Source organism: Cucumis sativus, chromosome 4, assembly GCF_000004075.3.
Source record: "Cucumis sativus cultivar 9930 chromosome 4, Cucumber_9930_V3, whole genome shotgun sequence".
Taxonomy (NCBI): domain Eukaryota; kingdom Viridiplantae; phylum Streptophyta; class Magnoliopsida; order Cucurbitales; family Cucurbitaceae; genus Cucumis; species Cucumis sativus.
In genome coordinates, this window is record NC_026658.2 from 21,048,503 (window position 1) to 21,120,591 (window position 72,089).

At 33.1% G+C, this 72,089-nt stretch overlaps 4 protein-coding genes across 9 annotated transcripts; all 4 read left to right on the forward strand.

The window, feature by feature from the left end:
• The first annotated feature begins 5,981 nt into the window (after positions 1–5,981).
• LOC105435267 (protein DELAY OF GERMINATION 1) lies at positions 5,982–7,119 on the forward strand. Of its 2 annotated transcripts, none has more exons than XM_031884626.1 (2): positions 5,982–6,250; positions 6,419–7,119. In XM_031884626.1, exons 1-2 carry the CDS (start codon positions 6,058–6,060, stop codon positions 6,994–6,996), a joined length of 771 nt encoding a protein of 256 aa, XP_031740486.1. In that variant the 5' UTR covers positions 5,982–6,057; the 3' UTR covers positions 6,997–7,119. The 2 variants fall into 2 exon arrangements, with proteins under 2 accessions (XP_031740486.1, XP_011653880.2); XM_011655578.2 differs by having other exon boundaries at positions 5,986–6,250; positions 6,422–7,119.
• A 6,933-nt stretch (positions 7,120–14,052) lies between these two features.
• LOC101203042 (vacuolar protein sorting-associated protein 20 homolog 2) lies at positions 14,053–34,631 on the forward strand. Of its 5 annotated transcripts, XM_031884312.1 has the most exons (8): positions 14,053–14,173; positions 14,291–14,592; positions 21,237–21,333; positions 26,165–26,317; positions 26,568–26,720; positions 30,151–30,234; positions 33,945–34,098; positions 34,200–34,631. In XM_031884312.1, the coding sequence occupies exons 2-8, from the start codon at positions 14,528–14,530 to the stop codon at positions 34,223–34,225; spliced, it is 732 nt and encodes a 243-aa protein (XP_031740172.1). In that variant the 5' UTR covers positions 14,053–14,173; positions 14,291–14,527; the 3' UTR covers positions 34,226–34,631. The 5 variants fall into 5 exon arrangements, with proteins under 5 accessions (XP_031740172.1, XP_031740173.1, XP_031740171.1 ...); XM_031884313.1 differs by lacking the exon at positions 21,237–21,333 and having other exon boundaries at positions 14,059–14,173; XM_031884311.1 differs by lacking the exon at positions 14,053–14,173 and having other exon boundaries at positions 14,190–14,592.
• Positions 34,632–43,750: 9,119 nt separating this feature from the next.
• On the forward strand, positions 43,751–49,087 carry LOC101203429 (proteinaceous RNase P 2). Its single transcript, XM_004151001.3, has 6 exons — positions 43,751–45,154; positions 46,606–46,707; positions 46,847–47,022; positions 47,178–47,298; positions 47,629–47,697; positions 48,646–49,087. The coding sequence occupies exons 1-6, from the start codon at positions 44,237–44,239 to the stop codon at positions 48,874–48,876; spliced, it is 1,617 nt and encodes a 538-aa protein (XP_004151049.3). The 5' UTR covers positions 43,751–44,236; the 3' UTR covers positions 48,877–49,087.
• Positions 49,088–58,765: 9,678 nt separating this feature from the next.
• On the forward strand, positions 58,766–61,890 carry LOC101203362 (60S ribosomal protein L35a-1). The gene is made up of 6 exons (XM_011655613.2): positions 58,766–58,959; positions 59,056–59,118; positions 59,210–59,245; positions 59,491–59,719; positions 59,812–59,854; positions 61,613–61,890. The coding sequence occupies exons 2-5, from the start codon at positions 59,087–59,089 to the stop codon at positions 59,851–59,853; spliced, it is 339 nt and encodes a 112-aa protein (XP_011653915.1). The 5' UTR covers positions 58,766–58,959; positions 59,056–59,086; the 3' UTR covers position 59,854; positions 61,613–61,890.
• The last annotated feature ends 10,199 nt before the right edge of the window (positions 61,891–72,089 follow it).

The window sequence follows — 72,089 nt, forward strand, 5'->3', positions numbered from 1 at the left end:
AATTTTTGGGTAGAAACAAGTAATTTAATTAATCTTGCACATGTACTTAAGGTTAATTAAATTGTTGGGTTCGTATTGAAGTCTACTTTCATATTCTACATAAAATATAAACATAATAAATATATACATGATAATACTTAAAATGGGTTAGTATTTGTCCCAACAGATTCCTAAATCAAACAAAACAACCTCACATTACGAAGTCCTTCAGAATAAAACTCCAAACATGTCATATCTAAGAACTTAGAGTTGCCTAGCCTATGTTATAATTCTTGATCCTAAAAGAAGAAAACTAACCAGTTGAGTCTAAGAGTGTGTTTTTATATAATACAGTAAAAATAGTAAAGCCTATAGGTTCTATGACTTAGAAAATAAAGTAATCATAGAATCAAATGATGCAGATTTCTTCGAAGGTAGATTTCCTTTTAAATGTAGAAATAGTTGGGGCCTAAATTGTCAAACTAGTTGGGACTCAAGTTCTTGTAGTTTACCTTCAGTTAGGATCCAAACTCAAGATAAGGAAGTAGATTATGAACCTAAAAGAAGCAAGAGAGTGAGAACCATAAAAAGTTTTAGACAAGACTACAAAATGTACAATGTAGAAGATCATAAAGATCTAACGAAAGTCTTATCCTCAGTAGATGCCAACTTATGGCAAGAAGCTATCAGTAATGAAATGGACTCTCGTGCATCAAATAGGACTTGACACCTACTTGACCTACCCCTGGCTACATAGCAATAGGCTGTAAATGGGTTTTCAGGAAGAAACTTAAACCTAATGAATCACTAGATAAATATAAGGCTAGACTAGTAGCAAAAGGTTTTAGACAGAGGGAAAACATAGACTTCTTCGACACCTTCTCTCCAGTAACTAGAATCACCTCAATTAGAGTGTTGATTTTCTATAGTTACCCTGAACTATCTCTTAAACATCAGACAGAAGTTAAGACTCTCTTCTTAAACGATGATTACACTACAAGAATTCAGGGTTCTAATGATGCATTAGAGCATCGACAGAAAAAAATTATGCGTCGATGAAGGCTGCCACGACATAGAAAATAACTTCGGCAATGGCGTTGTAAAGACCTTATGCCAACGCATGATGTGCCGACATGGTCAACACATTGGTCGAAACCTTTAACCAACGTTGGGTTAGAGCATCAACAATAACTTAAAGTCGATGTCCTGATATGTGTCGTTATAAAAAGGGTCGACGCGGCGGTGGCATAGCTTTGATCAACGCCATGTCGTAAGATGATGCCATTTACAATGCAACGTCTGCGTTAGGAAAGGTTTCACCGGCTTTTTTTTATTTTTATAATTTAATTTTTATATTTTTATAATTGAATTCAATTTAATGTGATTGTAATTGTAAAACAAGTAACGTAAAATTAATAAAACATCAAAACAAATATATTAAAATTAATTAAAATATTCCAAAAAACACGCGTTTCATTCGTAGAAACTTACAAGCTTTCAATTCTTGAAAACGCTATGTTTAACATACTTTCAATTCTATTTTTATGATCATCTCTCAAACTTACAAGCTTCTATTGTGCAAAATCAAATGGTGGAACTTCAATCTCAGCCTATCCCAGAGAGTTCTCAACCACTAACTGAAGACCAGATATGTGAGACAGTTTTGAGTAGACAACCGGCCTACTCAAAAGGTTAACTCCATACTGGTGGTACAGTTGACGAGCATATTTTTAACTATAGGCCATTAGCAATGGTATATTGTTATGCCTTAAAGGAGAAGGGTTAGCTACCCATTGACTATTCCGTCTTCGAACGAAGAGGTACGTGACTATGGAGGACTGTCTTCGAAAAGCTATGAAAATGTTCAAGTTTCATGATATGATTATTTACTATTAAATGTATTTAGCCTTTGATTTTATCCTAAGAATTTATGAAAACTTGTTTTATCAAACCGTTGCTCACTAAGTCTTTCGACTTACCCTTTCAAAAATGTTTTTCCACTTTTTAGCTACAGATTGTGGATCTCCGCGTGCTGAATACGACTGCAAAGCCAACGTAGTTTTTCTTTATACAAAGGATATTGTTTCTTTCAAAATAGTCATGTGACTGTTCAAACACTTATTTATTCATGTTTTGTGTACTATCCATGTTATATTTTATAAAAGATTTCACGTGCGTCACACTACGATTTTAAAGTATTTCAAAGTTAAAGATTTCTGATGTTAACTGTTTCACAATTCTATGTCATGTATCAGTTGAGGTTAAAGTGAACGACTTTGGCTGACATCACTCCACGTCTCGGGACAAGCAAGTAAGTGTCTGGGGTAGGGTGTGATAGGTACCTAGCCACAAGAGTACTCTTAATAGATTAACCTTTGTGGATGTGGAAGTGAGGGCCGCTTCCTATGGAATTCTAGACAAATTCTCTTGAGCATCAACTAAATTGGGATATATGTGCAAGGCCTAAAAACACAGGCATTTAGAACATCACTCAAATAATACTATGTGTGCAATTTTGTTAGAGGTAAAGTTCAAAACCAATGGTTACTTTACAATATTCTAAATCATTGTCACTACGTAAAGGTTCAAGTCGTTTAAACACCTTTTCTTGAGCACAGTATTACACAGATAGATATTGCTTGATGAAAATGTTTTAAAAAAAATTCAAGTGGGGGATTGTTAAATGAAAAATTGATAAAGAAAATTTTATATTGTTATTTTATTCCACATTGACATTCCCTCATTGCTATGAAGCCCCTAAGTACCCATACTTTCACCTATGGGTTTGGACCCCAAGGAGCACCAAAGTTTTTTAAGGAGAGATGAGATAGGCAAAAGTTGGTTTGACGACATCTCCACACACGTGCAACCGTCCAGTCGAGCAAGCATGGCGAGGCGAGAAATAAAATAATAAAATATAATTTACTACAAAATATTATTGTAGTGAACCGTTGGACCATTATTGTTATTAATTTTTTAACCATTGGAATCATTCTCCATCCACTATATATACTACCACTTCCCTTCTCATTTCACAACAACAAAAATTTCCACCTCTCAAAATCTTTCCCATCTCTCTCAGCCTAAATTCTTTTTATTATTGTATCGTCATATTTGTTTGTTGTTTACCGAGCATAGAAGTGTCTATCGAGTGTTTGAATTTTGTTGTGGTTCCAGTGCAGTTTATACCGACGAAATTAGAGGTTGTTTTATCCTAGGATCGACGAAGCATGTGAAATTTGTTTGCACATTCGAACAAAGCCGCAAAACATCTTAAAGAGAGCGAGATTCATAACTCAACATGTTATTTAACATGCTTTTGTTTTGCATGTTGTCTTCCTACGAAGCTTATACCACCGTTGAAATGCATCAACACTTCTCCTCTCTCTTGACATATATATATATATACACTACATGTACAAGGACCAATATATAGTATTTAACGCTAAAAATACAGGGGGCGAAAAGTATATATACATATATGTCAAGTTGACATATTCTTTTGAATTAAGTATTGTTTGAATAGGATGGAATCTTTTAAAAAGAAATGTTGGAGTTTGGGCAAGTGAGAATCCATGCACACGAGTTTCGGAGTGAAAGAAAAGAAGAAGTTGGTTTTGTTTTGTATCTTTGTGTTTTCAATTTCTTTTATTATTATTATTTCGTCTTGTGAAGCTTACCGACTTATTAGGTAAATGACGCCCTCAACTTTGCAATTTAATCTCTCTCATTCCACATTTGAGTGGTCAATAACAATCTTCTCCCGATTCCCCAAACTCAAAAGAAAATAAAAAAGACCATAAATTCCATCAAAACCATTTCATCAAAACCATTTTAAGTGTTCAAGTTTCGAGGTAATTCATCAATACTTTTACATATAGTATTCAATTTGGTTCGATAAGGGTGGTGGATGGATATTTTCCTTTTGCACTTTAAAAAATCTACATATTAAAAAAGATGCAGACAAAACAAATATAACTAATAATAAAAATAATAATGAGTTTCACCCGATAATTTTGAACACGAAAAAGCATCGTAATCACAATAAAAAAATACTAAAAACATCACACCAACCCATAATATATCTGTTTAACATCGTTTACATTTGTCTACACAATCGTTTGTATTTGGGTAATGAAATCTAAATCATTTTTTTTCAAGATTTTTGGTACACATGGTTTAGATTTGACTTTTTTTTGTTACGTAATCGTTAAAATATGTTTTTTCAAGATCTTTTGGTACGATCATTTATATTTGGAACACAAACAATTTTTCTTTATGATTCTTTGTACACTCATTTAGATTTGGCTATTTTTGGTACACGACCGTTTGAATTTGACTATCCAAATCTAAACGATGTGTACCTATTTCCCAACGATTGTTTTAAACATATTTTATATTTGGTATACGATTTTGAACCATCAAATAACAATTTAAAAACAGAAATAAAAGAAAAATAGATCTTTTTGTATTTGGTACACAATCGTGAACCAAATAACAGGTTGAAAATAAAAATAAAAGAAAAATTGTAGAAGAAAAAAGATGGAAAAGAAGGACAAACTTGAAATATTTTTAAAAGATGGTTAGTTTCATGGATCTTTCCGCTTTGTTACATGGGTAAATTTATGAAAATCTCCCTAATAATAAATTAGCTAAGTTATTTAAAAGAAGAATGATAAAAAATGGCAAATCTAACAAAATATTTACAACATATAACAAAATTTTCAGATTCTATCAAACATTAATATGGTTCTATCAATGACACTGATAGAAATAATAAAAGTCTAGCTATCAATTGCTATCATTGATATAATTCAAAATTTTGTTATAGCGTGTATTTATTTTAATTTATTTTGCTATTTTTAAAAATATATCTATTTAAAAAAATCATTAAATTTTTATTAATTTAAAAGTTAATTTTTTTAAAAAAAATTATCAACTTTTTTAGAAAAATTCATCTATGTTTGGATGCTTTCATAAAATTAAAATTTTCAATATTTGTGTGAAACATCCAAATTTCAAATCTTGTTTATATGTTGTCCAAATTACACCAATTTTCATACAATCGTTTTAATTATAACAAGAACAATATTTTTGAAAAAATCTATTCAATTTTTTGTGTTTAGGTACTTGAATGAAATGTAAATAAATTGATGTAGTATGTGCTGCACCCAGATATATTTATGAGGTAAATAGCTAAATGTTTTTCTTCATGTTAAAATTGTATCCCAATCTCTACCTTTTAATTTACTAGAAAAAAAAATCAATGTTCACTCTCATAATCTTTGAATTAATTAAATATATAAAACTATAAAAGTATACTCATCTTTCCATGTTCTATCTATTTATACAACAATAACTATGAGCTGAACCTTATTTTTCTTCTACACAACCCTAAGTCCACTCGAGGGATAACAATTTTAAAGATAATAAGACGTTTTGAAATGTTATTATATTGTTAATACTATGAACTTGATTGTTATATTTACGTTGTTTTCTAAGTAAATTTAATTAAAAAATAGAGGAAAACTCATGTATACAAAGAAACACTCATATATATTTTAAAAAAATAAAATTAAACATCTAATTATTAATCTCTTAACCTCCCACTTTAAATATGGATTGTGACGGCATCTTTTAACATAAACGTAGTTCAATTGACATAAATTGATACGACACAAAAAATAGTTTATTATCGTAAAAACAAAGTAAATAAATAAAGAAACGTAGGTAACGTCCAAACTCCAAATCCAAAAGCAACTTCAAACTTGGAGGGCCCCACAGTTACACTTGCAAACTGAGAGTTCTTACAAAACCCATTATTTTAATGCAAATTACAAAAGCTCTGCCAAAAACCCATCAAACTTCATCCCCTCTCCTTTGTTTTCACGTGAGAATTGCTTTCCTAACAAGTATATATGACATCAATATTTATTGTCTTTTTGTGTTTTATATTCATTCTTTGTTTCTCATTCAATCTCACATATATCCATATATAAATCCCACCCTTAAATCAGATGAAATTAAACTATCTAGAGAGCAAAAACTAACTTATTCTCGTTTATTCAACAAGCAAATATGGATCAAGAAATTAGCTTTGGAGAATTCTTCCAAAAATGGATGAAGGAGCAAAACCAATATCTAACCGAGCTCATTTCCACTGCGAAAGGTGGCAACAACATGGTGGCTGAGGCATTGATGAAGCGAGTAATGGAACACTATGAGCATTACTACAAGGTGAAATCACGTTGGGTGGAAAAAGATACATTGGGTATACTTCCTTAAAATGCCTTGAATTTGTATTCATTTATAGCCTTTAAACTCTCTCCCTCTTGGCTACGTAGTTTACACGTTATTAAGATATCTTTATTGATTTCTTTACCTTTTATTATTATTATTATTTTTTTTTTTTTGGTTTATTTGATTTTCGATTTCATAGCAGGTATACTAAGCCCGTCATGGATCTCATCATTTGAAGACGCATTCCTATGGCTAGGAGGATGGAGACCAACTATGGCATTTCACTTACTCTACTCTAAGTCCGGCCTCCAGCTTGAGGGTCGACTTCTAGACTTAATCCATGGGCTCTCCACGGGGGACCTCGCGGACCTTTCCTCACACCAAGTTATCAAAATCGACACCTTACAAAGGGGTGTTGTAAAGCAAGAGAAGGAAATAACAGAGAAAATGGCTAAGTATCAAGAAACAATTGCAGATCCATCAATGGTGGAGCTTTCTCATATGGCAACAAAGTTCAAAATGGGAACATCAGGAGGAGGAGGACAGAATGATGGTGAATTAAATATGGTAGAGGAAGAATTAAAATTGGCTCTGGCAAGAAAAGAATGTGGTTTGAAAGAAGTTGTGAAGATGGCTGACGAATTACGTCTTGAAACTTTGAAACAAATTATTGGGATTTTGACATTAACGCAGAGAGTTCATTTCTTGATAGCTGCTGCTGAATTGCATTTGAGGATTCATGAGTGGGGATTGAAAAGAGATTCGGATCAACGTTAGGAAGAAAAAATTAACAACTACTTTTCATTTATTAAATATGTCTTTTGTTGGGTCTTTTTTTTGGTGTTCTCTCAATGCTTAGTTTACGAAGAAAAGATAAAGCTCTTATGTCGTTTTGTTTCTTCTTTCTGAGTTCAATTCTTTTTCCTCTGTTGTAATTTATATAATTTTTAATTTTGTGTTGGTGGGAAGTTGTTTCTTTTCATTTTCTAACGAGGGTACGCGGTAACATTTTAACGTTCTCTTTTGATCTAAGGCCATATTTACCAAATCGTAATAAAAATTAGTATAATAATCGTAATGCACTACTAGAAAAATGGATTTTAACGATATAAATTATTGGAATAGTTGCAAATTTAGCAATTAAATTCAAATTAATTAAGTATATAGCACAATTTAAAAAAATTTGCAAATATAACAAAATTTGTCAAATTCTATCAATAATATAAGTCTATCACTAATAGATCATGTTACAAATATTGGTCTATCACTGATATACTATATGAAGTCTATCAACGATACAAGTCTATCAGTGATAGTTTTGCTATATTTGCAATTTTTTTAAAATGTTGCTATATCATTAATTATTATTGCTAAAATAGTCATCCATTGCAATTTTCCTAAATTATTTGTGGCATTAAAGTCCAACTATTTAAGGACACTTCGAAGTGTCCTTAAATATGCATAGATGACGTCAGTATATTGTCATTAATACTTTTATATTAATATTTTAAATGTGTCCTCGTTATCTATAACTTGACATAAGAAAATATAATTGTTCATTTGTTAATCTATTTGTTCATGTCATTTTTTTTGTTATGTAGTACACTTATTTTATGTCATGTTTTAACGTTTCATTATTACACATAATTCTTGTCAAGAAATGTGCACTCACAACACTGTTTCAGTGTAATAAATGCTTATATGTTGATACTTTTTTAGCGTCATTATTTTTCAGTTCATAACACATATTTTTTGTCATATTTACTTATATCAACATTTTTCTACTCTAAAAAAAATAAAATTCATAGTTCAACATTACCCATATATGTTTAGAAAGATCTTTATACTGATAATAGAGATTAAAATTATACTGTTGTCGATGACAACAATTTTACAAGAATCTAATACATAAACTATAATACAATAAAATATATCTATGGTTCACCTAAAATACTAAAAACTAATGCACACATCCACATGAGACCAGAAATGTTTATAACAAAAAGATCATAAACCAAGCCTTGGTCATAGGTTACCCCTTGCCTTAGTCTGGCATGAACTCATCTACTTGTTCCCAAACCTTGAAAGTTCAACCTTCTCTATCTTGAAAAGATATTTCCAAACTAGCAACAAAAGAATAAATGAGAATGGTTGAGACAAAGAAAATGATTTATACTTTAATATTTAGTAAATATTATTTATGTATTCAGTTCTCCATTAATTTTGTCATTTTCTTTGCTAAGTTTTCATGTTTACATGAAAGAAACTTTATCTATAATTTCAAATATGTTAGGAAGTCTCTCCATATTGCTAAAATTTAAACTATAACTTATCATCCAATTCGTAAATATGGTAATAAATTATTATTACTTGGTTATTTTCACGGTAAAAGATTCTTGTTCACGAAAGACGAAACCATCATTTTACCATCGATAGATAATTATGCAAGTCAAAGTTCAACAGTTAACTAATTAGATATAAGTGATGTTTGTTTGATGAAGTAAGTGTATGCATTCCTACAAGCACAATATTTGGAAACCTTCAACTAAGTTCCAACAACTACTGCCGACATGCCAACATACCATCAGAAAAATTCTTCTAAATCATTTATTCTTAAACTTGAACTAGAATGAACAAAAAGGATGTAGCTATCGTAAAACTATAAACATAGCCCTTAAAGTGTGTTGTCATGCCCCACCCCACATGCGTCCTAAACCTCGCGATGTTGCACACGACGTGACTTGAGCAGTCTTGACATCTCATATTGAAATGCCACAACGCTCAACCTAAGTCCTTCAATTTGGTTTTATCACCCTATTCAAACTTAAATCTTTACTTACTATGCGATAAAGAAAAATAACACACATAAAAGTTGCGGAAACAAACAACTTCTTCCTTAACTTAACACTATACAGTCCAAATATACTTTACATGCTTTCTATAAATACAAGAATTTTAGAACAAAGCTTAAACACCTTCAACAACTTCCAAATTTTAAATTCATTGCATGCTCGCCTTGCTTTTCATAACCTAGTCTCAATGCCTAATAATTTGGGGAAGCGAAACTTATCTCGTTAGTCAAATACTTAGTAGTAAGTGATAGTTTTGAGAACATTCTTAGGGCATACAACATGTAAAATCATTTTCATAAAACATGCTTTTAACACCTCAATTCAATAAATCATAAAACACACATTAGTATTTTACTAGAACATGAACTATTCCCACACATAGACTACTGTGATGGTCTTTTTATCAACAGATCCTTTAGAGAAATTCTTACTTCATTTTTAGTTGCTCAGGTCGCTAAGCACAATACATAATTTTATGCATTGGCCAGCCTTAGTCCGCCATGTACGCCTTTTTTACAGGATTATCTTTACTCAATATGTGCACATAATTGTCAACTTGTTGATAAGAATTAGACTAATAGTTTATCTACCACATAACATACAAGCTTTCTTTAGAAATCATTCCTTTTGTAAACATTAACGTATAAACAACATTACAAAATCAACAAGAAATTTAGAGTAAAGCTTTAAAATCTTTGAACGCTTTGAAAAGACACTCACTACACTAGGTTCCCTTTTTGCTTAGAACTTCATGCAACTCAAAAAGCTTCTTCTTGCCTAATAGCTTCTAAGTAGTACAACACTCAACTCCTTTCTTGACCTTTTCTCTTATTTATACTAATCCTAAGTTGGATTATTATTTTTCTTAAGTCCCTCTAAACTTATCAGCTCCTACTTGAAATTTTACACGTGTAAGCTCAATGATTAGAACATCCTAAGTTCTTAAGCTCTTGATGTTTCTTTAACTATTTCTAGCTTTCTTAATTTTAGTTAAGGTTTATTATTCTTGGTTTTTGCTAAAAAGAAAATTGTTCAAAAAATAACTGTAACACCCCAAATTTTTTAGGTATTTATTCTTAATCAAATTATCGTATTTGTTAAAGACTTTAAGTTTTGGATGTTATTATACTTTAGTTTTGTTGTGTGTGGAAGAGAAATAGATTTGATGGAAAATAAAAGAAGTAAAAATTTAATAAATAAAGATAATAATTTAATTAACTATTATCTTAAATTTTGGGATTGGCTCCTAACATAGAAAATTTCCACCATCTTGGGATTGGCTCCTATATTCGTGTAAAGTATAGAAACTTCTGTCATTGAACTCGCATTTGAAGGTGATTGGAATGAGAAAAGATCTAAAAATAAATGGGATGATGAAACTCACAGTTCAAACTTTTGTTGGACTCATAGGTGCACCATGTTCTATTCCACTTCTCATCTCTTTGTAAATTGAAGACGATTGCTTAAAAAAATGAAGTCCAAACAAATTGAAGTATTCATACTTTTCCAATCAAGTAGCCAGAACTAGAATGTTGTTAATAATGATTTGAAGAGCTAATCAGAAGAACTTGAATGCTTTTCAAATTTGCTTTTCCTCTACTTCCTCCCTCTTTTTACTTATGAAAAGGCATAATCATATCCTTGATCATCTTTTGTCTATTAGATTAAGCAGTCAATATTTTCCATATGTCAAACATTTTCAAGCTTATCAACAGTCTATTTTATTGATAACAACAGAAGAAACAAGCCAGAATTCCAAAACTAATCATTAGGAAATTATCTACAAATATTTCCAGTTTATTTTACAGACCCTCAGCTCCACATTTCCACATTTACCATTGAAATTATGAAAAAAGAAAAAGAATGAGATTTTGTAATGACCCACCAAACAAAAACCAAAGGAAACACCTTTGTGTTTTCAATCTTGCCAGAACCGTCTCTCAACAATCTTATAAACTGGATTCATCATCAATAAAAGGGTGAATAACAAGTTTAACAACAGTGATAATAAATCCAAGGCCTAAGTTACTAGTCATCATGTCTCAAGTATCTTTACCAAAAGCAAAATAGCCAAGAGTTCCAAATGCTCTATATAAAACAATAATGAAAGCTATAGACAAACCCAAGACTCTCCCAAATTTCTGTGTATCCTTTATCTCAGATTCTAGAGGCAATATCATCCCAATACCTTCAAAGGCATAGATAGCCACATCCATTCCACAAAAGAACACAGAAAATCCCCCAAAACATCTTTAACCATCACCACCACCATAGCTCCAAGGTCAATAATATCAGCAAAAATACCCAAAGGAGCTAAATGGGTGAGAGTATGAATGGAGTTCAAACCCAATTGAAAAGGGAAACAAAACATACGCAACCTTAGGAGCCAATCCCAAAATCTTAGGATTCAAATTCATATTATTAGGAGAATTAAAAACATCAACCATAGTATTACCAATGAAAATCAAATAGCAGCACAAAACCTAGAATATGAAACATTTGAATTTGCTGCAGCAAATAGGATGATATTAACTAAGCATTTTCATTGTATACATTTAAATTTGCTGCAGCAAATAGGCCATTAAAAATCAGTATATCAATTATCAATTCATTAGATTACATATAAAGCAGCACATTATAGCAGATTATCTCACAATAAAAAATAGGAGGTCTTAAAAATATTTCTTTCTATCTCTTCTTCCTCTCTAATGGTTTAGTCCATTGTGAAGAAAGAGTAGCAAAAGTCAACAAAGCATGAATAAGCCCGAACTTAAACACCACTGACAATGATGTATGGAATAAGATAAAAGTAAGGGCATGTAGAAGTCATTTGTAATAAACTTGGTGTAGTTCAATCTAACTATTGTCAGAATGTTTTTGGAATGTCACTCAATCTAACAAAAAGTTTGAACCTTACTCTAAAGTTTAATGTTAATAACTATATGAAATAGCAAACTAAAGCATGTCACAGTCGAAAAAGACAAAAGAAATTTCTATTCTTCAAATTCACACATTAGGCAGAGAAATAAGGAAGAAACCAACATTGGCTGAGAAATTTCTGATCTTGTATGCTCGACTTCTCGGTGTATGAAATTGGATTGGTATACGTTAATATGTTGTGGCCTATTTCTTTATATCGACCACACTTATGTAATTTGGGAGCTTCACCAATACTTGGAATCCTTTTTTTCTTTGGTCGACCAACTCTTTTGACTACTTTCGAAGGTAAGACAGTCATATGCACATAGTCTTCACTTGTCTTCCAATCTAATTGATTCCCAACTAGGTAGACGACCTCCAAACATGTTGCCAACAAACATTCATTTGTGTAATAATTAGCACATAAACTATAAATATTTATATTGTGATCCTGTGTTGCATCAATGACAGGTCAACATGGTAGTTGCTCAGCTTGAAACTCCTGGCAAAAGTTCACTTTTGAGTATGAAGATTTATGACCTCTTCCTTGTCTAAATCTTTGACATGGAATTTGTAACAGTTAATTGGGCTGACCTTCATTGTCAAATGGCGTTTTTATTTCTTTTGTAGAACTAAATTTGTTCATTTAGTCAATGTAAACGTCACTTTAATGCCTTCTTCTCGGTGCTCTCAAAATCAATGTTGTATCAAAGTTCGAATATGTTCAAGGAATGAAGCAAAAGGAAAATTTAAGGTTCTTTCAGTATAGAATTCATGAACTCTACTATATTTGTTGTCATCATGTTATGTTATATCGTCTTCCTAGACAGTGAACATGAGACCACCGTGCTATTCCAATGTCGTTTAAATATTTCCTTGAACCATTAGAAATGCAAGAATACTTCTCCACGCTTTTAGGAACATTGATTCATGATATGTTCTTGATGTATTGTAAAACAAAGTAGCTACCGTGTCATTCTTATATTTATTATTCAAATTTTGAGCTAAATGTTAGACACAAAGATCGTGGAATGTGGAGAAGAAAACCGATGAAATACCCTTGGAAAAACATGTTTTTTTTATCTGTCATGAAGCTTAGATTAGGCATCCCTTATTGCATTTTTCAATTTTTCTAAGAACTACTGTATTGATGCCTTTGTTTCTCTATCAACTACTCTAAAGGCAAGATGATATATCTGATTGTTATCATCTAAGCAAACGAAAACTATCAATTGACTCTCATATTTGTTCTTAAGAAATGTTTCATCCATGACTATGACCGATCTAATGCAATCTAAGAATCCTCAGACACATGGACCAACAACCATAAAAAGATATTTGAAGAAACGATCATCTACAAGTTCCACGTGAAATATTATACTTGGATTTATAAGATTGAGTGCTTCACCCTATCTACACAATAGATTATATGACTCTTCGAGAGATCCTTGCACTCGTTCATATACATTTTCTCTAGTATGTCATGCTTCTTCATAGCTCATATGCAATGACCCAACTCTTTATAGGTCATTACCAGTAAAATAAATAAATACTTTTATTTGAAAAAAAAAGAAAATATTAAATTTTAAAGGAAATGTTTCAAATATTCATTTAAAAATTATTAATTAAGTATATAAAAAGAAAAATAAATAAATAAAATACTAGTTCGGGCTCTATTTGAAATAGATAAAAAAATATCTAAAAGTACTTGTGAGTTATGAAATAATATAATATAAATCAAATATTGAAAATATAAATGCATAAGAAAACATAAACTGTCCCAATGACGAATACTGTCCCAATGACGAATACTGTTAAGAGTTATATCTACTTTCTCTACTTTATGGATGAATGGTGATGTGTAATTCTTGGAAATACCACGAAGATATGACATTTATATCATAATTGAGTTAAATTGTCTTATCTACTTTCTCTTTTCTCTATTGTTTTCTTTGTGTTATTTCATTATTTCAAAATAGTTTGGTTTGTTATATATACTAAATATTCTTTTATTAAAAAGTTTCAAAGTTAGATCAATAGAGTTGGTTGGCGGAAGTTGATTGATAGTCACGAGAAAGTGGTGGTTGAAGATTGACTAACATCAATGACTATCAGGGGTGGACCAAGAATCGAGACGGAAAGGCTGAAACAAGAGCTAGAATCATAGAATTCTGGTGGAAACGGTAATTTCACAATGTGACAACTCAAGTAGAACGCTGAATTTATTTGATTTCATACCATAAGCCATTTTTACGAAAATTTCAGCACTAACCTCCTTCCTATTGTTTTCATCCTCCTAGTCTGAAGAAACCAGAAATTCTCCCTTTTCTCTCAATTTCACTTGGCTACTACCCCTGATTCTCCATCCGTCAAAGAAATCAAAGACGAAGAATGAGGGATTGACGGATCTGTGCTGTTCAATCCCTCTGCTAAGACAATCAATCATATTCCCTAAGTTGAAGAAATACGTTGTGATCGGCAATCCAATTGGGAGAAGTAGATGGGGAATATATTCGTCAAGAAGCCCAAAGTCACCGATGTTGATAAAGCCATTCTCTCTCTCAAGACGCAGAGACGCAAACTCGGTCAATATCAACAGCAGGTTTCAATTCATCCCCTGCTCTTAATTTACTCATGTGGTTAGATTTTTTAAATTGGGTATGAAAGAAACTGGATTGGAAAGAACTTAATATGTTTTCAGGAATTGCTCGCGATGCTATAATCTATGTTTCTCTTTTGGCAGTTAGAGTAGAACTTTAGGATTATTTAATCCATTTCGTGTTTACTTATCCCCATAATTGTTCTTCTCTATTTCTCCATTTGCTTCAAAATTTGAGTTTTGCAGTTCGGAAACTTCTCTGCTATTGAGAATGCACTAACCTTTATATGATGTATATAGCTTATATCACTAGAGTAGTTTTACAGTTACTACGTAATTCTTGGAAATTCTATGGAGATCTAAGACCTATTACGGATGAATGATGATGTGTTATAAATGCCATATCTTCTTTACTATGCCAATAAGTTTAGAATCATTTATTGTTGGTTACTGCATGTACTTGCTGGATTAGTGCAGATGTCAGACCTAGGTTTGGGTTTGTGTTACCAAGAATTTTATTTCTTGTGATTGTAATTTCTCCCTCCTTTTGAACGAGAACCTTGTTTGTTGTAATTGTGCAGATTATTATATCTTTTTTAGATCCTTTCTTGCTCATTTCTTTTTTGGATATTGATTTTTTGTATTCTCATTTTATCTGCGGAAGTTGGTTTCTTTATTAGAAGTAAAGGAAAAAGGAAATGTACCATGAATTTAGATAACCTATATGATAGTGTGATTTGGGCTTGTAAGATACATCATACATTGTGTTGGATATTTTATAATAGTTTTTTTGGGTCATGTAATTAATATATATATATATATACAAGAAAATCTCTGAACCAACATTCCCAAATTGTCTTGGGTTTTTCAAAATGATGATGAGGATGGATTTTATTTTCTCCCTTTCAAGTCTCATATTTCACTCTTAAGCTCGCTTGCTTGATAGGAGCCTTTTCAAGTGAAATGTTGGGCATGGAAAAGGCATAGTTCAAAGTATAGTAATGAATGACAATGAAAAGAGGTAACTTTCAAAATGAAAAAGAACCAGGGAGCGCAGGATTCGCGTCTTGTAGGAATAAATCCCTTTTAAAGGAAGGGAAGTGATTCTACAATGTGGAGGGCTGTGCTTCTTTCTCTAGCGTCAACACCCAGACTCCACCCACATAAGAGGGGTATGGGGGGCAAAGAAATTGAAAATATTTCTTTCACACCCACAGAAACTATGGAAGGTCTGTGCATTGTGGATTTGCACTTAATTGAAGATTAGTCGGAATGATGTAGTGTTAAAGGGCAAAGAAAAGAACATGCTAAAAGAAACAATTTTGAACTTGGAACTTATTCAAGAGTCTATTCAAGAAAGCATGGAAGAAAATCAAGTTATGACTATTGTTGGAGGCTTATTATAACAAAAGCCATCCGTTGATTTGATGTGATGTAATGGCATGCATAGGGGGTTCCTACTGGATAACAAGTACCAAAAACACCTCCATTGATTAAAGAAGTGGCTAAAGCATAGTTACAACTTACAACCAAAGATTCCAAAAGAAAACATGATCATTAGTCATTAGAACGTGAAAGGATCTATTTGTCCTTTTTGGAGGGATGGCCCAAAAGAGTAGATGTAAAAGACAAGATATTACCCCGGTCTTGGGAAATGCCAACCGAACATGTCTTCTAAATAGTTCTAGCACTTTGTAGCAGCAAGGATCGAAGAAATTGTTATTGGTATAAATATCGGTAACCCAAATTTACGAATATATCAATGGATGTTTTGAGAAAAATCACAGATATCACAAAGATTTATAAAAATATTGTGAATTTCTTAGGGACAATTCAGAACTAGTCTTTTTAAGTAATAAACGACTTTAAGCATATAAATCATTAATTAGAAGGCAAAATGATTGATAATGGAATTATAGACAATAATGAAAACCGAAAAGATGGTTAAGAACTGAATATTTCATTAATAAAGTCTAGGTTAAATGAAGGTCAACTACAATGTTCAATAGTTTTTGTTTAGGAAACGGAGACAAACCCCTTTATTAATAATAACAAGAGAGATTAATACACGACGTACAAGAGAATTATACAGAGAGAAAAAGGACTAAAACAAATACAAACAATAACCGAATCAAACTCAGCCATAATAGCGAGCTAATCAAAATCCTCTAGAACAACAAATGAAATCTAGAGTTTGGCTAGATACAAAGTAATTAAAACAGATTGTCATAAGGAACTCAAAGTAAGCTGACAACTTGCCTACAATAAGCTTCGAGATGAGTCCAAAGGGAACACAAAGAGAACAATAACCAACCTTGCTGAATCTTCACTAAGATGAAACTACAAAACTGCTAAAAAGCAATAATTGTTCAACCAGTTGGAAACAGTTCCCGAGCCCTGCTGCTTTCATTCTTGGGAGAGTACTAGTTTTGAATTAAGTGTTTCAAGAGACTTGAATCCCAATCTGTTTATCTGAAACCTTCAAATCACACAAGTTTCGCTATACAAATTTCAACGTGGCTGATTATTGAACCAAAAAGGTGACTGAAATCAGATCTTAAAAGAAAACTAGTTTGCATTCATCTACTAGCAACTTTAAATAGGTTGGAATTTCGGAATGCTTAGACTAAGAGGGGTTTCCAGAGGTCTATTTTCCAACATTCAATTCCTCTTCATTTTGAAACAAATCATTGAGATTAGTTTCTAAGGGGTCCTTCAAAAAATGATCCTCCAGCCCATTTGGCTTCCCCGAATGATCAACTTCTTCACTGCTCACACTAAAAAGAGAGTCAAAATCTGAATCACATTTCTTTTTGGATATAGGACCTGGAGTTTGGCAAGGGGAGCCACTAAAAAATTCTTAACTTTTGAGGAAGCTGAGGAAAAAACAGAATATCTAAAGTGCGGAGGGCATGAGCTCTGAAGGGACTGATCTGGTTGAAAGAGAAGGAACTTGAACTCGTGTACAATTTAACTCCAAAGAATCATGGTTTTAATCTAAAATCAATTCTTCCCTTAAGGTACTTTGAATTCAGAACGTCTACCCTAATTGAAGGTGAAGAAGCTTGGCTTAGGGTATCTTTGACCTTTAAAAATTCAGAATTTTGAGGATTTTGTTTTGACAACATCTTTGTCTTTACTAGAGCCTTTTTCAAGATCTCCTTCGGCCTCCTTCTAACAAAATGCCTGGGGAATGTCTTGAAGGGAAGCGGGGGTTTCTTTTTTATTTTTTATGCTTTTTGGATGTACTTCATAAACTAGATCTGGTCGAGGATGCATGAGATGAAAAAGATAAAGATGCAGATGAAGAGGAGAGGCTTGGGACTTTTGTAGAAGGAGCTGCAGTGGCTGTGGGCACGGACTTGGCCTTAGCGGAAGGGACAATTGGACGCTGAAGAAGCAGGAGAGTGAGACCTTCTAATTGCGGAACTTGGGGCGACTGAACTCTTGTAGTTAACCAACTGGATGAGCGTTTGAGCTAAATCAAACGGATTAGGTTAAATGTCTCTTGGGTTTTTCGATGGGCAACAAAGAGGGAGTAGCCTAAAATCTCTCCTTCTTCTTTAAAGGCACCTCTTCATCTTTCATGTCATTGTTCCCTCCAAAAACAAAGTAATTGTTGTTTAAACTTCGTATCTTAGTGAGATTCTTAGCTGTGTGAGCATTAAGTATGCCTTTTGGAGGGAAGAAATTAATGCTCCGTAATTAATGGTCGATTTCTCTAAATACAATATTCAGTAGTAAAATGATGATCTTGGAGGTAGTGGCTCAGCATTAACATAATTTACTTGGTAATGGCATATTGTTCCCAAGTCATAGTATGCTCGAAGTTCTTAATATAATTGGAAGTATGCCATCCATGAGTCTCAACATCAATCCCGATGCTACCAATTGAAGGATACCTTGGATCAAACCATGTTCCATCCAAATAAGGATGCTCCGAAGAATGTAGATAATATAGGGGCTTTGAGTTTGAGTTTTCACCACTTTCATGTGGAAGTTGTGGTCTTCGTGTGTAAACCGATGTGTTGCACCCGTCAATATAACCACAAAAACCATACCACTTAAACGACTATAGCTACTATGAGAATAACCATAATTATTGTCAGCGTTATAAACATATTGTTGATGTCCATTTTTACTGTCCAAACTCATCCCCTCCATACTCATCCCCTTTGAACTTGAAACTAGTGAGTGAGTCAGCGTTAACTCGAGCACCACCATGCACAGATCTTCTATGAATAAAAGTTTTTCCTATTGCTCCAAATCTTGGTCCACCAGCTCTATGGCCATGGTCAGAGTCTTGTGTGGCATGCGTGAATTGAGATTCTCTAGTGGGTGGGCCAAGTTATTCGTTTTGTTTTGTGCTTCACCGGCTCCATCTCCTTTGTCACTACCGTAACTACCATCATGATCATCATCATCGTCACCTTCACTTTGTAGACCTTGACTTTTTTTTTTTATTTAAACGGAAACTGGCCTCTTTATTAATGATAAAAAAAGACTAATGCTCGAAGTACAAGAGAGGTATACTAAGAGCACAAAGGACTAAGAGAACAAATACAACATAGTCCAAGACAAGAGAGAGCATAAAGAAATTATAATGAGCAGGGCAGGACCCTCTAAAACCCCATCAAAACAAGAAATAAAAACAAGGCAAAATGAAAGAACTTTTAACAAGGAGCCCCAAGACAACTGAAATCTAGATCACAAATTGCTTTAAAAAAATTAAAGGATGAATGTGAAGGAAGACACCATGAATAGGCAACCAGCCATGGAATCCTGTGCGCTTGAAGACTTTCTGAAATCTTTCATATCATTAATAAAAAGTGCACATGTACTGCTGAGAACCCCATCAAAGCTACACTTAAAATTCTAAAATGAGGAAGAAGAAACAGGAAAATAAAGGAAAATGCCAAACAAGAAATCTCTCCCTTAACAAAGATCTTTAACTTGCTTCAAAATCCCTATGAATACGCCTGGAGAACCACCGTATTCCATACAATTTTTAAGCATATATGCCTGAAAAACTAGAAAGCCTGTCTACTTTTAGTGCTCAGCCCAAGACTATCCCACATTTCTCAACAAAGGACTTCAAGTGATCTGGAATACCACATTGTTGAGCTTGTAATGGAATTCCTGAGGTTTATTTTTCTAAAATTAGTTCTTCCTCAGTTTGAAAGAAAAAATTTAGATTAGTTTCTAAGGGGTCCTTCAACAAATGATCTTCCTTCTCATCTAATCTTGTCAAATGATCATCTTCCTCACTGCTTACATTAAATGGAGAGTCAAATTCTGTAGCGGGCTTCTTTATTGATGAGGGAATCGAAGATAAGCTGGGAGAGACTCTCAAGAACTTTATCTTTGAGTTAGGAAAAGAAATGACAGAGTATTTAAAATGTAGATGGAACTTGTTCTGAATAACTGATCTGTTTGAAGTAGAGGGGGCATGAAGGTGGGCACAATTTGTCATATCAGGATTTTGATCTGGAATCAACCTTGCCTTCGTAAATCTCTTTTTACAAACCTCCTTCAACCTCTTTCTTCTAACAAAGTGTTTCGGAAATGGTTTAAAAAGGGTCAGAAAAAGCTTTGATTTTGAATGTTCTTTAGCATTTGCTCTTTTCCCTGATTTGGTCGAAGAAAAGAAGGAAGAAGAAGAAAACAAATCGGCTGATGGGTTGAAACTTGGGACTTTACTTAAGGGAATTTCAAGGGGCAAAGTAGCTTTCCCCTGTTGAATAGTTTTCACAGCTGGATCGAAACAAATGGCTTGAGAGGGAGATCCAGACTTGTTTGAATCAAGATTGGCCTTTGGGTTTTCCATGAACAAAAGGGGAGGCTGCCGGATCTTTCTCTTTTGACCTTGACTTTGTTGATCATGAATCTGTTGGCCATGACTTTGTTGACCTTGGTCTAACTGCTGCTCTTCTAAAGTACTTGTACGGTAGTATGTAAACGCTTGTGTCACTCGAAAGAGTCACCGTCACTATTTGGACTACTACTTACTACCTCTTCACGTATGACACATTCAACATCAATGCCTAAATCTTCTACAACACTAGCAACATGTGGATCTGGATTACCTTAAGCATCATTGAGATGCACAGGCCTAACCCACATATAATGGATCGTTTTTTCAAATTGTTTTTCTTTGAAATGAAATTTTGAATAGTATATTGATGTGAAAATTCATTTTAAAAATTTAATATAGGTTGTTTTTAAAAAATTCAATTTAATGAAGGTAAATCTTAGATTAGAAATTGCGAGAAGAATTTGGAATATGTTGATTTTCAATTTTGGTAATTGAGGGTATGGAATATGTTGATTTTTGGATAGATTTATTTGGTAGTTTGAAATGAAAAAATGTTTTATTTAAAAAGTTGGAAAAGTTGCAGAATATCCGTGAAATATCCATGTTATATCCGCGATATATCCACGGAGTCTTCCTGAAATTTCTCCACATATCCATGTTTGTTGGAACTTGTCTGGATAATATTCATGAATAGATGTATCATCTATATATGGCGATACTTCTCGAATTTTCAAGAAAAATGAAGTTACTTGCCAATCTCTATTCAATACCTCCATTTGGAGATATATCTGTGATATATCATTGATATATTGCGATTTTTTGAACAAAGCAGAGGGCAGCAGCTGGGAGATTATAAAGCCATGGGATGTCTAGGGAGTGTTGATGCAGGAGTTTGTGAGTTTTCAGATGAACAACTTTACCGCTTTGAGGTACCAACCAGACCAGACATATATAAGTTTGAGTTTGTGTTTGGATCAATGGGACAGAGGGCCATAGAGATAGACTTTGTTGGAAACGAACTGTCTTTTTCCAAATTCCAGCACCAAGAGTCATTTCTATCCAAGGCAGAAAAATGGCTGTAAATTGGACGAATAAGTGGCCCATTCTTCAATCTCCATTTATTTGAGATTTCTTCTCAGATGGAGTGTCCATATTTTGGTTTGAGAACACCAAATTCCAGCATCAGGAGTCATCTTGATTGTGGGAAGGACTTCTAACAAGAAAACCTAGGAAAGGATTTTTGCTTTCTTTTTTCCTTTCATTATTCATTCAATGGAAGTTAGGTGTCCCGAAAAAATTGTGGAATGAAAGCGTGATTCCAATGTAGACAGTTTATTGGAGGGTGGGGCATTTGAATGGACGCCTTCTCCTTTCCCTTTTTGCAAGAATTGGTTATACAACAAAGAATGTTGCCAATTAATCAAAATAACATCGACAAATTCAATTCTCAAGATTGGGCCGGATTTGTAATTTCTGCAATTTGAAATCAAGGACTTAGGAAATCTGAAATATTTCTTTGCAATGGAGGGAGCCAGAACTAAAGACGGCATCTTCGTACCTAAGTGGAAGTTTACCCTTGATTTGCCAACCGAGACAGATATGTTGGGATGTTGTCCTACTGACACCTCCATTGAATTCAACCGTAAACTGGAAAATTTAGGGATCAAGTTCCAGTTGATAAAGAACAATACTAGCGCCTTGTGGGTAAGTTGATTTACTTGTCCCATACTCGACCAAATATTTTCTTTGCTATTAGTGTTGTGAGCCACTTCATACAGGCTCCCTATGTGAAACACATGGAGGCCGTCAACAGAATTCTAAGATACCTGAAAACGACTCTTGGTAAAGTATTGATGTTCAGAAAGACAGACAGGAAAACTATTGAGGCTTATGCTGATTCCAACTTGGCAGGGTCAATTGTTGACAGAAAATCTACCTTCGATTGTTGTACCTTTGTATTGGGCAATCTTGTAACTTGGAGGAGTAAGAAGCAAGGTGTCGTGGCCAGAGCAGTGCTGAGGCCGAATACGGGGCTTTGAGTTTGGGGATATGTGAGAAAATTTGGCTCCATAAAGTTTTGACTAATCTTCATTAGGAGTGAGAAACGAATGAAGTTATTCTGTGATAACAAGGCAGCTATTAGCATCGTCAACAGTTCAGTTCAACATGATAGAACCAAACATGTTAAGATTCATCGACACTTCATTAAAGAAAGGCTTGACAATGGGAGCATATGCATTCTGTGTACATTTCTTCAAGGCAACCTCTCACCAAGGGGTTTCTGAAACCAAACTTTGACTTTTATGTTAGCAAGTTGGGCCTCATTGATATCTACGTCCCAACTTGAGGGGGATTGTCAGAGTTAGTGAGCTTGGCACAGGGAGATTTTCCCTAATACTTTCCTTCGGAAGGGTTCTTGTGCAAATCATTTTTTCATAGTCTCTAGACATTCTCCATTAGGTGATTTCTTTTCGATCATTTGGAGGATTAAAGTTCCTAGGAAGGTGAGATTCTTTACTTGGCAAGTTTTATATGGACGTGCGAATATGATGAATCGTCTCACCAAGATACTTCCCTCGCTTGTTGGGTCATTCTGCTGTATCTTTGTAGAATGGTGGAGAAGATCCAAACCATGTTTTTTTTATAGCGTGAGTATGCTAGTTTAGTTTAGGAGCATTTGCTCAAGATGTTTGGCTTTTCATGTGTTTGCTAGAGGGACTCTAATGCTATGGCCAAGGAGTTCCTGCTCAATCTGCCTCACGGAGAGAAGGGCCGCTTTCTATGGTTAGTTGAGGTGTGTATGATCTTGTGGGTTTTGTGAGAAGAACGGAAGAGTGGGTTTTTTGATGGGTCGATAAGGACCCTAGTGATGTTTGGTCCCTTGTCCCCTTTCATGTTTCTTTTGAGCTTCGGTTTTGGAAACCTTTTGTAACTATTCTATAAGTGTTATTTTGCATAGTTTGAGCACCTTTTTGTAGGGGTGATGTCTTTCTGCACTTGGTTTTTTTTTGTATGCTTGCATTTTCGTTAATCTTTTTTCTTAACGAAAGCTTTTCCCCTCACCTCCCTACCCCTTTTCTAAAATTCTTTCAATAAAACCATGGAACTTCAGTGGCATCTCATAAAACTAATGTATTCTCTTTTCAAATAAAAGAAAAACTTTGAACCTTGAAGTTATTTCCTTTTATGACATTCCAACATCAAGGATTCTCCTTATTCAAAATACTTTTTATTTTCCATAGCTTAATTCGAATGTTTTCATAAGCCCATGTTTAATTATCTGTGTTTGATTTATTCAAATGTACATATTGATGAATTATTGTTGGAATCCTTTCCTTATTAGAATCTTAGAATATTTATGGAAAGATTATGGGAATATTTTCCTTATTTCCTAAATCTTTTCCTTTTTTATTCCCTTGTATACTCTATTTATTCTCCCTTGTACCTATTGTATTATTCATTAGAAAATAATAACAACAAACAATTGTGGTTTTTCTCCCAGTACTCGGGTTTCTTCGTAAATTGGTGTGTGCTCTTTGTCTCTCCTTTCAATATGGTATAAGAGCGGGACATTGAACACACCCTAGAAAACACTACTAGTGATGAAAATTACATAGAGGAAACAACCGCTAGTTTTAGTGCCGCTGTCGCCACTGCCGTCGATGCTCGGATCAATGCTGCCGTGGACGAATGGCTTCGCTGCCTTCAGAAAATGTTGCGAAGCATAATTCGGCAGATATTCTCGTTGTTCGCGCCGCCAGAACCCGTCCATGTGCTGCTGCCAGTCCTCCACGTGCCGGTCCATCATGTTTAGACGCCGTCGGCCAACCCAACTGTGCCACCCTCGTCTTCATCCGCTGCCTATAGTGTTCCCCACGTGTCGATTCGTGTTCTGCCACCTAATTCCGACCGACGATCACCACTTCTACAGTCAAATCTGTATGCCTTGCCACTCAATGACCTTAGTTATTATCCTCATGATAAGAATCCTCAAATTCACTCAACATTTGAGGTTGGCGAATTTTCAGCACATTCCAACCCTATCGTGCAAGCTTCCTCATCGGGAATAACTCAGCGACAACTGGAAGGGCTTCAACAACAGATTGCAGCAATTGAGGCTACCCTAGGGATGACATCCAACACTCCTATACCGATGTATTCTAAGAATCCGGTAACCTCGTTCCCTATTTTATCTTCTTCCTATGTGAGAGAATGCTAGTCCAACTACATTTGGAGCTATTGTCTAGTCAGGTATACCTCAGTCCTTTAGTCTCATTAGTATTGATGGTAAGAATCCTTGGATCTTGGACTCTGGTGCCACAAATCATTTAACCGGTTCCTCTGTACACTTTGTGTCCACATTTCGTGTGCTGAAAATGAGAAGATAAGAATTGTTGATGGCTCATTGGCTCCCATTGTCGAGAAAGGGCAAATTTCTCTTATTGGCGGGTTCTCATTACACAATTTGTTGCATGTGCCACGAATTTCATATAATCTTTTGTCGATTAGCAACATACTTGTGAACTAAACTGTAAAGCAACATTCTTACCTGATTCTGTTTTTTCAGGACTTGAGCTCGAGGAGGATGATTGCACAATAGGGGTCTTTACTTACTTGATGATGGTGCCCCCTCTAGTAGTATTTCTAGGACCAGTCTTTTATCATCCTACTTTACAACATTTGAAAAAGACCTTATGTTGTGACATTTCCGTTTAGGCCATCCTAACTTTAAATATATGAAATACCTATTTCCTCATCTTTTCTCCAAAGCTGACGTTTCTTCCTTATCTTGTGATGTATGCATACAAGCTAAATATCACCGAGTCTCATTTCCTTCGCAACCCTATAAGGCAACTTGATCTTTTACTCTTGTCCATAGTGATGTTTGGGGACCATCCAAGGTCACTACCTCCTCTGGAAAACGATGGTTTGTGACCTTTATTGATGACCATACTCGTCTTACTTGGGTTTTTTTGATCTCCGACAAATCCGAAGTTACCTCCACATTCTGGAACTTCTATCACACCATAGAAACACAATTCAATACAAAGATTGCAATTTTGCGAAGTGATAATGGTCGTGAGTTTCAAAACCACTCTCTTAACGAGTTCTTATCCTCTAAAGGAATTGTTCAAGAAAGTTCCTGTGCTTACACCCACCAACAAAATGGAGTTGTCACACGAAAAAATCGTCACCTTTTGGAAGTTGCTCGTTCATTGATATTTACGTCCCAACTTGAGGGGAGTGTTGGAATCCTTCCTTATTTTCTAAATATTTTCCTTGTTAGAATCCTAGAATATTTATGGAAAGAGCATGGGAATATTTTCCTTATTTCCTAAATTTTTTCCTTTTTTATTCCTTTGTATACTCTATTTATTCTCCATTGTACCTATTGTATTATTCATTAGAAAATAATAACAACAAACAATCGTGGTTTTTCTCCCGGTACTCGGGTTTCCACGTAAATTGGTGTGTGCTCTGTCTCCTTTCAATAATTATTAATATTAATTATACAATATTTTAAATATTTTTTTATGTCGTTTATAAATCTTTGATAGAATTATGCATGACCACAAATTATCATAAAGTAAAGTTCCATTTTACCATGAGCATACGACCAAAAACCTATTAATATCTCTAAAGGAAGTCAGGTATTACCCAAAATAACTTTTGTCTGTGTTTCTTTCATAGGAATGCAACTGTTTTTTACTTTGAAAATGAAATAACTTTTTCTTGTTTTCACGTGTCATTTTTCCTTAGCTTGATGCTGTCATTGAAGCAGAAAAGAATGCTGCAAGAGAGTTAGTTCGACAAAAGAAAAAAGATCGGGCCTTGTTAGCTTTGAAGAAGAAAAAGGCACAAGAAGAATTACTGAAGCAAGTTGATGCCTGGCTGATTAATGTTGAACAACAAGTGAGTTTTGTTAATTTTTCCTGTATCGATTCAAATTTCCTTCGCTTCTCCCTTCTAACTCAAAATTCATACTTGTTTCTTTTAAAAGTAATGAGTGTGTTGTATCTTCAAGATTTTGATGGTTTAGTTAGGTTTGGTTTTCTCCTTTGACATAGCAGATAAATCTTCTTCTTCACTATTTTATTAATGTTTAGAACTTTTTTGTATTTTAGAAATTTGTGTTCGTGCTTTAATATAGTTGTTGGCTCAGTTGTCAGATATTGAATTGGCCAGCAAACAGAAAGCTGTTTTTGAAAGTTTGAAGGCTGGTAATAATGCGATCAAAGCTATACAAAGTGAAATTAACATTGATGATGTCCAAAAGCTGATGGATGATACTGCTGAAGCTAAGGCATATCAAGATGTAAGTTTGTGAGGTTTTTTAATTGATCGTTTTATTAGGATTCATATTTGAATTTTTTTTTTTTTTGTTAACTAGTTTGTTACAAATCAGATTATTGTTGAATAAAATTTGCATGTATTTATTGGTTATGATGGAATTAAATATTCTTGTATTCCAAAAAGTAAGAATACAACCATTAATCAACATACCTAATTCAAAAATCACAGTTAATATAGCTCATGATTTATTAGTAAGAAAGTGTGAAGAATCTCATGTTGGAGAGATGAAGAGAGCTCACAATCTTTATAATATACTTGGATTACTCTCATTGCCTATTAGTTTTTAGATGAACCCTTGTTTATCTAATGATTCTACCATGATATCAAAGTATACTAATCAAAACACAATTGCCTCCGGAAAATAGACAAACAAATATGAAAGTACACCATAGGCTTATTATTTACTTTACGTCCCCTTTTGGAAGCATGTGTCCTTGAACGATTTCCTTTTCATCTATAAATGAAAATATGTTTCATAAATAAAAAAAAAAGAAAAAGAAAAGAAAAGAGAAAGTTAGATCAGGGCTTAATAATGTCCCAAAACTGCTTTCCAAAGTTGTCTAATTCCAATATTTCCCTTGTTCCAAACTCTAACCAATTTATCAAGTAGTTACAAATATGTTGCTATTTAATATTCCATTTGTGCTTACTAGGATTTCTAATTGATCTTGTCCTGCCAATCTGATTAATTACTAGCTTTTTCCTACTACACCTTTGCTCTGAATTAATCAAAATATTGTTGTCAAATACATCAATAAGCACCTACCCCACCCATATACTCCTTTTGGATTATGTCTCAATTATTTGTTAAGTGATGGTCCACACAAGATGCATTGTGCCTTGAAAATCCTTGTGTTCTCGTTCTTTCTCAACCTCTTCTTTCCTTCTTCCCTAACTAGTATGACTTTCCGTGCTTCTTTGATGATAGTTTTCAAATGGGTTTGGGTCTTTATGGTAAGAGGAACCCATACATTCTGGTTGCTCGTTAGTTGGCGATCTTCCTTTGATATTAGTGCTTTTATTGTTACAGTCTCATCATGCTGTTATTTGTTCATTTAGTACCCACAATCGTCTTTTTAGGCTTTGCATGTTGCCATCCTTCTTCCTCCTACCTTTGGTTTCTTGTTGTACGAGACATCCTGTCTGGTTTTATTTATTTATTGAATGCAAACCCTTTTCTATTCTTCTTGAGAAACGAAGTTTTTATCAAGAGAAATGGAATAATCTACAAGGACATGAAAAATTTTAAAAATAAAAGAAGCCCAACAATCTCCCATTTAACTTGAGTGTGACAATCTCAATGTTCTCGTGACCTAACAACCTTGATCACAATATGGGAGTCTTCTCCCTAGGCCGTAGATTTTGGTGAGAACTCAAAGTTCAGTGGTTCTTTTCTATTCTATTGAGCATATTGTTGTAGAAGGAGAGTAAATTAGGGCAATTTGGTCAAATCCTTAATTTACTAAAAGACGATCTCGATGGAGAACTTTTAATAAAATATATGAACATAATTAAAGTTGATCTATCTAAGGTGTTCCAAGTGTTTTTTAGCAATAGCATCTTAAATCGTAGGACAAATGAGAGTTATGTGGCTCTAAACCTAAAGAAGGGGGAAATGAAAATTAGCAAATTTATACGGATTAGCTTGGTTACTTGTACAAAATCATTGCAAAAGTCTTGGCTGAAAGGTTAAAAAAGGGAATCGGGGTTTGTGATAAAAGAGATTTTAAGAAAGCCTATGATAAGATTTCTTGGTCATATTTTGGAGCTTAAAGACAGAAAAGATGGCAGTCCTGGATCAGGGATTCAGGAAGAAGAGCTGATAGAAGGCTTCAAAGGAAAAGAACTTCTGTAGAAAATTGGATGCTGTTTTGTCACCTTTTCAAGAAGGCTTAACAGCGTTCAATTAGTATGCAAAAACCCTTTTCAAGAAGGCTTAACAGCATTTCAATTAGTATGCAAAAACAGCTGTTGTTGGTGTAAAGTTTGGAGGATGCTTCAGTGTAGGAAATGGATTGCATGTTGGGTTGTAAGAAGGAAAGCTTTCCCAGTAGTTACGTTGGAGTAACTCTCAGGCCTAAGCCTAATTAAACAGCTTTTTGTGATCTCGTTTATGATACAATAAGAAGAAAATTGGCGGTTTGTAGAAGTTTCCACATCCCTATGGGGGGAAGAACCACTTTAATCAATGTTGTCTTATCAACCATTCCTTCCTACTTTTTATCAGTGTTTATAATTCCCTTGGCTGTTTGCAAGGAAAATTGAAAGAAAAAATATTTTAAGAACTTTTCGTACTTGCCATTTCAGAATTCCAACACAAATTTCTTAGGAAAAATTGTCAAACAGATACATTCAAGAAGGAAATAAAGATCTAATGGCTCAGTATAATTCAGGCTTCATCTATACGGTGAAACTCTTGTACCTTCTCCAACTAAGAACAGGGCTTCTTCTCTTTTATTCATTCTACTTTTCATTTAGTTGTTTGTTGTGTTTTGTAATTGTTGGTGATATATAATTAAATTTGTTTTCAATCACCAGCTTAAGCTTTTGGATAAATTGGTGGTTTAATATGGTATCAGAGCAAGTGGTCCAGGAAGGTCCTGTATTCAAGCCCTAGCATTGTCGTTTCCTCTCCAATTAAAATTGGTTTCCACTTGTTGGGCCTTTCAAATATTTCAACCCACAAGTGAGGGGGAGTGTTGGTGATATATAATTAAATTTGCCTTCAACCACCCGCTTAAGCTTTTGGATGAATTGGTGGTTTAATAGTAATTATCGCCTAACAGCTATGTAACCTTCACTCTATAAATGAAATTAATGGTTTCTCTCTCCCCCCAAATAAAATAATAATAAATAACATAGATGTTTGCCAAGTATGAAGGTGTTATCCATTCACCTGAAGAAAATCACTGCTAAAATTATCTTCCCTTCTCTGCAAGTCTTCTCGTAAGGTCTGACTTAGATTTTAGCTTTTCATCAACTCAAAGAATATCGTTAACAAAGGAATTGATTACTTACTAAATATTGCATTGGCGAGGAAGGAGATTTGATCTTGTTACCAACTTTCTGTTTTGTTGAGATCTCTGACCTTATACGTAATATGAAGTTTATTAGCACCGTGTTTTATAAGAAATAGAATTACGATTATGGCATGACAGTTATGAAAAAATTAGGAGAACAAACCTTTCAAATGTTTAGGGATTTTTTTGTGAGTGGTGTTGTATGTTGCCTTTTCAAGTAGTTATAAATTTGGATGTGAAGGAATATTTCACATTGGGAGCAAATTGGATTTTTTGTGATCATCACATTCATCTGCTTCATTGGTTTATCTGTGCTTCCATTTCATTATGTTTCCCTTTTCTACTGCCTAAATTTTATTTATATGTTTGAAGGAAATTAATGCCATCTTGGGTGAGAAATTGTCAGAAGAAGATGAGGAGCAAATCTTAGCAGAATTTGAGAGCTTGGAAGCTCAGGTATTGTGTGTTTTGTTGTCTTACTCTGTCATTTTTTATCCTCCATAATAGGGATGATCCGATCAGTCATTTAATTGGTGGTCAAAATAGATTTCTACAGGTAGAATATCATTTATTTTCTTAGCAGTGAATTTTAAAATATTTTGACTTATAAATTATTAATTTAATTTTGGAGTTCGGCGTAACGTTCAATAAAGATGCCCCACTGTGGCTATTGTTGCAAACTGAATTTGATCATGGCTGTGTAGTGCAAACTGCAGTATAAGATTGATTTAAATCCTATTTTGGACTTCCGACTTTCATTTTTGTTCGGTTTCTCTAAATGTAGAAATGCATTTCTATTTTGATCTTGAAGCTTACACAAAAAGTTATTCTAGTCATTATTATTACTTTTTATTATGATTTATTTAGTAGAAACCTAAATTCATTTTTTGTCCATATAACTAACTCATAGATGTGACATAGGACTTTTAAGTTTTGAGAAACTAAATTGAAAATTTCACAGCCCCCTCCAAGACCCTCTTCTCTTAGCCCAGAAGAAGGTGTGACACCAAGAAGTATCGTTCTACTCTTACTTACTGATAAATTACTAAACTGCTAACTCTTAACTTAGATGAAACTGAGAAAACATGCATAATACTTCACATAAACGTATCAAGAATAACTGTACAATACATACCATTATCATAGCTGGAGTTCAGGAACTCAAAAGACACACACAACCAGCCCTTTCTCACAAAACACAACTATAAACCCAAATGCATGGTCTATATATATATGCAACAAGAGAAACCTTCAAAAAAGAAAACAGGAAGGCAGACTGGTAGTTGTAGGTCAAGCTCGGGAATCACGATCTCTACCTAGAAAGTGGAAAACATTTTGAAAGGATGAGCTAACGCCCCAGTTAGTGATTTAATTAGTAACTTTCTTATAAATATAATTCTTATGAAATCATAGCAAAACAGTAAATACTTTTCAAACTTTGTTGTTACTCTAATACCCATCTGGTTAGGTTGTGGTAGAATTTAATCAATACTCACAACGGTAACTTCTCTGTAACTAAATGGGTTGCGGTAGAATTTAATCGATACCAGGATCATTAATCTCTCTGAAACTAGACATGTAGAATTTAATCGATACTTACAACAGTCCAATAGTCCTCACTGAAGTGGAATTCTTCATCACAGTGATAGGCTCTCTATGTGCACATAATAACTATTCCCCATAGGGCTTAAACGCATCTCTGTATATCTCGAGTATCAAGTAATATAAAACACGCTTATAAGACTTATAGAAATAAGTTGCTGAATTAAATCTTTCATACTGGTGAAGAAATTCCCATACTACTCATGGTTGTCTCCAAAACATTTCTAAAGTCATGCTTGTAAAGAAAGTTTGGTAAACTCATACTTGCTCGAAATCATGCTTTGCTTAAATATAAATACTTGCTAAATCTCATCTGCAAATACTAAATTTCATATTTAAATACTTTTAACTAACTGAATGTAATTAAATAAATCATGCTTAAATACAGCTTACTTAAATACTTGTTTGCATTTATGCTTTAAATAAGAATTTAAAACCATTTGTCAATCCCCCGGGTTTAAGCTAGATCCCCTTGGTCTATAAGTTTGCCTTATCTCTTCTTGGCCTGGAATAATAGAATAAATTCAAATTAATCCTCTTGACCCTTAAAAATTCCAAACTTAATTTTAAAATCTAAAAAATATAAAAATGCCTCATTTTGGCACAATAGCATTGGTTGACGCTTGGTTGGGTGGAGGGCATGGCTGCATACGCACCCTGGCCTTGTGAGGGGCTGCCAGCATGCATGCTAGCCTCCCTGACCATGCTGCACACCCCCATCATACTGCAAACCTTTGTCGCATGCCCATCTTTGCGCGCTTTACCTCGCTATGTAGCCGTTGGCGCACACAAGCCTCAATGCTCACCCCTTGATACACACGCACAAGCTTGGACGAAGGGCCTTTGCATGCCTGACCACATGGCCTTGTGCTGCACATGACACCCAAAAATGGCACTTGCCCACGTGAGCAACACCTCTAGCACAGCCTCCTCATGTAGTGTCTGGATGCCTAGCAAGGGACGTGCCTTTGCCCAAATCTTTGAAGCTGTCTGTTCATGTTCAAATTCCAGATTCTACTTCGAAAATTCATAACTTAAAATTCATTCATCAAATTGTAAAACTTCCTTCTACAAACTTGTTTCTTAACCTCGTAACTATCTTACCCCCAAAATTTCAAGTTGAAGACCGTCCCGAGTTCTTTTGAAAACCTACCTTAACAAAGTTCCTTCAACCATTCATCATCTTCCTTAAATCTTTTCCTTGTAACTATCTTACCCCCAAAATTTCAAGTTGAATACCGTCCCGAGTTCTTTTGAAAACCTACCTTAACAAAGTTCCTTCAACCATTCATCATCTTCCTTAAATCTTTTCCTTTAGGCAGTCTTCTCCTAGAAACTACACTCTCTAAGCTTTCTTTCAAGTCTGAAAACACTCAATTCGCATGAGGGAATTGAGCGCTCTTCTCGATTGAAGTTGAGCTTAAACAGACTTCTCAGTATGAAAATGTCTCGACACCTTTAGCTTGCTTAATGCTGATGTTAATCCTTAATCAGCCACCTTTAAGTCACTAAACTGACTTACTCGTCTCGACTTAAGTCTTACCAACTCACTTTGGACGCCTACACTTAACCAACCTTGCTCACCCAAGCCTTACTTGTGTATGCCCCATTGTCCTCAACACAAGTCCTTACTGCCTAGCCTTGTCTTGACGCCTAACCTTTCCTTGATATGGCACATACTCTGAAGTTTTGGCCACCTAGGACACTTCGCCTCCACTTCCACTTTACCAAACTTTCTCCCTTCTTTCCTTGGCCGCCTGTGACACTCAAGTGGCCTAATCTTGCCACCTCACTCACACATCACCTTAACCACCTAGAGATTATTTGGGCTTTCTCTAACCTTCACTCGATCGCGTAGCATTCTTAGCTCACCTTTACAACACTTGGCCAAATTTGCCTCTCTTTTCTTTTGGTCGCCTAACAATATACTTCATGGATGTTGTCCACACAACGCGTAGACTGCTTACCTCAAACCCTTGACACTTTGGCTGCATACTTAGCATGATACCTCAACAACACTTGAGCTATTTTCTTCACCTCTCGGCCATCACACTTAGCAATTTTTCCTCTTTAAAGCTTAACTAATTATTCCTATCAATTAGTATAACGCTTGCAAGCTTCAACAAAATTACTAAAATAAAAAGATAACAAATTTAGGGTTTACAGAAAAGCCTTAAAAATGTTTATGGATAGTCAAGCCATAACACGTGAATGTGTGTGCACATTTATATATTGTGATATTCTTGATTTATGCCATAATATTTTATTTTATTTGGTTTTATTTGTCATTATTCTGTAGGATTTTTTTCCTTTTATGTCTATTTTTCTTTTTCATGAAGGCTGTATTCTATTTAATTTTGGGTTTTGTTCCATTGTAATGATAATAGGAAAGCGAGAAACATTCATAGATATCAATGATTGCATAACTCGGGAATATGTTATAAAGAGTATGAATATAGAAACCAGAGTAATATATAAACTACATTAGTATATTAGGTATGAGTACTGCGGATTGTCTTTTACTATACTATCTGAATGCCATTTCCCATCAACGTTTTTCTCAGCTCACTGTTGATGATCTGCCTGAGGTCCCAACTTCCGAAGAAAAAGAGGAAAAGTTGGATCTTCCCGAGGTGCCATCCAAAAAACCTGTTGCAGCTGATGCCATTGAAGAAGATGCTGAAACTATCTCATCTGATGCACCCACAAAGAGACGAGGTTCGTTTCTTTCTCATTCTCCACTCTCTCCCAAAATGGAGAAAAACGGTTTCCCTTTTACATCCAGCAGGTTCGTAATACATTAAATTTGTTGAATGCAGTTATGGAAGAACCTTTGGCAGCATAAATGCGGGTACTTGATGGAGATTGCTCATCACATGTAGTGATGAAGGGTTTGAGCTTAGCAACTGTTATTTGATTTTGTGAAATTCCTACAAGGCTCATAATGCTCCATTCACCAATCTGATGTTTGTACAGACACTTCCTCATGCACGTATATAAATTTATTTTCTTCCTGCTTGGCTAGGGTGTGTGTTTTCTAAAGGTTTGTTTTCATTTTTATTTTTTCCCTTTTTTGTTGGATTAAGCTTTCTGTTAAATTATTACAATATTTATTCTTATCTTTCTTCGTAGATGGTAGATGTTTGGGTGTAATTACTTTCTCTAGTTTTAGCAAGAGGAAGTTTGATAATTGGTTAAATCTTTTATAGCATATATAAAAAGCTTGGATGAGGTGAAACTTTTTAGGTCAATTTAATCTTCTTCCCATTTAAATATTTATTACTGTTGAATTCAGATGAAAATCTTTTATTGGTTACAGCACATCATAAAAACGAAATATATGTCTTGATCCTTCCTCTAGTCATTTATATGTTTGTGGACATGTGTTCAATGGAAGTGTCTTTCCTTGTTCCGGATCCTCCCTTACTTTTGGTTCAAGAGTTATCATTCTGACCACTCATTTTATCATCCCTTCCCACTCCTTTCAATATTCAACGTTTACCTACTCTTCTATTTCGTCTGCCCCTCTTCCTCTATGTCCTCATCTTTCCTTTCTGAATCTTTAAACTCTTTTGGTTCCTATTAAGACAGCCCATTGGAGAGACCCAAATATAACCCCTCCAAATGGCCCAAAAGATTGAATTAGTTGGGTTGCTGTTATTCTGTTTTTAGGTTGTCCGTGTGTAACGAGCATACCTTCAATCACAAATTAATAACAAAACCTATATTGAGTGATTGTTTTTAGTTCTTGTTGAGTTTCTTTAGATGGTATCAAAGCCTCGACTTAACAGAAATGGCCTCTTTGAGTTCAAAGCAAATCAATGAAAGAAATGTTGAGAGATTGGATCTAGTAAGACATTCCCGAGTATTTTTCTGGGATGAGACAAGTCTTTCTATTGTGTTCTACTTAATTCTAAGGGGTCGTTCGGGGGAAGGGTTGAGTTATGGAAGGGTTAGGGTTATGATAAAACTAGTGTTATGATAAACGTTGTTTTGGGGAAGGGTTATGTGAGTAGTGTTATGGTAGTGTTATGATAAGATGTGTTTGGGGGAAGGGTTATATGATTAGTGTTAGGATAGTTTTATGATAAGATGTGTTTGGGGGAAGGGTTATTTAGATAATGTTATGATAGTTTTATGATAAGATGTGTTTGGGGGTAGTGTTATGTGGGTAGGGTTATGATAAGATGTGTTTGGGGAAAGTGTTCTATTGGTAGTGATGTGAAATATTTATTATTTAATTAATTTTTTTTAGCAAATTCATATTTAAAATGCAATAGTCAAATTGAATTATTTTGAAATTTTGAAGACGAAAATTAAATTACGTCACATTCATTTTACTAGTTCAAATGTATGAAAACAAAAACAAATGACTAGCAATATCATTTGAAAACACCAATCAAAAGCAGGTACAAACATAAACAGAAAACATAACAATACTCCATGCAAGTAAAACAAACAATCAGCTAGCACCTCGTATGAGCACCGTGCAGTAGTCAAGCTTCTCCTCATCTGACAGTTCGAGGAAACCCTTCATGTCTGTTAAATTGTTCATTGTTGGCTTTTTGGCCCTTAATCTCAAATTAATTTATTTTAATTATTCAATTAATTTATGTTTTGATGATAACAAATCTGATTTTTTTTATTGACAATTTTATTAATTTGAATAGACCATATAGAAAATATTGCTAAAAAAGCTTAACGAAAAAATACCCGAGATGGTGACGTGGCGACTAAGCATTCAATTTGAACCAATTAGACAAAACCACTTGGAGTAATGAAGGAATAACAAATGTGGCTTTTTGTTATGTTTTATTGGCTTTTATAAAGAAAATGAATTTTAAAAAAATGACTTTAATATTATTATTTTTCTTTGTGTCTAACGGCTAGTTTTTTTAAAAGATGGTGAAGTTGCTTTATTGGTTTCTTTTTAAACAAAATATTTTGAAAAGACATATTATTATATTATTATTTGTATTGTGTCTAACGGCTAATTAAGTTTAAATCTCAACCATTCATTTTTCTTTTACTTATATCTAATGATCCAAAATGATTTTGAATTTATCTTTCCTCTCTTTTTAAATACTTCACTTTTCCCAAATTTTAAAGACAAGATCATTAAATTTTTACGATCCTCAAGCAAAAAGCCAACATTGTTATTCTCTCTAAAGCTTCCAACTTTTATTTTTTTCATCTTATTCTTGAGAGCTTCTTATTGTATTGTGAGGATTAAATTTGTGAGCTTCAAATTGTATACTCACTCTTTTAGGGAGTTTTCTTTTGTGTGATTTAAAAACTTCAACATATTGTAACGGTTGGATCCTAACCCGTGGAAAGGATCGGGTTTGCTCTTGAACCCGAAAAAGGAGCAAGAATCGGTTCGGCTCAAATCCGTGGAAAGAGTCCAAAGAAGATTTTCAATCAAAATCCCAAGAGGTGCTTGGGAAAGTGGATGTAGGTTGAGTTTAACCGAACCACTATAAAATTACGGTGTCTTCTTCTCTAACTCTTTTCTAATTATTTTTTAATTTAATTTTAGTTACATATTCTTATTGGTTGAGTTTGATTGCATACTTCCATTCATATCTTTTTATCAATCTTGTTATTTAACAAAGTTTACAAAGTTCTTTATTTAAATATTAAAAAATATCTAATTAGTTGATTTTACTTTTTATTTGTCAAAAAGTTTATTTAAACCCTATTCACCCCCTCTAGGGTTGCCATACCGATCCAACAATTGGTATCAGAGCAAGTTTGCTCATCTTGAAATTTTAATTTCTTGATAAACTTTATTGTTAGAGCATTATGGCAAACCTATTGGCAAACCTATTGGCAAATGGGATTGTTGAAGGTCAATCTACTTCTAGACCTCCTTATAATTATGCATATTGGAAAGCTAGAATGAAAATTTATTTGCAATCTATTGACTATAATTTGTGGTTAATTGTTGCTAAAGGTCCTTATGTACCCATGAAAAATGTTGATAATGTTGATACGCCTAAATTAGAAGAAGAGTATGATGAAAATGAAATGAAAAAGTGTTCTTTTAATGCTAAGGCTATTAATTGTTTGTATTGTGCCTTGAGTAAAGATGAATTTAATAGAATATCCATGTGTTCTTCCGCTCAAGAAATTTGGAATACTCTTGAAATTACTCATGAAGGAACAAATCAAGTTAAAGAGTCTAAAATTAGCATGTTTGTTCATAATTATGAATTGTTTAAGATGGATGCTAATGAGACTATCACCGATATGTTTACTAGATTTACTAACATCATAAATGCTTTGAAGGGTCTTGGTAAAGTTTATACAACTTCCGAAAATGTTAGAAAAATTCTAAGGTCTCTACCTAAGACTTGGGAAGCTAAGGTAACGCCGATTCAAGAAGCAAAGGATCTCACCAAACTTCCACTAGAGGAGCTTATTGGCTCACTCATGACTCATGAGATCATCGTGAAGGAGCACTTGGAGGATGAGTCCAAAAAGAAGAAGAGCATTGCATTAAAGACTATCTCCTTGGAAGTTGATCCCGAAGATGAGGATGACCTTGATGAAGATGACATTGCTTATTTCTCACGTAAGTACAAAAATTTCATAAAAAGAAAGAAATATTTCAAGAAACACCTATCAACCCAAAAAGAGTCAAAAGGTGAGAAAAGCAAAAAGGATGAGGTGATTTGTTATGAATGCAAAAGATCGGGTCATATAAGAACGGATTGTCCTCTCCTCAAATCATCTAAGAAATCCAAGAAGAAGGCAATGAAGGCTACATGGGATGATAGTAGTGAAAGTGAAAGTGAAGTTGAAGAAATGGCAAATCTTGGTCTCATGGCTCATAGTGACAAAGATGATGAACATGATGATAAGGTAACTCTAGAACCTCTTTCTATTGATGAATTATTTGAAAATTTTGAAAGCATGCAAAATGACCTAGAAAAACTTAGTTCTAAGTATGTTGTGCTTAAGAAGAAATACAATGTTTTAATTAGTGAAAATAAGTCTTTACTTGATACAATTGCTTGCTTTAAAGAGAATGAAAATTTTGAGCAAATTGAAGAATTGAATGTCTCTAGTGATAAGCATGTTTGTATTGAGAAAGATGCTTTGCTTGATAAAGTTAGATTTCTTGAGCATGATAGTTGTGAAAAAGATAACTTGATTAAAGTGCTTAAAGAAAATGAACTAAGTGTTTTACAAGAACTTGATAAAGCTAAAGAAACTATTAAAAAGTTGACAATAGGTGCTCAAAGATTGGACAAAATTATTGAAGTAGGAAAATCTTATGGTGATAAGAGAGGTTTAGGCTATATTGATGAATCATCTACTCCTTCAAGTTCTAAAACTACATTCGTTAAAGCATCACCTATTGTGCCTAAGTTTAACATGTCTAATCATGTGTCTAATCATGTTAAATCTAGTTTTGTACCCATATGTCATAATTGTGGTGTTGAAGGTCACATTAGACCTAAATGCTTTAAATTGAAGTATGCTCAAAATACTTATTCAAGAAGAAATTTTTCGCAAAGAGCAAAGTTTTACATTGCTCCAAGGAAGAATTTCTCCAAGAAAAGTAGAGTACATAAATTTGTTATGAAAAATAAATCTTTGCATAATGTTGTTTGTTTTTCTTGTGGCAAGTATGGACATAATCTCAAATTAATTTATTTTAAATCTCAACCATTCATTTTTCTTTTACTTATATCTAATGACCCAAAATGATTTTGAATTTATCTTTCCTCTCTTTTAATTACATTCACTTTTTCCAAATTTTAAAAGACAAGATCATTAAATTTTTACAATCCTCAAACAAAAAGTCAACATTGTTATTCCCTCTAAAGCTTCAAATTTTTATTTTTTTCATCTTATTCTTGAGAGCTTCTTATTGTATTGTGAGGATTAAATTTGTGTGCTTCAAATTGTATACTCACTCTTTTAGAGAGTTTTCTTTTGTGTGATTTAAAAACTTTAACATATCGTAACGGTTGGATCCTAACCCGTGGAAATGATCGGGTTTACTCTTGAACCCGAAAAAGGAGCAAGAATCGGTTCGGCTCAAATCCGTGGAAGGAGTCCAAAGAAGATTTTCAATCAAAATCCCAAGAGGTGCTTGGGAAAGTGGATGTAGGTTGAGTTTAACCGAACCACTATAAAATTACGGTGTCTTCTTCTCTAACTCTTTTCTAATTATTTTTTAATTTAATTTTAGTTACATATTCTTATTGGTTGAGTTTGATTGCATACTTTCATTCATATATTTTTTATGAATCTTGTTATTTAACAAAGTTTACAAAGTTCTTTATTTAAATTTAAAAAATATATAATTAGTTGATTTTACTTTTTATTTGTCAAAAAAGTTTATTTAAACCCTATTCACCCCCCTCTAGGGTTGTCATACCGATCCAACAATTAGTTCAAAGCTTGAAAGTGTAAATGCTTTTGAGTGGTATATTGATCTGAAGCCTGAAGTGATTGACAACTGGGAATAGCTGGAAAAGGAGTTCTAAGCTTGTCGTCAGCATATGGTAGAGTTGACAAACACCAAGCAACAAAAGGAAGAGTCAGTAATCGATTACATAAATCGATGGTGAGCTCTAAGCCTGAATTGCAAAGACAAGCTCACAGAACTGTCTGTCGTTGAGATATGCACTAGGAACTTTTCTATATTTTGCAAGGAATAAAATCCTATACATTTGAAGAATGAGCAACTCGCGCTCATGACATGAAGTTGAGCATCGGTAATAAGGGGACTAAAGATTTTTTTATCTCTGAAGTAAAAAAAGGGAAGAATGAAATCAAAGGCATTAAAGAGATTGAAGATAGTGTCATAAAAAAATATATTGTCATCTATACAACCCCATCGAAATTTTCTTCCAAAGAAAATGAGACCAAAGCTAAGAAGAAAGATGACAGAGAAAAGTATCGTCCAACTCTTAAAGAAAGATAGAAAAAAAGTTTATTCATTTTCTGACTCTACTGTTGCAAACATGTTAGAGTAGCTGCTAGAGAAGCAATTAATTCAACTACTGGAATGCAAACGACCAAAACAAGCAAGAAAAGTAGACGATTCTAACTACTACCAGTATCATCAGGTCATTAGTCATTCTGTTGAAAAGTGCTTTGTATTGAAGGAGTTGATTCTAAAGAAGATCGAGCTGATTATTGATGTAGTAGCTCAAATGAATCATGTTGCAGTCGAACTAATTTCAAGTGTTCCTCCATCCTTAAAGGAAAAGTTTGATTTATTAGTTTGTGACTTTCGAACCTATAGTTGTTCGATTCCAACAAAAGATCGTGACGACAAACTCCTAAAATAAAGACAAGCATGTTCTGTTGAAGATGATGGGAAGGATGGATAATTGTGACTAGTCGAAAAGGGAGAGAACCAAATTTCATTTAAAAGGAGCCACACTTCCATCAACATAGAAAGGAAGTAGCTCCACATAAAAAGAAAGGGAAAAGAAACAAGAAGATGTAGGAACTTAAGCTTGTCAAGGAAAAAGACGAGGACTTCCTCCGACCTTGACAGTCAACAACTTTTACAGAATTCCTTTCAAGAAACTTCCTTGATGATCATCCAGAGGAAGGATTAAAAGTCATTGCATATCATCCTATCAGCATAGTAAAAGTCAACAACAATTATGCACCTTTTGAAGAAGTCAACAATTCAAATAAAATCAAGCAAATGACTTCAGTCTTTGATCGTATCAAGCCTTCAACTGCTCGATCTTCAATGTGAGGCTCTGATTGCATTCTTCCTTACACAATAAGAATGATCACGACAAAGAATTAATTATACGTTAAAGACAGTTACGCTACAAGAAGGCTATATAACGAATTGTTATGCGTTTTGAGCTTTCTTCATTAGGAAGTAGATATGTCATCCTTGTATAGGCAAGTCGTCAATTGATTTGACTTTATCGTCCAATCCAAATTCAGAAGTAGGAAGTGGCAAAGACACTTGGTGTTCTATCATTGGACCAATTCTAACCATCGACATAAATAATCATTCCAACATGGAAAATTCACCAAAAAAGCTCATAAATAGGTGAAAATCTGGTAATTTTGAAGTTGTTTTTACCTTGAGCTCACTTGAGAAGAAGTTAAGAAAATTTTCAAGGTTTTAGAGATTCAAATTAGCTTGAATCTAGCAAGAATTGCAAGGAAGCGCAAGTGTGATCTAGTATGAGATATGCCCTTTACTTGTTGTGTGATTTGCCATTGGAAGATGCATTATGCGTAATGGAATTAATGGAACTTGCAAGACAAGACATTGAGTTTACTCCACATAGCTGCAACTTGATAGGAGACTCCTTAAATCGGGTCTTCTCCCAAGAACTAGAAGACTCCTTAACTTCTAAAGTTGATCACCCTCAAAGATTGAATTTTCTTTAAAGATTCGAGCTTTCTTCCAAGACTCCAACTTCAAGAACACATGCTCTACTTCCATACATCAAGCATACACATTCAATCAAGAGAGAATTAGAGGATCAAGCACTAGAGATCGAACTATACCCCATCAAAATAACAAAAACATAACATTAACACAAGTTTCAACTCCACGAATTAAATTTCTCTGAAAATGTCATGTGGACACATGTATTACTTCAATTTTGTAACCCTAAACATTAAACACAACACTAATTCAATTTTTTCAAACTAATGATAACATGCAATGTGTTACTGAAATTTTGTGTTGAAGGAAGTCATCTACCGGCACATGACTTCCTTTAATTTAGTTACAACATACACGACTTCATATGATTTTCTTCAACAGAAGAGTCACCCTATTTTTTACAATACTTTCAATTCTAACCCCATTTTTTTTCTTTCTTTTATTACTACCCTATTTTTTACCATTAGTTTTAAGAAACACATTCTTCTTCAAACTTCTCCTTTATATTTGGTTTTGTAACCATTATTCTCACAACCATATAAATAGAGGTGGTAGAGATCATTTGTAAACACACTACAATATACATAATACATATGCTATCTATCTTTTTTCCTCCATTATCTTTTTTCTTGTATTCTTATGTTTATTATTATTTTCTCTCAATTTCATAACACGTTATCAACACGAGTTATTTCCAATTTGGAGACTTTGATTATAGAGTTTTGAGACAATTCATTTAGAATACAAATAATGCTAAAGATTTGTCAAAATTATCTACCTATGTTCGAGGTATTTGAAAAGATAATTATTTTCATTTATCATGTACGTAATATATGGTGGTTTGTAAATTTGATCATATTTGCGATATATGAGTTTACAATATTTAGTATTAAATTTCTATCGTGATGGGAACATTGTAAAATCGTTAAAGGCCAAATTGTAGGTATAATTTCATTTATGAGTGGATGGTTTGAGCAAAAACTCCTAAAAATATTTGAAAGGCAATAGAATTTTAGAAAGAAATTAAGATTATATGTTTTGCCATAGTCCGCAAATAAAGCATAAAATAAATGAAAGTGCATCAATTTATACAACTAGTTATATTATTTGACTTTCGTACGGTAGTTTATTCACTTAGTGTGAAAAAAAAATATATCATCTTATATAAAAAAGATAATAAAGAACTTGAGGTCCTAAAAAATCATAACGTTGAGAAATAAATGTAATTATGTATTTAATAGTTTATACACTACCATTTGTAGTATCTTTAGTAATTTTGTTGTATAAAAATAATATTCCTTCAAAGATATTGGAGTATAATTATACCATGTTATGTTTAATTTGATAATTAGTTCACATAAATTTATTTTATATCTAATAAATTTAAGTGTGATTTATTAACCTAACCCACGCGAGTTAGATCGTACACAAGTTGATATATATTATATTATATTATATTATATTATGGCACCTTATGAAACAAATCAAAACAATTATTTTAAATCATGTTGAAATATTAATTATGTACGAGACTGGCCAATAGTATCCTTATATGAAGACAAAGGATCAAACAACATTAATATTCAACAAAATTCTTCGAAAGACAATTTGATAAGCTTATTTATAAAGGCATTACCCACACAACATTTAAAAAGTTGGAGCACAACATTGAAATGCTACAACTTGGAGAACGTAAAGTGATTACTCACGAGGAGGAAAAATAATGTCTTCTTTTTTCCATGGAGTTTTTAAAATATACAAAATAATATACTTTTCTTTTCTCTAAAATTTTCTTCTATTGATTACTTTTTTCTAGCAAGATTTTAACGGAATGTATTGTAATAAATATTGGGACCTCTTGTGTACATACAGGTGTCAGCTGAGCTAAACTCATGTTAGACATCTTTCTTGGCTATTGTTAGTGTTTATTTTTCTTCTCTCAACTTCATCACACATTTTATATTGTTAATTTTTTTTCCTACTTGTTGCAATTTCCCCTATTTCAAACCTACCTCTAAAATTACGCCATTAGTGCCAAATTCCGACGGCTATTCGCCACTCGACAACGGCGCAGCATCTGCTCACTCTCGTTCTTCTTCAGCAACCAACTAAGCGAGCGCCATTTTCTGTCCTCCGACGGACTCTTCCTGCCACTCATCCTCTCCTCGCGACGGCCACACCGGCGAGTTTCTCCGTTGAGACCTACGATTCGGCCGGTAGCGTTTCCTTCCGGCGCTCGCCCACGGCGTTTCCTTTTCCAGGGACAACGCAACACCAACCAAATACCAAGACCCACGCATTGCACGCCCACTCATCTGGTGCAGCGGCGTTTGTGACGGTTTTTGACGCATCCACGCGATTACAACCGTCTACAGCAGCAGCCGTCAAACAGGATCAAGGGTCCTTAAAATTCTCCCGGCTAGTGCATTTTGTTTTCGGATTTTTTCTACAGATACTTCTGGAATGGATTCCACTGGCTCTGCCAAAGCAAGGAAGAAATCCAAGAACCAATCCCCTGAAGTCAAGTTCCAGTTAGACCTCACTGACTGTTCGAGGAGGAAAGATTTACTTTCGGCCATAACTCTCTGCGAAACTGCAGTTTCGGAGAAGTTGAAATTCAATCAGCAGCACTTTAATACTCTCCTCTACCTGTGTTCTACCGCTATTTCTGACCCGTCCTTGAAAGAATCTGCCGTAAGTTTTGGGTTTCGTGTATATAATCTCTTGCAATCCATTGGTGTTATTCCCAATGAAGCTACAGTCACTGCTGTTGCAAGGCTCGCCGCAGCAAAAAGGGACGGCGATTCTGCATTTGAATTGGTGAAAACAATTGGGAAATATAAAGTTACGCCCAGGTTGCGCACTTATGATCCTGCATTGATTTGTTTCTGTGAGAATTTGGAGGTGGATAAGGCTTATGAGGTGGAACAACACATGAATTCTGCTGGGGTGGAGTTAGAGGAACCTCAAATTTCTGCCCTTTTGAAGCTGAGTTCAGACACAGGAAAAGAGGATAAAGTGTACGAGTATTTGCACAAATTAAGACGTTTTGTGAAGTGTGTTAGTGAGTCTACTGCAAAGATAATTGAAGGTTGGTTTTGTAGTGAAAAGGCCTCTGATATTGGTGAATCGACTATGGATATCGGTCTGATTAGGGAAGCAATTTTAAGTAATGGAGGGGGTTGGCATGGAAAGGGGTGGATTGGTAAGGGAAATTGGGTGGTGAAAAGAACAAATGTTTATTCCAGTGGCAAATGCTGTTGTTGTGCTCAACAATTGGTTGGTGTCGATATTAGTTGTGCTGAGACTGAAAATTTTGCTCAGTCTTTGGCTGCTCTCGCCATTGAAAGAGAGGCTCAACCGAATTTTATAAGCTTTCAGGTTTGGTAGCTTCTACTTGTCTATTCCAAATGCATTGGCTGTGAAAATCTTGTAATTAAACATAGCCTTTTGGTCGAGATATCTCCCCATCCCCGGTCCTGATGTTTCCTTTTTATTTGAAGCACCAGTTTTTCATCTCTATTCCTCTCAATGTTGCTATGCTAACAAGTGTGGAACTGTAGGAACATTTTTCTGGAACCATTGAGATTTTGAGTTTTTCCTTGTTGTCTGTCGTTTTTTACTTTGTATGTGCATGTGTCGAAGTTTGTGTTTTAAAAGTTCTGAGGTGGTGGTTACTCTTACTTAAAAAGTTTTCCGAACTCCCTTTTTAATTGATGAATGATGAATGCAAATTTTTCCTTTCTCATTAACGAGAGTCCTGGGGTGAAGTTTTAGCCTCAAGAGTTCTTAGAAAAGGAGATCCTGTATCGCCTTTCTTTTCCTTATCGTTGTAATGTTTTAAGTAGGCTCTACTCGAAGAGTTTTGTTTTAAGTCGGCTCGTCTTGAAGAGTTTTGTTGGCAAAATCCTTGAACCCTCTCTGAAGTTTGCGAGAGAATTGAAAAGCTTATGTGTAACTTCCTTTTGGAACATGTGGAAAAAAAGGAAAATGTCACACTCGGTTGGATTTGGAGGTGGTTGAGAGCCTGTTTCCTTGGAGGGTTAGAAATTGGAAATTTAGCCATATGGCTTTTGTGTTTCCCTCTGGAGCCCAACTCTCTTGGCATAGGAACATTGGTTGTAAGTTTGATCGTCATCCTTTTGAATGGTTGTTGGAGTGGGGTAAAAGTATTGGATCTTATGGAAGTTCTATTCGGTGGGGAATAAACTTCTCCATGATCCCTCGGTGCTTTCATCTATCTTTCTTTATTGACCAGGTGGTGTTTAATTTTTTAGTTGGGTTGGGGAGCTCCTTTTCCTTGGCCAAATTTTGCGTTCTTTGTGTCATATTATAGAGAAGTGACAGATATTGTTTCTCTCTTGTCCTTGCTTGAGGTGTTTGTCTAAGGGACATTCATGTGTGGAGTTTCAACCCTTTGGCTTGTTGTTGGCTCCACGCATGGATACTTATGATTAGAGAGTTCCGTTTCCATTTGTCTCTCTGAGAAGGGTTGTTTTTTGTGGCTTGCTAGGGTGTGCCATATTGTGGGATATTTAGGGTGAGCGGAATAACCAAGCGTTTAGAGGGTTGGAGAGGAATCCAAATGCTATTTGGTCACTCATTAGATTTTAAGTTTCCTTTGGGCTTTGATTTCAAAAACCCTTTAAAATAATTTTGTAGGTACTATTTTGTTTAGTTGGAGTCCCTTTAGTTTGAGCTCCCTTTTGTTGGCTTGATTTTTTGTATGCACTTGTATTTTTCATTTTTTTTTCTTAATAAAAGCTGTTGGAGTTTAAAAAAATATTATATTTCCTCTTTGCCTTATATGCTGTTTTGTTTTGTTTATTAAGGAATGGTTAGAAGTACATAATCATTGTGATGCTATTGTTGATGGAGCAAATGTTGGCCTCTACCAACAGAATTTTGCAGATTCTGGATTTAATCTTTCTCAGGTTGTAAAGTATATTTTGGTTTTTGTTTATACTTTAAATTAACAATCTAAAACTTTCCATTATAGTGCATGGATGGCTAGCCTTTTACATAAGAAGCATTATTCATTATGCATTTGTTCTTCTGGTTTCAATAGAGCAGGTTGAGGCCGTTGTCAAAGAATTATGTAAGATGAGCGGGGGGAAATGGCCATTAGTTCTCTGGCACAATAAACGCACCAGGGCTTCATTGGATAATTCTTCACATAGAAAAGTTGTCGAGGAATGGATAGACAAAGGTGTTCTTTATTCTACGCCCATTGGCTCAAACGACGATTGGTATGCCCTTGACTAATAATTCTAAAACTCATTTGAGATACAAAGTATTGGATTCAACTTGTTTTTGTTTTGCTTACTAGAAGCCCTGTGAGTTGTGATTTTGTCACTTCGATGCATCTAAACTGTTGCTAATCATATTCTTTTACCATATATAGGTATTGGCTTTATGCCGCTGTAAAATTGAAGTGCTTACTTGTCACAAATGATGAGATGCGAGATCATATTTTTGAACTTTTGGGAAACGACTTATTTCTCAGGTGGAAGGAGAAACATCAAGTATGTGTTATCTACATGAACCTTAACCCTGTTTAGTTTTTCTTTTGTTTCTAGTTTTTTAAAATTAAGCTTATTAAGCTTATTTCTTCTCAAGTTCTAACAAGGGTTGCATTTTTGTTAGGTAACTAGTTGATTCTCACTTTTTTCTTTTTTAGTTGTCAAAGCTATAACTTGGTTTTTGATAACTACGCAAAAAATTTAGATATGGAAATGGTGTTTATATGCTAATTTCTAAGAACTAAAATCTAAAAACCAAATAATAACCAAACGTGTGACCTTAATACATGTTAAAATTTGGTTCTCATGCATTGACATGCTGTATTTTTGCAGATTCGTTACACTTTTGTTAAGGGTCAACTGAGACTTGAAATGCCTCCCCCTTATTCTGTTGTAATTCAGGTACCTTCTGCTTCCTCAGCTTGTTACTTTTTTTTTTTGTTGCACCCATGATTTTACCCGTCATATTGAACTTTTTCATTTCCGCTGAAAATTGTTAGAAATAATTTGCTTTTAACATTGACTAATATTTCAAAATGTTTGTGGAATAATTTTTCTGTTATGGGTTAGCTTTATTTTGTTTTGTTGTATTTTGAGCCTTAGTCTCTTTTCATTTCATCACCAAGAAGTTAGAAAATAAAATAAAACACCCCAAGAAAAATTAACTACAAACCTTTTTTTTAACCGTGAAATACTGACGGTGTTTGATGGTTGCTTGAGACTTTTTTTTCTATCCAAGAAAAAAAGACCTACTGGAAACATGTTTGTATTACTAGTTTACTACCTAGAGAGTTGCCTTCAGTTTGTCCTGACGATAGTTTGTTTTAAACATTTGCATTGAATGTTCTTTGAAGTTTACAAGTTCATGGCGAATAATGATTTCCTTGTTCATGTGGATCTCTCTTCTTCTTCCTTCTCTTTTTTACTGCAAAACGAACTGAACACTAAGAATGAATTGTTGTATAACTTGTTACAAAATAAACTGCCATGCATCCTCAAAATCTTTATCAAATGAACTCTTAACTAATCAAAAACTTTTATTCCAAATGCATGGCTTTCAAAACTGGAGACGAAAAATGGTAGCCTTATGGTAGAACCTAGAAACAAAAATTTTCATTGAATCAATGGAAAGAAACTAATGCTAAAAGTATAACGAAAATGAAAGAAAGAAAAATGCCAAAGCAATAGACAATACAAATTGAGATGAATTCAAGAATTTGAGTTTTTCTTTTTCATATATCTTTACTCTTCAACCGCTTCATCAGCAATAAGAACTGGGGATAACAGTCTTGCACTGATAAATGCAGTTTGAGAAAACTGACCCTTCAATTATCTCTGCCTTCATTTCAGGAGTCAGAAACGGGATCTTGGCATGTTCCAATTGCAGCCAACGACTCCGAACTGGAACGAACTTGGTTGTGTGTTACCAGGCCAGGTGTTTCTGCAGCCTCGGATGTGGCGGTGAATGGTGAAACTTGTGAAAATATTGAGGCTCAAGGGTCATGTGCATCAATGAGCGTTAAACTGCTGGATTCGTCGGTAGCACGTAAAAGAAAAGAAAGGCCCTCATCCACTTCCTAGCCATGTGGCCGAGTCCTTATATTGAACCAGCAATGGGTGTGTCTAAGTTTTTTGGATACTTCACAGGTTTGTGTTCAGCAGAAAGCAAAGCTGATCAATCTTTGTCTATTTTTTGATCTGTCTTATTGTTATTCTTGATTTAGCTTAGACGAGGACAATATAATAATAACATTTAATTTATTTTAATTTTTAATATCGTTTTTACCGTGTACTGTAATATCTAAATTTTAAACTTTACTTCACATATCAAATTTTAAACCGATATATTGTTTTTAATTTACGTTTTTATTATATTCAAAAACTTAACACAATTTAATAAAAAAAATTTGAATCTAGGGTAAATGATTTTAACTTACGACTTTTTAAAAATATTTACTAATATGATAGACTACACTAGACTTCTATTTTGGGCTGACAAGAAAAATGGTGAATTAGGAGGTTTACTTTGGAAAAGTAACAAAATTATTTTTAAAATTGTTAAAATACAAAACAGAAAAATCTAGAAAATAAATAAATAGAAAATGTCTTAAATGCTCTCATCTCAAAAGCTCTCGTTCGATTGAAAGACTTAGTTCTAAATACAATTGATCACCTAAAACTTAAATATCTTGTAATTAAATAATACATCCTATTAAACTCAATGAAAATACAAAATTACAAATATTGTCATTTACATTAGAAACATTTGAAAAGCTCTTCATCTTCTTTGGAGATTTCTTAAGCAACAAATCTGTTTTCCATCTCCTCATCTTCTTCGGCTTTTTCTTCATCAGCCATTTACTTTTGCACGACTTCACAACCATTTACTTCGTATTCATATTCATGTTATTTTGCATCGTCTTCTATTTCTCATCCAAACTTTCGAACGAACTATTGGTTTATTTCGTTTTAATCTCATTCTTTGAGTTTTTACAATCGACGCCATTATACTTCTTTAGTTGCCTAGTTGCTTCGAAATTCTTCTTTACACTTTGTTCCTCCAAATTTCTTCTTCGAATATTGCCATGCACAACGTGGTTTGATTTGTATTTTGAAAAACTTGAATGTTGCCATTAATGGAAACGTTGTCATTGTTGTCATTGTTGTCATCTATGTTATTTTGGAAGGTTCGAAAGAGAAGAATAGTTTGAATAAGAAAATTTCTTTCTAATTATAGGATATATGTATAGATAGATACATTCCATTTTTTTATTATTATTATTATCTTTATAAAATATATCAACAAGAGTTAAGTCCTCCATTTGAGGAGCAACAAATGGAATTTGGTTTGGATGCCTACTTCCAATTTCGTTGCTCACTCTCACACTGTAGCAGACAAGAACAAAACACCCAAATGATTTGAGCACAATCTCACCGATATATAATTGGCCAAAGAAAAATATGAACAAGCAATAGAGAGAAGTTACCTTGAGACAACATTGAAGCCAACTGAAAATCATGAAAACCCACGCAATATGGATGTGCGGGAAAAATCACAAATAATATTTATTATATTAACAACAAGAGGTAGAGAAAAGTTGACGAATGACAAGAAGTGATCATGACTCGCCATAGAGGAAATCTTATGTTGCTTCAGCCTCTTCCGTATCTGATTTTTGTATTTTATTTAAATTTATCGAACTTATGAAATACTTTTATGTTTTTTTTTTCTTTAAAAGTTAGATAGAGCCCGAACTAGGACTAAATTTTCTAGTGTTTATTTCTATCTTTCCAAATTATAAATTATACACTAGTATTTGATTTTTTTTTATTTAAGAACTTGATTTCCTATTTTTCATTTAAATGAAATAAAATTGTTATTTATTTTAGTAGTAATAACCTCGGCTTAGTATAAGAAGTTGGGTCGTCACCGAAGGTGTGTTGGGCGAGATGCATCATGGGTTAAGGCAAAGGTTGCATGGTGTATGTCTCAAAGCTAGATGACATGATGCGTTGAGACCCATGCGAGTAAGTCGAGTATGCTTTGTTGAGGGATATACGAAGTTTGAAAGCCGTGTGCCAAGTGATGCTTAGGCATTTTAGTAGTGCTCTTTGAGGTGGATTCCAAGTGTCTAGGTATGTAAGAGTTTAAAAAACGACAATCATATCAAAAACTTAAATCAATAGCCTTAGAAATAATGCTTCAGAAATCTTTGAATAGTAAACCACAAATTATCATCATAACGAAAGAGTTTAACTTTTAAAGCATTTGCTTTTCCTACTCGAAAACCAAGTATCTACTCCTACAGATAAGTGTCATTACCTATCTTTAATTTAGCGGCCTTAATCCTTCCCCGTTAAGGGTAAATTTTGAGACATCTTGGTTTCGATTAAACATTATAAACTCATAAACCTTAAAACCTCCTAGAATAAGCTTTAAATAATATTCCTTTCATAAACTTTATTTTCCAATAAGTTTAAAGTTTTAGCATGAAAACAGTATGCTTAAATAAAAACCCTTAAACAATAACATTACTCAAAAAGCTTTTCATAACATGCTTGAAAATTATTCATGACATAGCTTAAACATTTTAGATAAATCACTCATATCTCATGACTTAAGAGCATGCTTTAAATCACTTTAATAAAACATTTTCCACTCACAAACTTTACTAAAGAACTTATATTCTCCTTCTCACATAGCCCTTTTCGTAGAACAACTCAACACTTTGATTTTCTTCTTCTTCTCGCAAACCTCTTCTCGTGTAACTAAATCAGCAGCACTTCAACACTTTAATTTTTTCCTTCCAAACAAATGACTGAGATCCTCTATTTATAGAGCTCTTAAACCAACTTAGTCATGCTTAAACTCTTCTTAGCTCGTCAGCTCCTGCTTCTTAGTGGAGCACGTGCAAACTTAAGATGTGTCCTTAATCATACTTAACTTAAATTCCACACGTGGCTCATTAAACACACTTAAAACTTCCTCCGAACTTTCCTTACTTCTTCTCGCCAAACTTCAATTTGCAATGAACCTTACTCGCCCAACCTTTCTTGCAAACAAACTTAACTCGATAATTACACTTGTACTCCAAGAACTCTTCCTTGTGAACTAATCGATCTTTCCTCGCAAACTCCTACCGCGAACTTAAACTTCAAGGCTTCCTCGCAGACTTCTTAACTCACAACCTTTAATTTTATATTTCCCTTGCAAACTCCTTCTTCGTGAAACACTTGGTTCTTCTTGCGAAGACGACACAAAACGCCAAAACTCAAACAATTAGCCAAAACTTTTACTTCTTAACTAAAATTTTTGGCATGGGTCTTACAAGCTAGACATGCAAGTTAGGCATAAAGAGGTTAATTGGACACTGAAGCAAGTCAGTGATAAAGCCAACGTATGACCAGGTGGCATGAGACACACACATAGGACATGCGGTATGACCTGTTCGCGAGGATGCACGCAACACATGAGGCGCACAGCAAGTTAGGTGCGAGGTTAGTATGCAACAAGGCTACTCATAGCCCTATACGCATGCCAACCACCTTGCCACCCATGCCTTGTGCGCTACCCATGCTTAAAGGGCATTTTTTTAGCTTTTTTTAAAAAATGTTTTTGCCATTTTTGGAGTTGAGATTATACATTTTCTAAGGAAGAATGGTTAATTTAGCCTTAAATAATATTATTTCAGGACAAGAGGAAATAGGGCAAGTTCACAAGCAAGGATTTAGCTGTAATCAATTAGTTAAAAAATGATTTTAAATGTTTATTTATAAATATGAGTTTAAGGCTAAATGTTTTTAAGCATGTTTGGGATTTTTTAATGATATTTCTTTACTAATTTGATAAATGATTTGCAAATTATGAGTTTGGGTATAAAGTTAAAAAGAGTATGTTTAGAAGCATGAATTTGTGTAAGTATGATTTATAAACAGTTACATTCATGTTTTATGAGTTTGAGTTCTGAAAGAAATTTAAGCAAACATGTGTTTATTTAAACACGAGATTTGAAAGTTATATTTCAAGAATAGTTAGTTTGAATGTTATTAATGCAAAAGCTTTAAGTTATTAGTTTTATGAAGTTGAAAGTATGAATAGATTGTCAACATGATCCAAGCTCAACTAGCATCTGTTTGCTCCCAAGGACAAGAGGTCTCATGTTCAAATCGTCCCACCTCTATATTGTACTTAAAAGACCTTTTAAAAAACGTATGAACAGATTTTCAAACCATGTTTATTCTATATATCGGATTATATATGGTCAATGTGCACATCGGGGATATAGGGCTTTGTTGACCACTTAACCATCTACCATTGAGTTCAGGTAGGGTAGTATTAAGTAGTCAGACTAACGTGACCGAGTTTATTTTAGGGTAAGAATTGTTCTTTAAATGTTTTGTTTAATATAGTCTATCAAGTTAATGATTGATTACTAAATCCTCCAAACATGATTTCTAAGCTAAATGTTTTCAACTAGTAACCCATGTGAGTGAGGACAACGCATGCTGAAAGGACTCGTGTTGGTTTGTGGAGAGAACTTTTACTGTAATAAGCTTGAATGATAGTAAAGATGATGTTGTCAGGTCACAAGGGATGCAGGAAAATGTTGGGGATCCGAATTCCAAATCCTGGTACGAATCCTAAGTCTGAGGTATTACAAATAGTATCATAAATACATCCATACCTATCTAGTAATAGACTAAACAAATCTATCATGACATTCTTCAGTTGCATCTTGGTTTTGGTTCATGTGAGACTAAGCAACTCTATCATGACATTCCTTGATGTTTGACTACATCACATTCCTCTTATGGAAAACATACAGGCACAATAGAAATGCAGATCGAAAAAAGTACACTAATTGCATCTAAATTATTAAAGATTGATATACATAACAACTACCATAATTAAATGAAATTAGGGTTAATAGAAGTCATACCTCCGTAGCTTTTCGTTCCTCATAATCTCCTCACAAACTCAAATCGGAGACCACCGCTAGAGTTGATTCGCTATTCTTCAAACTTAGAACCGAGTTGTGGGACTCAATTAGGTAAAGAAAATAAATGAGAGAGGGGTGGAAATTTGAGGTGAAGTTTGGTCGAGATTTTTAGAGAAAAAATTAGAATAATTTTTTAATTTCCAAAATTACTAGAAATGACAAAAGTCTTTTTAATTATAAAAATGATCTATTTATAACCTAATTACATGCAAAATTGTCATTTCTAATTACATGCAAAATTGCATGTAATTAGTTGGCCAAATCTCAACACCTGACATTCCACTAACATGTGGAACTTAGTGGGTTAGGTGTTTACATCTCATGTAGCCACCTATCCCACTAAGTGGGATTGGGATTATCCAACAAAATGTGGGATTTTTGCACTAATGTTAGTTCAAGGGCAATATGGTCATTTGATAATTCAAGTTAAAAGTTAACTTTGACTTTTTACCATTTTTTCTGTCTTGACTAATTCCGACCTCCAGAGCATGAACATGCATTCATTTTTATGAAATTTAAATCACATTTGAATATAAAGTCAATCAAAGTTTGACTTTTTACCACTTTGACCATTTCCATCAATTTCGAGCTTTCAAATATAAATCTGCATTCATATTTTAAATATTTAAATCACATTTAAATATCAAACTTATAATCGATGACTATAGCTCATATATTCGTCGATTTTTTCCTTTTTACCTAATTCAAATAATTTAAATTATTCCCACATATTGTTCTAAGTTAATTTCATATGAGCTAGCAGGAGAACCTAATGGACCTATAGATAATGGGCGCCTACGGTTCAAGATTAACTGATTAAACTCTTTTAGACCGAGTTAATCAACATTCGTTAACTAACTGGTCATTCCACTAAAGTCTCGTAGTTGCACTCCCCTCACTATAGATATATTTGTGTTCATATGATATAGACACCTTGTAATACTTTCTCATAAAAATCAATCAAGAGAAGATGGACTTAGTCTCCTTATGGAGAAGCCATTAGCCGGCCCTTCTGCAGATTATTGGCCAAGCTTAGACAACATCTCAATTCTTCCCAAATTATATGTGGAGATACCTCTGTCTCAAGGAAAAAGCTTATGGGTTTTGCAATCCTCTATCCATGATGATCAAGCTCCTAACTTTGAAAGAGTTCTCACTCTTGGACATTATATTGTATAACTGAAGACTAAACAGGATGTGGCGTTGTGACTAAGGTCCTAGGGGAATTTTACTTTACTAATTGTTATTGGGAGTGGCTAGAGCTTGTAGTTGGTCGAAGTGGGTGACTTCTCTATAATACTCATTTATTTGGTGTTGTAACAACTCCTTTATACACATATGATTTTAACATCGATGTGATTCGAGCATTCTACGAAATCTGGTATCCTTCAACTAATACTCTTCATACCATGGTAGGTGAGCTATCTGTTTCCTCATTTGGAGGTCTTCTAATTAAGGGGAATTTCTACGAGAAAAGTATCCATTTCCTTAAAGAGTGAACCGCTTCACGAGATAAGACGAAATGTCTTTTGACAACATGTTAATATATGTTATAAGAGTATTATTCAATAGTTCATATGCAGAGGAATGACCGCACGACATCTTCTAAGAATGACTCCCAAGTGACTTGGCTCATGGATTTCATTCTAGTATCTTGGATCCAGAAGCTATGATAAGTCAATTACTTGGAAACAAAAAAAATGTGTCACGCTCTAAATCCACCCAAATTCCTGATGGTTCGAAGATCGGCTCTTGAGAGTGGTCCATTAGAGAAAACATGTTCTTGTAAAACACAAAATAAAGAACTTGAAGGATGAAACGTATTTAGCTGCCTTTTTATTTTGTTGGTTGTGCCTTTTTGTGTTTATGCAGAATGGATCATTTCTTTGCTCTGTAGTCTTTAACATTGCAAGCTTAATGGTCGATGAAGCTATTTTTAGTCTTGTAGTCCCAGTTTTAGCCAACATATATATCGTGGTCTATGTTGGATAACTGAAGCCTCAAATCCAATCAGATGCATGGACTTTCAACTTTCTCATGCATTACATCCATAGCTAGTTAGTCCATTATTTTAGCACACATTACCCACTTCCAGCAGAAGTTTGAAGTCTATTTGTTTTGGAGAATATGAGGCACGAGAACTGATTCACAAAAATGTAAGAGTTCAATGACACGTAAACCTTCAAAATCAAAACAAACATGAACATGTGGCTGATACTCATGATTCATCATTTCTGCAATCTTCCTCTATTGTGAGTTTGCGCTCATGGTACTTATCATCCCACTATGAAAATGATTGGATCATAACATCATATAGTTCATATCGATTTGGGCGGCAGTTTGACTTTTACCAAAATATCCCTAATGATATAGGGGGCATATCACCTGAGATCACACTGAGAATGCATTACATTAATGAAGGATATATACAAAGCGCAAAACTTTATATGAGTTATACTTGTCTGCCTGTTCATTAGAGTTTTGCAATCATATAACACATCGATTTAAAAATTGGTGGGCTACAAAGCACAAGACCTATTTTGAGGCTAACAGACACCATTTAGTGAGTAGTGTCATTCCTCCTCCATCACAACCCAAACTACCCAAGAAACAAGAGAGAACTTGGATGGTAAACAAATTCGCTTGGTTGAAGCAATGACTCCTATCCTTGAGGGGAAGGTGAAGGAGCACAAAGATGAGAATGATAGCAATAAAAGTGATCGTCATTGGAAGAGACCTTCAAAGAAAGTGAAGGTATTAGGTGATAATTCCTATATAAGGGGCTCAAGTGCTATGGCAATCCCTAATATTCCAACACCACTGGTTCGCATATTTTCCTTTTAATTTATTTTTATTCATCTTCTTTTTGAATGCTTTATTTATTATTTATTTCTGCAATTACTTTCAGATGATCACGTTCAAGGACTTATAAAGCTATGCAGTGATGAATCTTTGACAGGGCCTCATGTTGTGGATTCAACCATTAAGGAAGTTGGTACCTCAAAGACACGAGTTGTCAAACTAGCTGAACAATACTTATGTCCTTCTACTCATGTCGAGGAGATTCGTCGAGCCAAGATGAAAGTGAATGGAAAAGACATAAAAAATTGAATCCTCATTCCAAAGGAGATGTCTACGTTAAAGCACCTTTAATTTGGAGAAGTTCATATTCACACATGCTCTTCTCAAGATTTCTAAGTCCTCTTTAGACACTTATAAGAAGCATATAGTAGGGCACTCTAAGCCTTCTTAGTGGGTTGGTGAAAAGGTAGTGTGACTGTCCTGAATTTCATTTTGTATTGCTTACATATCCTTTACTATGAGATTACATCATCACAATGAAACATATAATTTTTTTTTTTCGTGTGCAACTTAACTTAAATCAAATTTTAAGCTGCCTATGTACCATTTTTTATAACAAAGGGACCAAGTCATAAAGTAGTTCAATTGAAACAGTTTTTTTTTACATGATGAAATTAAGCACAAAATGTATAGAGAAATTTTCCATTGATTTGGCCAATTCTTAATCCATCTTGATCAATGATTTTGTATGCCCCATTTGTGAAAACTTCTTTGACGATGTAGAGTCTGTCCCATTTAAGTGTGAACTTATTTCTTTTATATCTCATCGTGATGATAGGTCTTCTTATTGCAAGCACTAGATTATCAGCTTGAAATGATTGGAGCTTTACATGTTTGGCAAAAGCTTTTGACATTCGGGCTTGATAACATTCTGGTGTTTGTTGAGCTTCTAGTCTATTTTCTTCAAGTGCTTCTAACTCTTAAAGGCATAATTTAACATTGCTTTTGGTAGTTAGCCCTTCTTAAATTTTCATTCTCAAGGATGAAATTTCTCTCTCTAGTGGGAGAACTACTTCTACTCCTTAAACTGAAGAATAGGGTGTAATACATGTAGGACTGCGATGTGTAGTTCGATAGGCCCATATTGCTTCCTCAATCTTTTCTTGTCAATCTCTTTTTGTCTTGGAGACCACCTTTTATAGAAGATTGCATAGAGTTTTGTTGAATGTCTCTGCCAATCCATTTGTTGTGACATTATAATAGAAGACTTGTACTATTTGAAGTTAAACTTCTCACACAACTTGTCCATTAGGGTGTTAGCAAATTGTCTTCCGTTATCAGTCACAATGCGATAAGGAATACCATATTAATAGATGATGTGTGCTCGAATAAATTTACGGTGTTTTCTTTTTTCGCTTCTCTTAGTGGCATAGCTTTAGCCCATCTAGAAAAATAATCAGTTCGTGCAAGGATGTAAGAGTGACCAGGTGATGACTTAGGTATGATAGGTCCAACCAGGTCGAGTCCCCAAGTTTCAAAAGTCCATGAATCTATTGTTGGATGAAAAGGCTCTAGTGGTTGATGTGTACAATTTGCATGGAATTGGTAGACTTCACAATGCTTCGCATAAATGCATTGAGTCATGGATGATAGTGGGCTAATATATATGAAAAAATGATTCAAATTGTGTGTATTTCTTTATGGAATTAGTTCATAACGTTTAATAGTTTTTTATGGTAATTTAACTGAAGTATAAAATTGTTAGTATATGACAAATTAAACACATTTTTGCATACAAATATTTATAAAGAGATAACCAAACATGTAAATGTTTAGATTTTAAACTCATTTTATAAAAGAAGTTTTTTAAAAAAACATTTTGTTTCATAGGTAATACAAACGCACCCTTAATCTTTAAACTTTAAGAAGTAAAAATTTAGTTATTCTACTTTAAAATTTGTAACGATTTAGTCTCTGTGTCGAAATTAGTGTGAAAATTTAACGCGATTTTCTTCGATCAACAATTTCTTTTAAAGTGTATTATAAAATAATAAAAATTGACCTCTAACTTTTTGAAGGATTATTTAATGTACTAAATATATATATATTTCTAACCATTTGCAATTTAACTTTGAAACTATAATAATTTTAAAACTATTTACAAAGAAATAGAAAAAAAAAACTATTTTCAAAGAGAATATTGAAAACAACGAAGTTAACCTAACAGAGAGAGAAACCCTAGAAGTGCTCTAAATCACCTTGACCCTCAAATCCCCATTATAAAAGCTTCCTCTTCTAATATCAGCCACCTTCTTCTTTGAACCGCAGCTCCATCTTCCTCACTTCAACCTCCAAGTCTAAGGTGATTATTCCTCTAACATTTCCTTGTTTTTCCCTTCTACATATTGTTTTCACTTAGACCTCCAATCTCAGTTCTATGTTTCTTTGTTCGAAATAGTCGTTTTTCAAAACCCTAGACTGCGACAGCCATGGTGAAGGGAAGGCAGGGAGAACGAATCAGGTCTATCTCCAAACCCTAAATCAACCATTATTTTATTTTATTTACATAATTCTTTTTTTATGGATCTGCTAATGTATTGTGTCTGTTTCAGACTCTACGTCAGAGGAACGGTTCTTGGATACAAGAGGTAATTGGTTTCCTTTAATAATGGAATATTGGGTTTTTTTTTTTTTTTTTTTTTTTTTGCAATGAAGACTACCTATCTGGGTTATAGTTAGGAAAACAGAAAATTATGAAAAGGGGTACATTTTAAGTTTATTTCGACGCTGAGAAAATAGATAAAACCGAAATTGAAATATGCGGTAGATTTTGTAATAAATTACTGAAGAATATAGTTCATGCGGGAGCTGAGAATTTGGAATTGATGTTTAGGTCGAAATCTAATCAGTATCCAAGAACATCCCTGATTCAAATTGAAGGAGTGAACACCAGGGAAGAGGTCGCGTGGTATGCTGGAAAGCGCTTGGCATACATTTACAAGGCCAAAGTGAAGCAAAATGGAACTCACTACCGATGCATTTGGGGCAAGGTTTCCAGGCCTCATGGTAACAGTGGCATTGTTCGAGCTAAGTTCAAGTCAAACTTGCCCCCAAAATCCATGGTAAAGTGGAATGACTAGATGTTTCTTACTATCTGTTTACTTGGGGTGAATTGGGATATGTTTTCTGATTGAATTGTTGGAAACTTTTGCAGGGTGACAAAATTAGGGTATTTATGTATCCCAGCAATATATGAGGTACACTACCCTTCTCCACCCTTTAGTTTTAGAAATTGTTAGTTGCCATTTCCCTTTAGACAAATCATCCATTCTGTTCATCTCAATCGTGTGGTTATAATAACTGCAGTACACTTGATATGGCACGGACTTTGTTAGTTTTCTTTTCTGATATTCAATTCTTGTTTTTTTATCTTTACTTAATGGTCTTGTGATGTAAAACATGCATATCAATTAGCATTTCATTTGCAATTATCTTTGTGCTTTTCTGTTCTTGGGTGCTGCTTTCTATCTTATTGTCTGTTGATTTGAGAATGATTATGTTGGATTGTTTTGTTTCTTCAATCTCTAATTAGAGTTTGATGGCAATCTGAAGTCTGAGAGACATGTTTATTTTTCTTACCACAGTACAGTGTTTTTTCAGAGCTACGGTACTGGGTTGTTTTGTGTTTCAAAGAAAAGTGTTTGTTTCAATCCATATTTTCCTTCCGTGTTTTAACTTCCATATTCTTATCTAACATTCTTTTTCATTAATGGTTTGGTCGTTCACAAAATGTCATTCTTATGTTAGTGTTTTTGGCTTATGCCTTTATTTCTTGTCCTCAATGCAACTTTTAGTTTTACATTTGGACCAATTCACAGATTTTGGTTTACACGATTTACATATCAGATGTCTGCAAGTACTTTTGGAACCCTGGTTCTAACTACTTCTTTTGATATAGAACACTCATGTCGATAAAATGGTTGTAGTTAGTTTTTGGAAGTTGAGTTGGTAATTGTTATGGGGAGAGTATTTAGGGGAGTTGGTGCAAATAACGAGCTGTGAAATATAAGTTAGCACAAACAATAAGGTAAGAAATATGAAATAACACGAATAACAAGGCAATAAATCTCTTCAATTGTTGGTCTACCAAAATGGTAATTACCCACCCACCTCAATTACATGTCCGTTGCCAGATGCCCTCATAGTGATTATGTTTATGGGGATTTCATATGAGCCACTAGAAGCCAAAATTGAGAGAAGTTGTATTGTGTCAGATATATATTTTTCTTTTGTTGTATTATTATTTTTATAGTGCTTTGTCTTTAGTTGATTGTTTAGGTTAAACTTCATAAGATGATGATTTTGTGTGTGCTGAATGTGATGGTTGTGATTTTCACATGAACTAACAAGATTTGACTATGAATTTCAGACTTCTTTTCTTCATTTATTGGTCTAACTTATCTATTGGGTATGTTGTATGATGATCATGTAATTGAAATTCATCTCATTGCATGCACCAAAAGTTTCATAAACTTCTTAGGTTATGCTTTTAATGTTTCATCCTTTGACACTTGATGTAAGTCTGAATCTTCTACCTAGTAGGCCTGGCTTTTTCTTGGTTGATTATTGTTTTATTCTTACCTCTCATTTTCTTAAAAATAAATATTTTTCAACGTCATCAATCAAGACTTTCCAAATTGTCATTCTTTGACCAGTGTTCATCCATGAACTAGGGTTTTGTTTCCTGCCAGGATTTCTAAATTTATTTGTTACTTTCAAGCAATCATTCTCAATGTCTTTGTTAAAAAGGTACTAGAACCTTGGTTTATTTAGATTAACGATTGAAGTTTTAAATTCGACCAATTCAAATTGGTATCATTTTCTGTCGTGAAATTGAATCAAATTAATGTTCTATCCCATTGGTATATTTGTCAATACTTGTAAAACGGGACGCTTTCATAATTTTTGGCAGTATGGTTTATGTATTTTTTAACCTATTTTATTATATCTTGCAGTTCCTCTGATCAGCTAGCTAGAGGTCAGGTTTCATTTCTTTGTTGACTTGGGGTGGATCCATATTTTTGATTTACGTCTTCCTATCGGACCCAATGTTTAGATGTTTTTGTTTTCATGTAAAACTTGAGTAAGTTTGGAATGTTCATTATGGAATATTACTTTCAATTTTGACGAAGTTTCATTTCACATCAAGGCTTTCTGCAAAGACATGCATGCAGAGCATCAATGGTGGTCGCTATACTTGCATTATTATGAAATGTTTATTTGCTGACCTAAATTCTTTATTTTATTATTTTGAAGGTTGATATTACTTGATACCATAGACTGTTAAACTTTTGATGCCACCATTCACGTTAAATTGAAAAATTATGTGGGTATAATCTCAATTGAGACCCTTTAGATATAATGCATGGTAACTTGTAATTATGGGCATGTTGGAAGGTTAGGTTGTTTGATGAGGTTTAAGAAAATAATGGAATGAAAGATGAAACAGAAAAGAAAAGTAATTAGCAATGGGCTATCTTAATGCCCTGCCCCCTGAAGCTAATAATATTAGTTTGGCAGATTGTTGCGCAATCAATTTCTTTGAAGTTCCACATTTATTTGAAGTGCAAAATGTAATTAGCACTTGCTGTTGTCACACACCAAAATGAGAGGTTTAGATAGTTATTAAATTCTTTGTAAACAAGAATATTTATAACAATCAAAACTACCAAAGGTGGCTACCATATTCAGCTTTGATGTTAGATTGTGAGGCAAGATTACATCCCGAAACAAAAATAATAATAACAAAATAGGGATCTCCGGAAGTAAACATTTTATCGTAAGGGTTGCTTATTAATGAATTGATTAAGATCGTTTTTCTTTAAAAACATGACAATGAAAATAATAATAATAAATAAGACCACTTTTGAATTTTTTACAGTAAGATTTACATGTTTGTTCATTATATAATGAGTATAACACCTAAATGACTTGAGTTTGGTTGGCCAACCCATATTTTTGGGTTGGTTGGGTTAGCAACCCGATAGTCCAAATTAAGTTTCCAACCCATCCTATAGTATATCTACACAGACAAAGCATAAGAAAAAACCAAAATAAGAAAAGTGAAAAGCCTTACACACGCATAGGATCACAGGCATGCCCAAAAGGAAAGGTGAAAAGTAAACCCAGAACTATTCCTCTATTAAGGATGAATTAAAAGCCTCTAATAGGAGTGAATTTTTAGATTAAAGAAATGAAAATGGTAGAACATATATAAACAAATGATTCTCTACCCTTCCCCCAATATATGCACATTTCCCATAAAAAGAAGGAAACCACGAGGAGACGGAATCAGAAATAAAATGAAATCAGAAAGATGATAAACCGGTTAGGATGGCCATCGAAATCGAAAGGAGAATCAGAGGGAGATAGAGGGAGACGAACCACGAGAAGGAGATGACGCAACACGGAACTGAGAAGAGGTGGAGACGAAGGCGTGGGACGAAGAGAAACTGAGATGTGAGAATTAAAGAGAGGAGGAGAACGGTGCGAGAAGAAAAACAAAAGTTAACCACCTAATTATTTATATTTTATTATATATATATATATATATATATTATATTAATTCGGGTTGGGTTGGGTTGAACTCAATTTTTCAACCCTCCAACTCGAAACCAATTCAATCTGAACAAATTCAAAATTTTTCAACCATATAATTAATATGAGCTAGGTAGTCCGGATTGTTGAGTTATTCAGGTTATTCTTACACCCCTAATATATATATTTCAAGTATGACTAACGTTTGGAGTATATTTTAGTCCATGAATAAATGTTGTTTCAAGAATTGCACAACAATTCATAAAGTTCTGCTTTTTAAATAGACTAGTATATTGTTCATAATTTTTTCATTGAATTATAGGTGGATATATTATATTCATAGGAAAGTACTATTCCATATTTAAAGTTTTGTTTCTAAATTAACATATTATATTTTTCATATTATTCGTTGAAGTCAGTCTAAAACTACAAATTCAACATACGTTACCATACAAAAAACTTGATATATACCGTATGTGAAACGAATATATTATAATCATTAACAACTAATTTTATTTGAAACGAATATATTGTAATCATTAACAACTAATTTTATTACACTATATATTAATGAATTAGATTAATTGGGTCTTCAGAGTATACCGAATTTTATATAGAATATTATTATAGTTGTTTATTAAATAATATGAGGTATATATATGCGAAACAATTAAATATATAAGTGTATATATGAGAAAGTACATAAAATATATATCTTACTATTATGTAAATTACTAAACATCTACAATTGTTATAATTATATTTGATACAAACATGATATATATTTGAAATTAATAACTAAACCAAATAATTGCACAAATATAACAATTTTACAATATATCACCTTCTATGCGAACTAAACTCAACACCTTAAGCACACATTTATCAATTTTTCTACCTAATACGGGTCTTTTGCAATCTCATATCAGTTCACACAGCAAGAATGGACCATCATAACACATAGGGCAAAAGTCATTCTATTTTAGTTTTACTAGGTTTGTGTATATCCTTAAGACTCAATCATTTCTCCCGTACAAGCAACCATAAGAGTACCAGAATATATGCACACACATATTTATATATGTACATACAATGCTTTAGGCATATCACATATTCAAAGAGATACCTTCAACATATTTTCTTCAAGAAGATCATTTACAAAGACAATCTTTTATTTGTATGGGTTATCACCATATGCATCTTTTAAATTATTTAGTTGTCATTTCTCATGCATGGTATGATCATTTTGTTTCTACACTACCAAGATTTTGCATTTTGGGATTATAAAACATAAGGGAAAAGACATATAATCCTAATCTTTTAAAGAAGCACATTTACAGATTCATTGATCAAGCCAAACTTTCAAAATTCTATTTACGAAGAATAACCACTCATAATCATAAGCCGCTAGCTTTTGCGTTTAGCCTTCCAACTCAAATTCCCCTTTTGTACTGCTTTCAGACCCTTGTCATGTTTTGGTTGATCTTGATTCCTTAAGGTTTCACAACTCTTCAAAATTTTATTCTAAGGGAAACTTATCGCCAGAAGAATAACCTCAAAATGACTGAAATTCCATTATTTATAGTCTTTTCCAAGTGGAGTTTGCCCATGTCGGAATGATTACTACTGTTGATGGCAGGAAGAGATCCAATACTAAAATGTCATGATTATTTCTATTATAATGACTTAGGTAACTTGATTTTAATCCTGAGCTAACTATGAACTCTTGTTCACACAAAATTATCCTTATATTTGCATAGATGAGGGTAGCTTAACAGGGCTGGCCCAACAGACCTCTCATTTCAGGGGTAAGACCGAGTGGATAGCTAGGGACATAGGGTACAAGACGAAATTCACTCCTACCCACTTCAAGGTTAGTAGATAGGTTGTTCTCTTCAGGACTAAATTCAGGTCTTGAACAAGAAACCTCATCCTCTCATTGACTCGAGAGGAATTAAGTTTATAAGTTGGACCTTAAATCAATTGTTCATTAATGGATCGCTAGAACATAAGGAGCAAAATGTAATCTCGAAAATAAAACGATAATTTTGACCCAATCAAGATTGCAAACAATCTATGAATGATTAACTTACTAATCATGGTTATTTCAGATGGAGACAAATATATTTATAGTGAGATGAGTGAAATTATGAAACTTTGGTGGAACAATCTGTTAGTTAACGAATGTTGATTAGCTCGTTCTAAAAGAGTTTAGTCAGTTAATCATAGATTGTTGGAGCCCATGATCTACATATCCATTAGATTCTCCTACTAACTCACATGGAACGGTATAATGGAATGATTCAAATTGTTCAAATTAGGTGAGGAATGACCATTTTGCCCTTTGACCAAAGTTAGTCAGAAAATCCAACATTTAGTTGGAAAATCCCAATAACTCTAGCGGGCTAGGTATTGTCGTTTGATGAAAACAAAAAGCCCGCTAGAGAAAGTGGATTATGTGTCGTTGGGTCAAGCCCTTGCATGAGATTTCATTATAAATATGGACTTTCATTTTCATGCAAAGAACTTTCAAATTTTTAAATGAATTAGGGTTGTTGAATTTAAATATAAAATAATTTCTCTCAAGCCCTAAAGTCCAATCTCACAAGAAATCCACTTTTCTTATTTTTCATATATTTCTCTCTCCTAGCTCCTTCATTTATCGTGTTTCACAACTAGGTTCAAAATCTGAAGATAGTAGATCAACTCTAGTAGTGGTTCAGATCAAGTAAGCATGAAGATTTTCAAGAAATCAGAGCTACAAAGGTTAACTTCCTTAAAACCTTAATTTAGTAATATATAGGTTATTACACGTTAATTAAGAGTAATTATGATAAAATTTTGATCTAGTTTTTGGGGCAGAAGTCTAAATTCGATCCAAGTGTATAATTTGAAATTTAGTGATCAAATCAAAATTAGATTTGAAACCTAGGGTCCAAAGAGATATTTTTGTATTCTTTGCTTTAAACATGCTCCTCTTCTAACTTGTCTTTTTCTTTTTATTGTCTTAAAATACTTTCTTATTTTATGTATATTTCAACTATACTTTCTACTTTCTATACTAACAATAAATACTTTATATTAGTTTTTATTACTAGCTTACGGTTGCCTAAAGTTGGTTGTTTTAAATATAATAAAATTATTGATAACATTTATAAATATAGCAAAAAAAAATTAATATGTACAGTGATAGACCAAGATAGATTTCTATCAATATCAACTCAAATAGACGTATATCAGTGTCTATCACTAAAGTGAAAAATGTCTATTTAGATCTATCACCAATAAAAAGTAAATGTTTGATATATTTGTAAATATTTTCAACAATTTTTAGTCATTTAAAACATATTTTCGTTTTTTTATTATTTATTAACATTTTTGCTATAAATTTTTTTAAAAAACATTTTATATAGTGTATTTTTTTTTAATTTATTATTATTTGACCATGAATTTGGAATGACTAAATTAGAGATTTCTAAAAAATGCATCACTAATATTTCAACCTTTTCTTTTCTTATTTGACTTTTAACACCTTTGCTCTCTTAAACATGCATGAACCTAAAGTTGTTCTCTTTCTTTTTCTTTTTTTTTCTTTTCTTCTTTTTCTGCCAATAAATACTCTTTTAACTTTTCTGTATTTCTATTCTAACATGTCTATGACTAAAGTTATTTTGTTTAGCACACCAAATTGTATGTGGTATTATAGCCTTTCTGTTGTAAAAAAAAAATAGCTCTAGTGTTGGAATAAAATCTAAAAGCAATAAATTTATATGGAATTTGGTGATTAAAGGCAAGTTTTGGAATAGAAGATCACATAAATGTTGTTAGCCTATCAATGTTTTTAATCATGCACTTTGATGCAAACCACATGGTTTGCTGTTGGGTAAAGACCCCCACTCTACACTTTACATTCCGTCATTTTCTTTAGTATAGCTTCAAACAAATAATCATTTAATTTAAAGTGATCGGAAAAGAAAAATACACTTCAACTTCACGTAATAGGAGTCGTGAATTTGAATACTATATATGATCTACAAAACATTGAGCTTTTGAATGTAGTTGTACTTAAAGGTTTAAGTGGAAGATAAACTTATCTCTGCCTAATTTAGAAAATGTAGTGACACCGTATTTATTATCGTAAATCTTTTTGCTTTTTTTTTTTTTTTGCAAACACCCCTAAAATAAATCAAAATTTCTATTTCTATATTTTGGTCTCTATCCTTTCATAAAGTAACCAATTTAGTCTCTTAATTTTCAATCTTGTAATTATTTAGACAAAATTATATAAAAATAAAATGTCCCTAAACTTTGTGGCTTGTGTCAAAAATACTCGTAAACTTTCAAAAGTTTCAAAAATGTCTTTAAACTTTCAAAAGGGTTTTAAAACACACTTACCGTTAGTTTTAGATGAAAATCATTAAAATTTTGTTTAAAAATTCATCTTAAAGTTTTTTTAAAAAATACCCTCATTAATCCAATTTTCACTCTAAATTTCGTAGCACCCAAAATAAAAATAAAAAATTTAATTTAAAACCACAGTTTTAAATTTTTATCCATACGTCGATATGAATTGATATTTCCATTACATCTTAAAAAGTTTATAATCACAAAAAATAAACATAAAAATGACACTAATATAAATATAATATAAACAATAGACATGTTTACTTATTTGAAAATAATATAATATCTATTTAATAATTTTATTTTTTATTTTTTTATTTAGAAATATCAATCGAAATCGAATTTTTTATAAATTTAAGACTTGGTTAATTAGAGCATGAAATTCTATATTTTAAACCTTTGGTAAAGCATAAAATTCCACAAAATTTAACAAAGTTTCAAAATAAATAAAAAAATTCTTTAAAACATACTAAAACAATAATTAGTCAAACAAAAACAATATCATATCAATAGATGTATCAAACTATCATTTATTAATATTAATAGCCAAATTCATTTTGTATTTGACAATTAAATTTATGTTAATTACAACAATAACTATAGAGATTGATTGTGTTCGTAATCAGTCACTTTGTTGGATTAATAGTCAAATAAAATCAAGACTGTGATTTTAACTAAAATTTAGGTTTTTATTTTGGTCGTGAATTTTTAAGCTAGCTCAACGGTAATTTACGAAACTTTTTCAATATCCGAGATCTATTTTTTAAACAAAATTTTAACAATAAAGATATTTTTAAATTTTTTTCTAAAAAACTTAATTATTTATTTTTTACTTTTAAAATTTTCTTTAAAATTGATTTGTTGTTTGTATATATATATATTAAGATTAGAAGGAATCTGAAATGAGAAGGATGGATAAAGACGGTAGAGAGTTGGGAGTTATTAAATGACAAAAGGTATGAAAATCAAAAAACGTGTACATGGCAGACTCCTATTGGCTCACATTCTCCTATCTTCACGTGAATCTTGTGAGCTTGTGGTTCAATATTCAATTTATGTTTTAGTTTTTACTATTTAGGGTAAATTTTTTTATTTTAACTTCAAATAGTATTGCAATTTTTACTCTCTATTCATTGTCTAAAGATGTATTTTCATATATTTGCATTTATACACTAAATTTGAGATGAGATAAACAAAGGAAAACAACTTTTCATTTGTTTATTCATGTGTAAAACTTGATGGAATTAAATTTTAAAACCCTAACACTAGAATTTTTGGATTATTTTTAAATATAATAAAATAAACTAAAATGTTTATAAATATAGTAAAACAACCTTATCTATTCGTTATAAATTTTAATGACTTATTATCATCTATTATTGACAGAGACTAATAGATATCAATTAATATTTATCACTAAAATTTTACTATATTTCTAAAATATTGATTTTAACTATTTTGTTCATTTAAGTTCATTAGTTTTATTTTATTGTTCAAAGATGGAAGGGTTAAGCCGAGAAAGTTTGAAAAATAGTTGTTGTTTTTGTTGATCGGACTCTACTCACAAATTTCTTTTAAGATGTACTATTTATTTTTGGAATTTTAAAATGAAAAGAAATTTTAAAAAATAAAATTACTAAAAACAAATTTTATTATACTTATGATTTTTGTAGGAAATGAAAATACTAAAAACATACTTTATTATACTAACTTTATTATACAAGCTTAAAATTATTGTTGTTGTTGGAAAATGAAGCACAACTAGCAAACATGAATATAGAGAAAATATATTATTGAAATAACATGTATATATAAAAATAAAATATAAAATAAGAAGCAGTGAAAATAGAATAATAGAAAAATAGAAAAATTCTTCCAAAACCATCCACTTTCTCTCAGATTTATAGAATTTTCACGACTATTTATAAAGATTTTGGCAAGTAGGTGGTGCGCTTATTTGGATATTAAGAGTTAGTATTTTCGAGACACATGGCAACATAGATGGAGTGACACATGGTTTTGACACTAAGCATAATGGGTAATTATTTAATAATATTTATAATACTCCTTCTAGATGCTCATTACATAAATGAATTATGCGTCGTTAAAACCTTACTAGGAAAAAACTTAATGACAAAAATTCGTGGTGAAAAGAAAAAAGTATATATTTCATCTAATTTATATACTTACAAAAATATAATTTACTCCTCCCCTATGAAAACATTAGTTGAGATCTCTGAATCGCCACATTCTAATGTTGTGCACCAATTATTTTAAGGTTGCGATAGGTAATGATTTTGTAAATAAGTATGTCAGGTAACTTTCAAACAAATTTGTTGTATTGTGAAGTCACTATTTTGTTCAAGATCATCAGTGTAGAAAATATTTGAACAAATATGCTTTATTTTATCTCCATTAATATATCCTCCTTTAATTTATGTGTTATACAAGTTATATTGTCTTTGTATAGTATCGTTGGAAGATTTTTACCTAAAGTCAAGCTGCATATTCCATGAATGTGTTGAGTCGGTTATCTTAGTCATACACACATTCTCGACTTGCCTCGTGTGTTGCAAGAACTTGAGCATGATTTGAGAAAGTGGTTGTTATGCTTGTTTCACTAATTGTTATGATATAATAGTTCGTCCCGGTGCGATCAAAGAAATATATAGAATTCTTTATTTCAATAAATCAAATAGTGATTTATTTCAATAAAACAAGCTCATATCGATCGTTCATTGATGATAACGGAGTGTATGCTTCATTTCATTCCAATGTCGCATTTTTGTTGGAGAGGAACTAAACTTAGCTAATAAATTTAATGAAAATCCAATATCTGGTCTTGAATTATTAACAAGATATATAAGTACAACAATTGGATTAAGATATGATACTTTTGGACTTAGAAGTTCTTCATTATCATTTTGAAGTTTAAATATATCATCTCTTTCACAACTAGTGAACGAATTTACATTGGAATGTTCAATGGATATGTGCTTTATCCATATAAAATCTTTTAAAAAATTTTCAATATAAGTAAATTGTTGAACAAATATATCATCTGTTAAACGCTCAATTTGCAAGCCTAGGCACAATTTCCTTTCATCAAGATCCTTCATTTCAAATTCTTTCTTAAGATATTTTATTACCTTTAAAATCTTTTCAACAGTTTTAATTATATTTAAATCATTAACATATATAAATATAATAGCAAATAATTATTGTTATTTCTTTATTAAAATGCATGGACATATTGGATTATATTAATATCATTCTTTCAACAAATATTCACTTAGGCAACAATACCATATTCATTTTGATTGTTTCAATCATATAATGATCTTTGTTGCTTTATTGAATACAATTCTCAAGAATTTGATTTAAATGTTTTGGGTATTTTAAATACTTTTGGATTTTTTTTTATATAAATATCATAATCAATAGATCCATATAAATATGTTATGGCTATATCCATAAAATGCATCTAGATTTTCATGCACAATCAATTAAAAATCTTGAGGTGATTACATCTACTACCACATAATATATCTCTTCATAATCAATTCCAAGTCTTTTTTTTAAAAGGAAAATTACATCAAATGACAAAACATTTAGAAAAAACAACGCATGACACCTAATATTTTTTGCATATTACAAATATGACAAAATTAGTGATATCAGATGATAATCATAGGGCTATCGGAAGGCTATCAAACGGTAATCATAGGGTTATCGGTTTTTAAATTTGTTGCTTTTGCAATTTACAAAATGTAGTGACATAGGTCTTATTATCATAATTTTTTTTGCTATTTTTGCAAGGGTCCATTTTTAAAACCCTTATATAACTATTCTTGCTTTATATCTTGTGACCTCATTATTTTCTAGAAGACTATCATTGATAGAATCCAAAATTTTGCTATAACTTGTAAATATTTTAATTTATTTTGCTATTTTTAAAAATTCCCTTATTCTAAATGAAATCTTGACTCATCGTAAGAAGATAAAACAACTTAGGGTAACAATGAGATTTCAATCAATTATGACATGACAGAAAAAAGATGGAATGAAACCAATGTAGTTGTTGACAACATTTTTGCATATAATGTTGCTTTTAATATTATATCTAAAAATAAGGACGTTGAACTAAAATCTGTTGAAAAATGTCAACGAGAAAATATTGGTTCTTGTGAAAAGAAGGAAATCAAGGTATAATTAAATTCACTTTCAAAACGTAAAGTTTTGAACTAGTAGTCCAAACACTAGAAAGTGTCAAACCTGTAGGATATACAAATGTATCTTTGTGAGGAAAAAAAATAGCATATCAATGACTATCAGCAATAGAATTTGCTATAGGTTGTAAATATTTTGTTAAATTTGCTATTTTTGAAAATTTCTCTTTAGAATATCCATATCCATCTAGTTATTGACTCCTTTTCCCTTTCAAGGATTTTTCTCTTTCCAACTCATTGGTGCATGCTTCTAGTGTGTTTC

Coding starts and splice junctions, on each gene's coding strand:
- LOC105435267 (XM_031884626.1), top strand. CDS start 6,058: ATGGATCAAGAAATTAGCTTTGGAGAATTCTTCCAAAAATGGATGAAG. Junction 6,251..6,418: donor GGTGGAAAAAGATACATTGG/GTATACTTCCTT, acceptor TCGATTTCATAG/CAGGTATACTAAGCCCGTCA.
- LOC101203429 (XM_004151001.3), top strand. CDS start 44,237: ATGGATTCCACTGGCTCTGCCAAAGCAAGGAAGAAATCCAAGAACCAA. Junction 47,299..47,628: donor GGTGGAAGGAGAAACATCAA/GTATGTGTTATC, acceptor GTATTTTTGCAG/ATTCGTTACACTTTTGTTAA. Junction 47,698..48,645: donor CTTATTCTGTTGTAATTCAG/GTACCTTCTGCT, acceptor CCTTCATTTCAG/GAGTCAGAAACGGGATCTTG.
- LOC101203042 (XM_031884312.1), top strand. CDS start 14,528: ATGTTGATAAAGCCATTCTCTCTCTCAAGACGCAGAGACGCAAACTCG. Junction 21,334..26,164: donor AACAACTTTACCGCTTTGAG/GTACCAACCAGA, acceptor ATTTTTCCTTAG/CTTGATGCTGTCATTGAAGC. Junction 26,721..30,150: donor AAGCTAAGGCATATCAAGAT/GTAAGTTTGTGA, acceptor ATATGTTTGAAG/GAAATTAATGCCATCTTGGG.
- LOC101203362 (XM_011655613.2), top strand. CDS start 59,087: ATGGTGAAGGGAAGGCAGGGAGAACGAATCAG. Junction 59,246..59,490: donor ACGGTTCTTGGATACAAGAG/GTAATTGGTTTC, acceptor ATTGATGTTTAG/GTCGAAATCTAATCAGTATC. Junction 59,720..59,811: donor ACTTGCCCCCAAAATCCATG/GTAAAGTGGAAT, acceptor AAACTTTTGCAG/GGTGACAAAATTAGGGTATT.